We start from the raw sequence: 62,627 nt of genomic DNA on the forward strand, positions 1-62,627 counted from the left end.
TGGCACTCTCCCTACGGTGAAGCATGGTGGTGGCAGCATCATGCTGTGGGGATGTTTTTCCGCGGTAGGGACTGGGAAACTAGACAGGATCGAGGGAAAGATTAACAGAGCAAAGTACAGAGAGATCCTTGATGAAAACCTGCTCCAGAACACTCAGGACTGGGGCGAAGGTTCACCTTCCAACAGGAGAACGACCCAAAGCACACAGCCAAGACAACGCAGGAGTGCAAACATTTCTACAAATGTGTTTTTGCTTTGTCATTATGCGGTATTGTATGTAGATTGATGAGGGGAAAAAACAATTTAATTAATTTTAGAATAAGGCTGTAACGTAACAAAATGTGGAAAAAGTCAAGGGGTCTGAATACTTTCTGAATGCGCTGTATGACACCTCCACTGTGGGGCTCTATAATGAATGCACCATAGGGGGTGGTCTATATAAGCTACCATATGCATGCATCATATCCAGAGCATTGTTCATATTGATTACTTTCTACAGAAACTTTGGATTGGCTGACAGAAAGCAGGGCCAGGGGCAGACCTTACCGTGAGTGGTCTTGAGCTTTATCCAAAGTATTAGCTTTTTATTTTGCAACTGGTATTGTTTTTGTTGTGATAAAATAACATCGGTTGAGATAATAGTTCAACAGTTCTTTCAGCAGTCTTGCAGTAAATAACTAAATAGCCAATTAGAGTTTGTGCATATTGTCGAAATATATTGTTTATTATAAACAGGGTAGTTTGAGCCCTGAATGCTGATTGGCTGGAAGCTGTGGTATACCACGGGTATGACAAAACATTTATTTTTACTGCTCTAATTATGTTGGTAACCAGTTTATAATAGCAAAAAGGCACCTCGGGGGTTTGTGATATATGGCCAATATACCACGGCTAAGGGCTGTGTCCAGGTACTCCGCGTTGCATAAGAACAGCCCTTAGCCGTGGTATATTGGCCATTTACCACACCTCCTCAGGCCTTATTGCTTAAATAGAAGGCCTTGAGAAATTGAAAAGGATAACTTGAAAAAAACTGTGCTTAAAAACTCAACTTCAAATTGAATAGGAGATCTTGCAAATACGGTGCTTAAAAACTCAACTGAAATTGAAAAGCGTGAAATCCTTGGAGAGTGATCTGTCTCTGAAATGAAAGACAGTAGTCATGAATGAAAATTCCCAAGAAAGGTCTGTTGTTGCCCTCGTGTTGTGCAGCTGTGGCTCAGTGACCCAGAAGGGGGTACGCCCTCAGCACAGACTTCTTCCCCCACAAGATACTCTCTGGTTGGGGAAGCAGAGCGGGGATGCCCCCCCTGCTGTGGAGCTGCCCGCTACCACGAACACCCCCTCAAGACTTCTGGGACTAGATGATGAATGAGCGAGAGAGACCCATCTGCCTCAGGGAGAAACCCATCTGCCTCAGGAGATACTCCCTCAAAACACACAAACACAGACATGCATGCGCGCACACACACACACACACACACACACACACACACACTCACATACACACAGTAAAGAGTACTTAGAGTAGGCCTACTGTGAAAACACAAAACAAACACGCACACATAGTTGGTTGTTTAGCAACAAAACCGCCGCGTGCGAAACTTTGGGGCAAAACAGACAGGGTTGGCTTAGACTGTTGACAACATGAAAACTATATTTAGTCTCCAATGTTTATTGAAACGAAAATAAAGTTGCACAATGAGCACTTGTTGTCGCTCAAATACATTGTTACAGCTGTTGGTTAGCTAGCTAGCAAATTTGAGTCATAAGTCAAAACACCTCAAAACAAGACATGGTATTAAGGACAAGATAGAACCAGCTGAATCGAGCCACTTACGATTCCCCACATGCCAGTTTATTGTCATTGTTGCTAGCGATCTGGCCATCTAGAATCACAACAACACAAGGCCTTCTGCCCCATTGTAGCGTGTCCTTTTTCGTGACGTTCTCAGCAAACCAGTCTATAGGAAGTATTTAAAAAAATCCATTACAATAGACACATTTACATTTTGTCTTTTTAAAATGACTTGAAACTGTTGTTCGATGTTAATGAGGCGCGGAACTAATCAGGACATTTGCATGACGGATGAGCAATGAGCATGTCATTGAGCTTAGTATCACTGTAAATCATTAGGCTATTGCCGATGGACAATAGACCTAGAGGTCCTCAAATAAAACACACACACACACACAAAACTGCACATTGTCTACCTGTATTTATCGTCTGTATGTCCTTGTATATGTCAGATGATGTGTATGTATGTATGTATGCACAGAGCCACAACCAACATTTCCCCACGGGGATAATAAAGTCATTATATTTTTTATAGACACATTCAGAGGGCAAACAACTACTTTGAAGAGAAACTGTCTAATAGAGATATGGCCTTGAATTTCTCCACATCCATTCAGTGTGGTTTTTCAGAGATGTTGTCTAACTGAAAATAACACCTGCTTACTTTTCATACAGCCCTACACCAACGGGTTAGGTCTACGTCTCAAATGGCACCCTATTCCCTATATAGTGCACTACTTTTGACCAGCGCCCTATGTGCCCTGGTTAAAGTAGTGCACTATATAGGGAGTCCACTGCCATTTGAGAAGCAGACACGAACCACGTGTTCCCCACCACCACCTTATCATGGCAGAGATAGTCAGCTTAGCACAGCTCTGTGAATTTCAACATGTCCCTGTTCAGAGACCGAGAGAAATCATTCTATTATACTTACTCTCTGCACTATAGCCCAGCACGCAATTCATAGGTCATCAAGTTTTAACAACATAGATCAGCAGAGATAGTTACACCTAATCAAACTGTATGCGTTCTGGCAGAAGTCCATTAATTTCATTAGGATGCGATCTGCACAGCTGCGACTCACTAGGTTGCAGTGTGTTGGATTTTTTCTACTTGTGCATTACTTTGCGGTGAGGAACAAGTAGTAAACCACAGAAGAAGTTGCTAATGTGTAGCTTGATTCTTTTTGTTGTGACGCGGGGCATGGAGTGTGAAGACCAACGCTTCGAACACACCGACTGGGTAATTGCGTTTTGGTACACCAGAAGTACATTCATTTCCAATGGAACGTTGCGTATTGTGTTGCAGAGGCAGTTATAGTGCGTTCTGTGTGGTGCATAGGTTGGATTTATCTAATGACACTGCGCAATGATCAAGGTGTATGTAAAATGTAGTTTATGACAATAACCTGTGTTACCCCTATAACAAATTGTTACATCAAGGTATTTTTTACTAAAACTCACTTAATCATTTTTGTTTTACTGCCCTTTGAATAAGAAAAACACGTTTCTTTCACTCCTGAGATGGTTTTAGAATTGGCGCTATTTTTGTCGGTAAATAGGCCTAACAAATGCGACGTCATACCTTTTTAGGAGGAGTCTGATTTTCCAACCTTCAATCATCAGAGCTGTGTCACCAGTGTGCGAGGGGGAGGGAGAAGGAACTGCGATGACAGAATCTAAACTCTAAATTGGAATAACCCTTGTTTGTCCTCAAGGTATTAGTGAAAGTTTCGCTAAAAAGTGAAGTAATCAACGGCGGGCTTGTAGCCTATTAATCATCGGACGATAAGTCTACGGGAAGTTTGAACACTACCTTTACAACACGGGTGTCAGATGCGCCATCTCCCCGCGCGACAGGTTTGCAGTTTTCGGAAGACGAAGAAGTAAGGAGTGTTTTCAGGGTTTTTTGGGCGACTTGGATACAATTTACTTTACCATGAGAGAACGAACCTTGGTTTAGGATTCAAAGACAAGGTAGCTATGCTTTTGTTTATGGTTTGTTTACGTTTATTAATGTGATTATCAGTGATATTGAGAGTTTACTAATCTAGATTCTCCAATATCCAGTATGAATATTTCGTTTTTGTAAAACGTATTAATGATCGCTTGACGCACGTCTTTGCTCCCTCTCCATTTCTCTTGAAAATTCCCCGTAACGGAGTTTGCGTGTGGTGGTGGTGGTTGTAACGCAAGCAATTGCTATCAGGGGAATTCAGTCATGTGGTCAAATATTTTCCGAAGTCATTACGCAGAAGTCGTCTTCATGGGCATATTGCAAGTTTATTTTAGTAAGTGTGATAAAGAGGAGGAGCATAATGAAACCCGTAGTAGAATTCCTTCCCTACAATAAGTAGGCTATGCTTCTAAAATACTGTGAAAACCGGCAGTGGAGTAAGTGGATTATCGACTGTCACATTCACCCAACTTGACTCACCAGATGGACAGTTCAGAGGGCAGCGAGTAGGATACAGAACGTTCAGATATCAAATCAACAAGCAGAACAGATGAGAACAGCTCTATACCTAAGCAAATGGGGAGACCAGACATACCGCTCTATAGGCTACATTTCTATCTTCAGAATGTTTCATCCCACACAGAATAAGCAGTAGTTTCGAGAGTTCAGTATAATGAAATTACGTTACTGTAGTAGACTAATGAGTGTATTTGGTTGAGCGCAGTGAGTGCAGAACGCTCAGATAGAAAATGTAGCCCTGAGCTGTTCTGTACAGTAGTTTTCTATCTTCTGAATACTGCACCCCACAGAATAAGCAACAGTTTGGAGAGTTCAGTATAATGAAATGATGAGGCTAATGAGTGTCTTTGAAGTGCAGTGAGTGCAGAACTCTGAGATATATATATTCTTTAGTATAAACACAGTTATATACGTTACATTTCTATACATATCAGCTCCTAAAATGTGCAACCCATTGCCACATGTTTTTCATGTTCTGTACAAGTTTCAATGGGGAATGCCCCTTTTTGAGTTAATATAGTTGTCTATTCTAGACTCACTTTAAATAAACCCTGCAAGGGTTGTCTTTTGGTGACATTTCTTAACACCAAGGTCATTTTTTAACTTTTGAGTCAACCGTTACAACTGGAAATGCCTGAGTATCCCGGTTGGAATAGACTTGACACATATGTACCTAGTTACAAACCGAGAGTGTACACCTCCACTAGAGTGAATGTGCTGTATGAAGGGAGCTCTGTATACTGGTAGAGGGAGACAGAGACAAGTAGAAGGAGACAGACGGAGAGAGAGGAAGACTGATCTGATACAGAAAGAGGTAGACCGAGGGAGGAGCCAGCTTCGCTTCCTCCACTGTCCCCTATCCCCTTACTGGGCTCAAACCAGTGGTCCTCTGACCGTCCTCCTTCACAGCGTATTAACCTGTTATGCTATAGAAAAGGATCCCATTTGATAGTTCCGTTAGCAACATTTTCAAGTTAGCTGTGGAGTGGGCTTACAGCATGTTCTTATCTCCGTTAAAAAGGCAGACCCAGATACATGTAGGAGGGATGTACTAGTCTGGTGTGTTTAGGGCTGACGGTGTGTTTTTAAAATGAACTGCTGTTACTCATATTCAGTTCATCCTTTTTAGTTTGTTGAACTCATTTAGTCAGTGACGGGCTGAGAGTAGAAAGGGGCAGGTAGTTCCAACAGCCCTTGTGTCCTCGTGCAGCTAGACTCGGTCCTTATAGGGCAGCTGGCTGCACTTCCATGGTCAACTGACTCAAATTCAGGAATTTAACATGATGACGCAAAGGCAATTAACACGTTACAGAGAAAATATTGTCAGGGTTCACACACATACACACGCGTTATGTTCTTCTGTCCTCGTGGGGACCTCAAATACATTTCCATTCAAAATCCTATTTTCCCCCAACCCCTAACCCAACCCTAAACTTAACACCTGAGCTTAAAATAGCCTTTGTCCTCAGGGGGACGTGGGAAATGTCCCCACGAGGGAGAATTGTCCTTGTTTTACTATCCTTGTGGGGACTTTGGGGGATTTCAGGTCCAAACAAGGATAGAAGAACCAACACACACACAAACACACACACACACACACACTCTCTATAGTGGAAGAACCAACACACACACACACACACACACTCTCTATAGTGGAAGAACCAACACACACACACGCACACTCTCTATAGTGGAAGAATCAACACACACACACACACCCTCTGTAGAGACTTCTGATGTAGAGTCTGAAATGTTGTCCAGCAGAAGTTGCTCTTATGCAGGTACCTGTGTGAAACACAGCAGTAGTACTTTGGTCAGACGTTTTAATCCAAACATACTTCAAAAGACAGTAGTGAGTGAATCCATTTTTATCATGTGTATGTGATCACTGAGGGGATTGAACCCTTGACCTTTGTCTGCTAGCGCCACATGAACACCACCAGTAGGGCTGGGCGATGATGGCCCAAATATCATATCACTATATTTCTCTTATTTTTTGGCAGTATTTTACAGTGTAATATGTTTCTGAATAAGTTCTACATTTGTTTTTATGAGTAGTGCATGACCCTAGAACAGGAACACATGAATTGGAAGTGCTTTAAATGGGCTTTATCCATGCTGATGCTGTTCTACTCAACCAAGCTGGGACCAAACTGACAGTTAAGTAGTCCAATTAGTTGAACTTCTCAGTTATTTAGCACTGTATAAAAATATATTTTTATAGAGGGTATTGTACAAATCTGTAGATCCATACCGGTATACTGGGATTCACGATATATGGTACGTATGTAGCTTCATTATTGTGTATTTTATTCCTCGTGTTATTATTTTAAAAAAAAATATTTTAATGCTGCGTTGCTGGGAAGGGCTCGTAAGGAAGCATTTCACGGTAAATTCTACACCCGTTGTATTCGCCACGTGACAAATACAATTTTGATTACATTTGAATATATCGCCAAGCCCTAACCACCAATATGTGCTCCTATCTGACTGCCATCCATACAGGAATGTGGTTATACTGCACTAGATTGTGATGGATACTAGCTGGATCAAACTGGTCAGGCAGAGTATCCTAATGAAGAACGTTGAGGAACAGTGTGACCCCGTGAGTTACATTACAACAGACAAAGGGAACGTTAAAACGCCTGGTCACCATCATCATCATCATCATGGCCCTACGCCGTTCCTCTTTATATACACACACAGGAAGTAGGAACAGGATGTAGCCGTACTACTAGAGGCAACCATCTTATAGTTCTTAGAGATGAAATATATGATCTATCTGTCTCTAGATTCATTTAGAGATGAAATATATGAGCTATCTGTCTCCTCTAGATTCATGAAACAGACACTTGTGACGAGAGAGATGATGGTAGGAAATACTGCTTCAGTGTGTTCTGGTAGAGAGTAGAGTGTGTGAGGGAATGGGGATTGTGGGAGAGTAACCTTTAGTAACATGTCTTGTAAATGTTAATTTGAAAGGTGATTTGCATTAGTCCCACCACCTTCTACTGACAGGTTTTAGCCAGTGGCTGTTCAGTGTCCTGTTTGACCGGCTTTCTACTAACTGGTTTTAGCCAGTGGCTGTTCAGTGTCCTGTTTGACCATCCTTCTACTAACTGGTTTTAGCCAGTGGCTGTTCAGTGTCCTGTTTGACCGTCCTTCTACTAACTGGTTTTAGCCAGTGGCTGTTCAGTGTCCTGTTTGACCGTCCTTCTACTAACTGGTTTTAGCCAGTGGCTGTTCAGTGTCTTGTTTGACCGTCCTTCTACTAACTGGTTTTAGCCAGTGGCTGTTCAGTGTCCTGTTTGACTGGCTTTCTACTCACTCACTCTGCCTGACTGCCTCTGGGGCTGGTTTAGCCAGCAGGATAACTCACTCTGCCTGACTGCCTCTGGGGCTGGTTTAGCCAGCAGGATAACTCACTGCCTGACATCCTCTGGGGCTGGTTTAGCCAGCAGGATAACTCACTGCCTCTGGGGCTGGTTTAGCCAGCAGGATAACTCACTCTACCTGACTGCCTCTGGGGCTGGTTTAGCCAGCAGGATAACTCACTGCCTGACTGCCTCTGGGGCTGGTTTAGCCAGCAGGATAACTCACTGCCTGACTGCCTCTGGGGCTGGTTTAGCCAGCAGGATAACTCACTGCCTGACTGCCTCTGGGGCTGGTTTAGCCAGCAGGATAACTCACTGCCTCTGGGGCTGGTTTAGCCAGCAGGATAACTCACTGCCTGACTGCCTCTGGGGCTGGTTTAGCCAGCAGGATAACTCACTGCCTCACTGCCTCTGGGGCTGGTTTAGCCAGCAGGATAACTCACTGCCTCTGGGGCTGGTTTAGCCAGCAGGATAACTCACTGCCTGACATCCTCTGGGGCTGGTTTAGCCAGCAGGATAACTCACTGCCTGACTGCCTCTGGGGCTGGTTTAGCCAGCAGGATAACTCACTGCCTCTGGGGCTGGTTTAGCCAGCAGGATAACTCACTGCCTCTGGGGCTGGTTTAGCCAGCAGGATAACTCACTGCCTCTGGGGCTGGTTTAGCCAGCAGGATAACTCACTGCCTCTGGGGCTGGTTTAGCCAGCAGGATAACTCACTGCCTCACTGCCTCTGGGGCTGGTTTAGCCAGCAGGATAACTCACTGCCTCACTGCCTCTGGGGCTGGTTTAGCCAGCAGGATAACTCACTGCCTCTGGGGCTGGTTTAGCCAGCAGGATAACTCACTGCCTGACATCCTCTGGGGCTGGTTTAGCCAGCAGGATAACTCACTGCCTCTGGGGCTGGTTTAGCCAGCAGGATAACTCACTGCCTGACGGCCTCTGGGGCTGGTTTAGCCAGCAGGATAACTCACTGCCTGACTGCCTCTGGGGCTGGTTTAGCCAGCAGGATAACTCACTGCCTCTGGGGCTGGTTTAGCCAGCAGGATAACTCACTGCCTCACTGCCTCTGGGGCTGGTTTAGCCAGCAGGATAACTCACTGCCTGACTGCCTCTGGGGCTGGTTTAGCCAGCAGGATAACTCACTGCCTGACTGCCTCTGGGGCTGGTTTAGCCAGCAGGATAACTCACTGCCTCTGGGGCTGGTTTAGCCAGCAGGATAACTCACTCTACCTGACTGCCTCTGGGGCTGGTTTAGCCAGCAGGATAACTCTCTGCCTGACTGCCTCTGGGGCTGGTTTAGCCAGCAGGATAACTCACTGCCTCTGGGGCTGGTTTAGCCAGCAGGATAACTCACTGCCTGACTGCCTCTGGGGCTGGTTTAGCCAGCAGGATAACTCACTCTACCTGACTGCCTCTGGGGCTGGTTTAGCCAGCAGGATAACTCACTGCCTGACTGCCTCTGGGGCTGGTTTAGCCAGCAGGATAACTCACTGCCTGACTGCCTCTGGGGCTGGTTTAGCCAGCAGGATAACTCACTGCCTGACTGCCTCTGGGGCTGGTTTAGCCAGCAGGATAACTCACTGCCTGACTGCCTCTGGGGCTGGTTTAGCCAGCAGGATAACTCACTGCCTCTGGGGCTGGTTTAGCCAGCAGGATAACTCACTGCCTCTGGGGCTGGTTTAGCCAGCAGGATAACTCACTGCCTCTGGGGCTGGTTTAGCCAACAGGATAACTCACTGCCTGACATCCTCTGGGGCTGGTTTAGCCAGCAGGATAACTCACTGCCTCTGGGGCTGGTTTAGCCAACAGGATAACTCACTGCCTGACATCCTCTGGGGCTGGTTTAGCCAGCAGGATAACTCACTGCCTCTGGGGCTGGTTTAGCCAGCAGGATAACTCACTGCCTGACTGCCTCTGGGGCTGGTTTAGCCAGCAGGATAACTCACTGCCTGACTGCCTCTGGGGCTGGTTTAGCCAGCAGGATAACTCACTGCCTCTGGGGCTCGTTTAGCCAGCAGGATAACTCACTGCCTGACTGCCTCTGGGGCTGGTTTAGCCAGCAGGATAACTCACTGCCTGACTGCCTCTGGGGCTGGTTTAGCCAGCAGGATAACTCACTGCCTCTGGGGCTGGTTTAGCCAGCAGGATAACTCACTGCCTCTGGGGCTGGTTTAGCCAGCAGGATAACTCACTGCCTGACTGCCTCTGGGGCTGGTTTAGCCAGCAGGATAACTCACTGCCTGACTGCCTCTGGGGCTGGTTTAGCCAGCAGGATAACTCACTGCCTGACTGCCTCTGGGGCTGGTTTAGCCAGCAGGATAACTCACTGCCTGACTGCCTCTGGGGCTGGTTTAGCCAGCAGGATAACTCACTGCCTCTGGGGCTGGTTTAGCCAGCAGGATAACTCACTGCCTGACATCCTCTGGGGCTGGTTTAGCCAGCAGGATAACTCACTGCCTCTGGGGCTGGTTTAGCCAGCAGGATAACTCACTGCCTGACTGCCTCTGGGGCTGGTTTAGCCAGCAGGATAACTCACTGCCTGACTGCCTCTGGGGCTGGTTTAGCCAGCAGGATAACTCACTGCCTGACTGCCTCTGGGGCTGGTTTAGCCAGCAGGATAACTCACTGCCTGACTGCCTCTGGGGCTGGTTTAGCCAGCAGGATAACTCACTGCCTCTGGGGCTGGTTTAGCCAGCAGGATAACTCACTGCCTGACTGCCTCTGGGGCTGGTTTAGCCAGCAGGATAACTCACTCTACCTGACTGCCTCTGGGGCTGGTTTAGCCAGCAGGATAACTCACTGCCTGACATCCTCTGGGGCTGGTTTAGCCAGCAGGATAACTCACTGCCTCTGGGGCTGGTTTAGCCAGCAGGATAACTCACTGCCTGACATCCTCTGGGGCTGGTTTAGCCAGCAGGATAACTCACTGCCTGACTGCCTCTGGGGCTGGTTTAGCCAGCAGGATAACTCACTGCCTGACATCCTCTGGGGCTGGTTTAGCCAGCAGGATAACTCACTGCCTGACTGCCTCTGGGGCTGGTTTAGCCAGCAGGATAACTCACTGCCTGACTGCCTCTGGGGCTGGTTTAGCCAGCAGGATAACTCACTCTACCTGACTGCCTCTGGGGCTGGTTTAGCCAGCAGGATAACTCACTGCCTCTGGGGCTGGTTTAGCCAGCAGGATAACTCACTGCCTGACTGCCTCTGGGGCTGGTTTAGCCAGCAGGATAACTCACTCTACCTGACATCCTCTGGGGCTGGTTTAGCCAGCAGGATAACTCACTGCCTCTGGGGCTGGTTTAGCCAGCAGGATAACTCACTGCCTGACTGCCTCTGGGGCTGGTTTAGCCAGCAGAATAACTCACTGCCTGACTGCCTCTGGGGCTGGTTTAGCCAGCAGGATAACTCACTCTACCTGACTGCCTCTGGGGCTGGTTTAGCCAGCAGGATAACTCACTCTACCTGACTGCCTCTGGGGCTGGTTTAGCCAGCAGGATAACTCACTGCCTGACTGCCTCTGGGGCTGGTTTAGCCAGCAGGATAACTCACTGCCTGACTGCCTCTGGGGCTGGTTTAGCCAGCAGGATAACTCACTCTACCTGACTGCCTCTGGGGCTGGTTTAGCCAGCAGGATAACTCACTCTACCTGACTGCCTCTGGGGCTGGTTTAGCCAGCAGGATAACTCACTCTACCTGACTGCCTCTGGGGCTGGTTTAGCCAGCAGGATAACTCACTGCCTGACTGCCTCTGGGGCTGGTTTAGCCAGCAGGATAACTCACTGCCTGACTGCCTCTGGGGCTCGTTTAGCCAGCAGGATAACTCACTCTACCTGACTGCCTCTGGGGCTGGTTTAGCCAGCAGGATAACTCACTGCCTGACTGCCTCTGGGGCTGGTTTAGCCAGCAGGATAACTCACTGCCTCTGGGGCTGGTTTAGCCAGCAGGATAACTCACTGCCTGACTGCCTCTGGGGCTGGTTTAGCCAGCAGGATAACTCACTCTACCTGACTGCCTCTGGGGCTGGTTTAGCCAGCAGGATAACTCACTGCCTGACTGCCTCTGGGGCTGGTTTAGCCAGCAGGATAACTCACTGCCTGACTGCCTCTGGGGCTGGTTTAGCCAGCAGGATAACTCACTGCCTGACTGCCTCTGGGGCTGGTTTAGCCAGCAGGATAACTCACTCTACCTGACTGCCTCTGGGGCTGGTTTAGCCAGCAGGATAACTCACTGCCTGACTGCCTCTGGGGCTGGTTTAGCCAGCAGGATAACTCACTGCCTGACTGCCTCTGGGGCTCGTTTAGCCAGCAGGATAACTCACTCTACCTGACTGCCTCTGGGGCTGGTTTAGCCAGCAGGATAACTCACTGCCTGACTGCCTCTGGGGCTGGTTTAGCCAGCAGGATAACTCACTGCCTGACTGCCTCTGGGGCTGGTTTAGCCAGCAGGATAACTCACTGCCTCTGGGGCTGGTTTAGCCAGCAGGATAACTCACTGCCTGACTGCCTCTGGGGCTGGTTTAGCCAGCAGGATAACTCACTCTACCTGACTGCCTCTGGGGCTGGTTTAGCCAGCAGGATAACTCACTGCCTGACTGCCTCTGGGGCTGGTTTAGCCAGCAGGATAACTCACTGCCTCTGGGGCTGGTTTAGCCAGCAGGATAACTCACTGCCTGACATCCTCTGGGGCTGGTTTAGCCAGCAGGATAACTCACTGCCTCTGGGGCTGGTTTAGCCAGCAGGATAACTCACTACCTGACTGCCTCTGGGGCTGGTTTAGCCAGCAGGATAACTCACTCTACCTGACTGCCTCTGGGGCTGGTTTAGCCAGCAGGATAACTCACTCTACCTGACTGCCTCTGGGGCTGGTTTAGCCAGCAGGATAACTCACTCTACCTGACTGCCTCTGGGGCTGGTTTAGCCAGCAGGATAACTCACTGCCTCTGGGGCTGGTTTAGCCAGCAGGATAACTCACTGCCTGACTGCCTCTGGGGCTGGTTTAGCCAGCAGGATAACTCACTCTACCTGACTGCCTCTGGGGCTGGTTTAGCCAGCAGGATAACTCACTCTACCTGACTGCCTCTGGGGCTGGTTTAGCCAGCAGGATAACTCACTGCCTGACTGCCTCTGGGGCTGGTTTAGCCAGCAGGATAACTCACTCTACCTGACTGCCTCTGGGGCTGGTTTAGCCAGCAGGATAACTCACTGCCTGACTGCCTCTGGGGCTGGTTTAGCCAGCAGGATAACTCACTGCCTGACATCCTCTGGGGCTGGTTTAGCCAGCAGGATAACTCACTGCCTGACATCCTCTGGGGCTGGTTTAGCCAGCAGGATAACTCACTCTACCTGACTGCTTCTGGGGCTGGTTTAGCCAGCAGGATAACTCACTGCCTGACTGCTTCTGGGGCTGGGTTGAAGCAGCATGATATTGGGCTTTGGGAGGGAGGGAGTGTGTTTGGGAGGGAGTGCACTAAGTGCTGGGAAAAGACAAACACATGAGCAAGTGGAGAACTCAGTCCATACACCCTTGAAAATGGCCAGACATGCATGGAAGTTGCACGAACCATGGCATACACACACACACATTTGGCAGATCAGGCCACCCACACTTTTGGAGCGGAGACAGTGTCAGCTATTTCTGAAGTGTGATAGATGCATTGTGTGTATCCCAGGCTTCATCCCAAATGGTGTCCTATTCCCTAAATAGTGCACTACGTTTGACAAGGGCTCTAGCGCCCTGTTCCCTAGAACACATGCACTGAGTGTTCAACACATTAACATCTTCCTATTATTGAGTTGAACCCCCCCCTTTTGCCCTCAAAACAGCCTCAATTCGTCGGGGCATGGACTCTACAAGGTGTCAAGCGTTCCACAGGGATGCTGGCCCATGTTGACTCCAATATTTCCCACAGTTGTGTCAAGTTGGCTGGATGTCCTTTGGGTGGTGGCCCATTCTTGAGACACACAGGAAACTGTTGAGCATGAAAAACCCAGCAGCGTTGCAGTTCTTGACACAAACGGGTGCGCCTGGTACCTACGACCATACCCCGTTCAAAGGCACTTAAATATATTGTCTTGCCCATTCAACCTCTGAATGGCACACATACACAATCCATGTCTCAATTGTCTCAAGGCTTAAATATCCTTCTTTAACCAGTCTCCTCCCCTTCATCTACACTGATTTGAAGTGGATTTAACAGGTGACATCAATAAGGGATCATAGCTTTCACCTGGATTCACCTGGTCAGTCTGTCATGGAAAGAGCAGGTGTTCCTAATGATTTGTACACTCAGTGTATAGCCTCCTGGAGATCAATGTTGCATCAACTTGCACGGCACCCCATAGCTATCTTGGGATGTGTTGACTGTTTGAGGTTTTCCTGGTCAGGTGACATGGTCAGGTGACATGGTCAGGGAACTTCAGCCTTATATGTCATTTTTTTATTGTATTGTATACTACATCTTTACTACCTAATAAGTATTTAACATTAAATAATTTCTCGAATATCACCCGCTCTCTTTCCCGGAGCTGATGGGCAGAATTCCAAGGTTTTCTAGCACATTCCAGGAGTGTATGACTGCTTGTTATGGTCTGTGTTTCTTGGAATACCGTTGGGCCATGTCCATATTATGGTTTCCTGTGTGTGGGTGGAGAGGGGGGGTATTACTCTTGGTACATTTTTAAAAGACAAACCTTTTTTTCTTTTGGAATGGATAAAATACCATCTCAAATTATTGTAGATATTAATCATCTTAACTGTTCAGATGTAATGTTAGTTTCTTTTACATTTTCCAAGACCATGAATAAAAAAAATTAATCATAAAGAGTTATCTCATTACCAAAACATGTGGCATGTTCATAACCTGGACTTTTAACATTTATTTATGTTTTAAACTATTATTCATATAAAGAAAGTACACAAATATAGCTCAAATATTTGGAATTCTGTAATATTATTAGAGGAATATTTGATCATTGATGCATTTCAGTAATGAGGTCCATGTTACGGTAGATGAGACCGCATTACAGTAATGAGCAAACAGTACTTCATCGAGCAAAAAATATATATTTTTAACCAAATGAAGCATCAAGAACAAAATAATAATTACCCCCCCCCCCACCACTGCCCTGCTCCCCCCCACCCCCCCAGTCCTTCATACCCCCCATTATTTCATCAAGAGTGAAAAAATATAATTGTTGACCATATGAACCCCTTCCCCTTCCCCTCCCACAAGTACAAATCCCAATCAGCCCTCCCCTCCCCTCCCATCCACAAATCCACCCCAGCTCCACGCCTTCTTGATACAGCCCTTTTTCTTTCCTTATCTGCCGAGACGTTTATCTGCCAAGACGTTTATCTGCCAAGACGTTTATCTGCCAAGATAACAAGAAGTTTAGATTAATCCGATTGTCCAGTTTGTTAGACTACTGCATTTAAAGGGGCATTACACTCAAATGGAATGTTGGTCAGATGTTTTCATACCTCCAAAAGTAGGCTTAAAGGGGTAGTTCACCCAAATTATAATGGATTCCTTACCCTGTAAGCAGTCGATGGACAAGTTAAGTCAGCAATCCATGCTCTGGTTTTGTTTAGCATTTTATAGAACAAACCAATGCGAGTGGATGCATGTAATGCAATTAGCCATGTCAGCCAACACATGTTTACATGTTTGTTGTTTATTGGTAAGTTAGTCCAGTAGTGCTGAGTGATTAACCAACATTGGGGGAGGAGTTTATTATACAACTAATTGACTGACATCGGTTCAATTACTTGAATTCCAAACAGAGACAGTTTGTGAAAGTATACCTCATCTACTTTGAAGAAGTAGTCAAATGATTTTATTAGACAGCTCTGTAGCATACTTAGGCAGGCTAGTCTAGCTAAATAGGATGACTAAAGACAGTGCAGTATGGGGAGCACAGACATAATGTTGTCTGGCTGTCTGGCTGCTACAGCCTGAGCAGAGATGAGATGATGACTTTAATGAATGAAAAATAATAAAGTAATCAAATAAAACTAAGTAACATAGACAACTGAATATTTTATTATTTCATAGTGATTTACTCTTCTACTGATGTATTCCCAATGTGGACCTGACAGACAATGCAATATTTTCAATGTTTTGGCAATTTGAATATTCACTATTTTTGGCTTTGAAATTTCCATTAAAAAGCTCAAATCATTAACATCATTATTTCATTATACATTCATGTAAAAAAAAAATCTGATCTAAACCGAAGTAAAAAAACGTGATTATTTTTTAAGAATCGAACCAAAACTGAACCGACCTCAAAAAGCACTAATACGTCCACCATATTTCTTAGACCTGTCACATGTTTAACTTCCAGGATATGTCCACCATATTGCTTAGACCTGTCACATGATTAACTTCCAGGATATGTCCACCATATTGCTTAGACCTGTCACATGATTAACTTCCAGGATATGTCCACCATATTGCTTAGACCTGTCACATGATTAACTTCCAGGATATGTCCACCATATTGCTTAGACCTGTCACATGATTAACTTCCAGGATATGTCCACCATATTGCTTAGACCTGTCACATGATTAACTTCCAGGATATGTCCACCATATTGCTTAGACCTGTCACATGATTAACTTCCAGGATATGTCCACCATATTGCTTAGACCTGTCACATGATTAACTTCCAGGATACGTCCACCATATTGCTTAGACCTGTCACATGATTAACTTCCAGGATACGTCCACCATATTGCTTAGACCTGTCACATGATTAACTTCCAGGATATGTCCACCATATTGCTTAGACCTGTCACATGATTAACTTCCAGGATATGTCCACCATATTGCTTAGACCTGTCACATGATTAACTTCCAGGATACGTCCACCATATTGCTTAGACCTGTCACATGATTAACTTCCAGGATATGTCCACCATATTGCTTAGACCTGTCACATGATTAACTTCCAGGATACATCCACCATATTGCTTAGACCTGTCACCATGATTTCCAATAAGTCAGATGGAGAAGAGATGAAGCCACTTTAGACTCCTCGCGTCCTCTCATACTCTCTCCTCGCTTCCTTCTCAAAACCAATTGGAGGAGAAGGTCAGAGGGGAGGGACCTCTGGCTTTCTCATCCAATGGGTTTTTGAGGAGGAGAGAGGACACGAGGAGTATGCAATTGAGATTATCCCATTGTCTGGCTGGACAACTCTCGTAACAAGCTTCATTCAGCATGACATCATTCTGCTTAGAGAGTCCACTTGCATTGCACACTACGAAAAATAACTACTCCATTTTATTGATATTCTTCATCAGCCAACAGTCAGAGCAGTATTATGGTCAGAGGTAATGAGATAGTTAGACTTCCTTCCTGCTGTTATCTTGTATAATTGTTTAATGAGGTCTTTGGCTGCGCTCCAGTCTTCAGAGACTGATTTTAGGGCGTATTCAAATTGAAGCGTTCTAGCAGAGGCACCGTGACGAGATTCAAATGTCCATAATGTACACATCTCCCGAGTGGCGCAGTGGTCTAAGGCACTGCATCGCAGTGCTAGCTGTGCCACTAGAGATCCTGGTTCGAATCCAGGCTCTGTCGTAGCCGGCCGCGACCGGTAGACCCATGGGGTGGCGCATAATTGGCCCTGCGTCGTCCAGGGTGGGGGAGGGAATATCCGGCAGGGATGTAGCTCAGTTGGTAGAGCATGGCGTTTGCAACGCCAGGGTTGTGGGTTCAATTCCCACGGGGGGCCAGTATGAAAAATAAAATAATGTATGCACTGACTAACTGTAAGTCACTCTGGATAAGAGCGTCTGCTAAATGACTTAAATGTAAATGTATAATATGTACACAAACTTTTGAATTTACATTAGCAACGGACTGTCATGTGCCGAGAGAGAGTTCGGGGGCTTGGCAACGGACATTCTTGCACTGCAGCTTAAAATCTACCGTAAATATCCCAGTAACTAGCCAGTTGCTAAGCATGCTTACAACAAACTAGTCAACTATGCAAGCAACTTTTCATCTTAACCATATTACGCTCTTGAATAACGCAACAATTCACAAACGTGTGCAAACAATGAAAGGGTTTATATACTTTCTTTATTTATGACTTTATATTCTCGTCCGTAACGTTACACTCATTTACTTTTTCGCTTCGAGACAAAAGCACAGTTACTACAGCGAACAACGTCTTCATCAAGTAACGTTAGCCTATAAATAAATCAGTGATTAGCTACCCCTCTCAGACCAATATGAAGGCCAATAGGCCTACCGTACAACATTAGAACATACCAGGCTTCATTTTTAATCAATATCATGCGAATCATTAAATATGGTAGAAGCAAACCGCGACTGAAAACGTGGGTATTTCACCGCGAGTTGACATCAGCTGTTTTACGTGGCTCAGTGCAGCCAGCCAAAGCACTGTTTTTTTCTTTTTAAACTTTTTGTTTTTAAGCTACTGCGACAATTTCAGAATGTAACAGGCTGTTACTGCAATTTCAGTTAATATCGATTAAAACAAGTCACGTATAAGGAAAATATCTATACATTTCAGATGTTTCAAAAACATTACTCTGCTATTTAAGATTTTTACTGTAGGAGTTTTGGGCCCCATGAGACAATTCTGTTTACGCTGTCCTGCCCTGAGTGGGGTGAGTTTACATTAAAGGAATGGCTCTCGAATCTCCTGAAAGGACTAGTTCACTGTTTTACAACTTGATGTTAGATGGTTCCTCACCCTGAAAGTAGTATTATGGACCAGGATAAACTGTAATCCATGGTTCAGTTTTCTTTAAACAGCCATTACAAACTTCAGCTAACTTTAGCCACCGCTAGCTAACAATCAATGGAAGTGATGGGGGCACAACTAGGTGAGGACTACAATGGAAATAGGTCTTGGCCCATATTCAAGAAACGTCTCAGAGAAGGTGTGTGTGTGTGTGACAGGCTGATGGCACTGAGTCAGACTGGTCTCCTGCCACAGTGTGAATAGTGTTGTCCACTCTACACATTCTGGTGTGCTGACACAAACCTAAACTGCGGCCCACGTCTCTCGATCACCCTTCATCATTTGTGGACCTTGCTCATCTCTTCACACCATACATATACACATGCATAGTAGGGTTTAGGCTTGGGCAGTATACCGGGGTATTTGGAAATGGCCACTGGATGGTTTTCCAATGCTGTCAATACTGTTGAAACTATTTCTTTTTTGAAGTTTGTTTTATAAACGTGAATACTTTTTGAGTAAATACCTGCAGTCAACTTGTAAAATACGTTAGGAGATTGTTCTTAATTTCACCTGTCACAATTTTTCATTATGAAGCTTACCGGTAGTCCCCAGTCGTGGTGTTTGTTTACAAGCACACAACAACGAGAGACCGGAGCCTTGTGAGTCACTCACTGTTGTGTAGCACGCGCCAGGTTATCTAGTTACAGTATGGAATTAACAACTAAATGTTTGCCAGCTAGATATCTTATAACTAATATATTTGTTTTGTGTGTGTGCAGCAATCTGTGAGTAGCAATCTTTTCGCAATGCGCTCGTTAGCATTTAGTTAGCATTCTCTTTGGGATTTTACATGTACTTGTTAGCATTGCTAACCTCTGGATTCAGTGCCGGTATTACCAAATATCCCAGTATGGCACAAGGTTGGTATGAAGGTATGACCATCTGGATACCGCCCAAACCTAGAAGGCATTAACATAGGTAACCAGGATCCCGGGACTGTCCTGGGAACACTTTTCACATTTCCCGAAAAAATAAAATGACAAGACCCGGGAAATTTTCCCCCAATGTCGCTCTAATGCAATTCCACAAAATACACAACATGCACAGCAGCAGATTAGCAAAAAATAATATAATGGCACATTATCCATAAAGGTTGTCGCATGGAAGCCTTTAGCCTAGCGTATTGATTTCACACGTATTTATTTCACACAGTTTCACACGTATTTGTTTCACACGTATTTATCTCACAGTTTCACACGTATTTATCTCACAGTTTCACACGTATTTATCTCACACAGTTTCACACATATTTATTTCACACATAAATTCAAAGCACACGGATACTTCTGGACTGCACACACGACCCGAATGCCATTAATAAACGCTACAGGAAACCCTACAGGAAACGTGCCTCTTTTAGCTTTTGTTGTGACTCTTTAGACGGACTCATTTTTCAATATGTTGTTGAACATAATAAACTGTATGGGCATATCAAAGTTCCAGAGAGGGGGGGGGGGGGATGGTGTGTGTGTCCCACAGTGTGTGAGCTGCTGCCTGCTCTTTCTTGTTGCTGACCCCTCTTGTTTGCTCAGAAAGCCAATAAGTGAATGATTACCACCATTAGTACTCAGTGTCCTGCTTTAGTCCATGAGAACAGGACCATCAATGGACAACACGTCTAGGTGGAACTGAAGGAGAGAGTCCACAGAATGTCTGATTTGATTGGAAATAACAGAAGCCCTCAGCAGAGGTAGAATTAAAGAAATGACGCAACAAATCCACAAGGCAAGAATTTAGACTCGTCATTTTTGTTTTTTTATTTCACCTTTATTTAACCAGGTAAGTCAGTTGAGAACAAGTTCTAATTTACAACTGCGACATGGCCAAGATAAAGCAAAGCAGTGCGATTAAAAACAACAACACAGTTACATATGGGGTAAAACAAAGTCAAAAATACAACAGAAAATATATATACAGAGTGTGCAAATGTAGCAAAGTTATTGAGGTAAGGCAATAAATAGGCCATAGTGCAAAATAGTTACAATTTCGTATTAACACTGGAATGATAGATGTGCAAATAGAGATACTGGGGTGCAAATTAGCAAAATAAATAACAATATGGGGATGAGGTAGTTGGATGGGCTAATTACAGATGGGCTGTGTATAGGTGCAGTGATCGGTAAGGTGCTCTGACAACTGATGCTTAAAGTTAGTGAGGGAGATAAGAGTCTCCAGCTTCAGAGATTTTTGCAGTTCCTTCCAGTCATTGGCAGCAGAGAACTGGAAGGAATGGCGGCCAAAGGAGGTGTTGGCTTTAGGGATGACCAGTGAGATATACCTGCTGGAGCGCAGACTACGGGTGGGTGTTGCTATGGTGACCAGTGAGCTAAGATAAGACAGGGATTTGCCAAGCAGTGATTTATAGATGACCTGGAGCCAGTGGGTTTGGCAACAAATATGTAGTGAGGGCCAGCCAACAAGAGCGTACAGGTCACAATGGTGGGTAGTATATGGGGTTTGGTGACAAAACAGATGGCACTGTGATGGACTACATCCAATTTGCTGAGTAGAGTGTTGGAGGCTATTTTGTAAATGACATCGCCGAAGTCAAGGATCGGTAGGATAGTCAGTTTTACGAGGGCATGTTTGGCAGCATGAGTGAAGGAGGCTTTGTTGCGAAATAGGAAGCCGATTCTGGATTTAACTTTGGATTGGAGATGCTTAATGTGAGTCTGGAAGGAGAGTTTACAGTCTAACCAGACACCTAGGTATTTGTAGTTGTCCACATACTCTAGGTCAGACCCGCCGAGAGTAGTGATTCTAGTCGGGTGGGCGGGTGCAAGCAGCATTCGGTTGAAGAGCATGCATTTTAGTTTTACTAATGTTTAAGAGCAGTTGGAGGCTACGGAAGGAGTGTTGTATGGCGTTGAAGCTCGTTTGGAGGTTTGTTAACACAATGTCCAATGAAGGGCCAGATGTATACAAAATTGTGTCGTCCGCATAGAGGTGGATCCGAGCGTCACCAGCAGCAAGAGCAACATCATTGATATACACAGAGAATAGAGTTGGCCCGAGAATTGAACCCTGTGGCACCCCCATAGACTGCCAGAGGTCCAGACAACAGGCCCTCAGATTTGACACTTTGAACTCTATCTGAGAAGTAGTTGGTGAACCAGATGAGGCAGTCATTTGAGAAACCAGGGCTATTTAGTTTGCCAATAAGAAAGCGGTGGTTGACAAGAGTCGAAAGCCTTGGCCAGGTCGATGAAGACGGCTGCACAGTACTATCTATTATCGATCACTGTTATAATATCGTTTAGGACCTTGAGCGTGGCTGAGGTGCACCCATGACCAGCTCGGAAACCGGATTGCATAGCGGAGAAGGTACGGTGGGTTTCGAAATGGTCGGTGATCTGTTTGTTAACTGGGTTTTCAAAAACTTTCGAAAGGCAGGGCAGGATGGATATAGGTCTGTAACAGTTTGGAGAGGGGGATGACCGCAGCAGCTTTCCAATCTCTGGGGATCTCAGACGTTTTGAAAGAGAGGTTGAACAGGCTAGTAATAGGGGTTGCGACAATTTCGGCGGCTAATTTTAGAAAGAAAGGGTCCATATTGTCTAGCCCAGCTGATTTGTAGGGGTCCAGATTTTTCAGCTCTATCAGAACATAAGCTGTCTGAATTTGTGTAAAGGAGAAGTGGGGGGTGGGGCATGGGCAAGTTGCAGCAGAGGGTGCAGAGCTGGTGGCCGGGGTAGGGGTAGCCAAGTGGAAAGCATGGCCAGCCATAGCAAAATGCTTGTTGAAATTCTCAATTATTGTAGATTTATCGGTGGTGACAGTGTTTCCTAGCCTCAGTGCAGTGGGCAGTTGGGAGGAGGTGCTCTTATTCTCCATGGACTTTAGTGTCCCAAAACTTTTTGGAGTTAGTGCTACAGGATGCACATTTCTGTTTGAAAAAGCTAGCCTTTGCTTTCCTAACTGATTGTGTATATTGGTTCCTGACTTCCCTGAAAAGTTGCATGTCGCGGGGGCTGTTCGATGCTAATGCAGTACGCCACAGGATGTTTTTGTGCTGGTCAAGGGCAGTCAAGTCTGAGGAGAACCAGGGGCTATATCTGTTCTTAGTTCTGATTTTCTTTAATGGGGCATGCTTATTTAAGATGGAGAGGAAAGCACTTTTTAAAGAACAACCAGGCATCCTCTACTGACGGAATGAGGTCAATATCCATCCAGGATACCCGGGACAGGTCAATTAGAAAGGCCTGCTTGCTAAAGTGTTTTAGGGAGCGTTTGACAGTGATGAGGGGTGGTCGTTTGACCGCGGACCCATTACGAACGCAGGCAATAAGGCAGTGATCGCTGAGATCCTGGTTGAAGACAGCGGAGGTGTATTTAGAGGGTAAATTTGTCAGCATGATATCTATGAGGGTGCCCATGTTTACAGATTTTGGGTTGTACCTGGTAGATTAGTTGATAATTTGTGTGAGATTGAGGGCATCTAGTTTAGATTGTAGGTTGGCCGGGGTGTTAAGCATATCCCAGTTTAGATCACCAAGCAGTACGAAATCTGAGGATAGATGGGGGGCAATCAGTTCACATATGGTGTCCAGGGCACAGCTGGGGGCTGAAGGGGGGATGTAGAAAGCGGCAACAGTGAGAGACTTATTTCTGGAATGGTGGATTTTTAGAAGTAGACGCTCAAACTGTTTGGGCACAGACCTGGATAGTACAATAGAGCTCTGCAGGCTATCTCTACAGTAGATTGCAACCCCACCCCCTTTGGCAGTTCTATCGAGACGGAAAATGTTGTAGTTGGGGATGGAAATGTCTGAATTTTTGGTGACCTTCCTAAGCCAGGATTCAGACACTGCTAGAACGTCAGGGTTGGCGGAATGTGCTGACGCAGTGAATAACTAAAACTTAGGGAGGAGGCTTCGGATGTTAACGTGCAAAAAAACAAGGCTTTTACGGTTACAGAAGTCAACAAATGATAATGCCTGGGGAGTAGGAGTGATACTGGGGGCTACAGGGCCTGGGTTAAACTCTACATCACCAGAGGAACAGAGGAGGAGTAGAATAAGGATACGGCTAAAGGCTTTAAGAACTGGTCTTGTAGTGCGTTGGGTACAGAGAATAAAGGGGGCAGATTTCCGGGCGTTGTAGAATAGATTCAGGGCATTATGTACAGACAAGGATATGGAAGGATATGAGTATAGTGGAGGTAAACCTAAGCGTTGGGTAACGATGAAAGAGAGCATCACTGGAGGCACCGATTGAGTCGGTCTCCGCATGTATGGGGGGGGTGGGACAAAGGAGCTGTCTAAGGCAGGTTGAGCTGGGCTGGGGGCTCTACAGTGAAATAGTACAATAAGAAATAACTGAAACAGCAATAAGCAAGGCATATTGACATGGGAGAGAGGCATAAAGCAATCACAGGTGTTATTCGAAAGAGCTAAGACAACCGCTTGTAACAGCGACAAAGTTTGGGCTGAGGCTAAACATAAACAGGATGCGGTACCGTATAAAGGAACAGTCCAGCAGGCATCAGCTGTATAGCTGAGTTATCATAAGGTCCAGTGAACAGCAATAGGAGAGTTCGGAGGTAGTTCGGGGGCTGCTACAGCACTGGCGAGCAAGAGGCCCGGCTTGCGTGTGCTAGTGGGCCGGGGCTAGCAGATGGATCTTCGTGGTCGACGTAGTAACGGGAAGCCTGTTGAAACCACATCAGACGATTTTGTCGGCAAACCAGTCGTGTTGGATCGGTGGGGCTCCGTGTCAACACTAGGAGGTCCCGTCTGGTTGACAGAGAGGTAGATAGCCGGGAGATGGGCCTGGCTCGAGGCTAGCTCAAGGCTAACTGGTGCTTGCTAAGGGGCAATGGTAATTAGCCAACGACAACAGCCATTTGGTTGCAGCTAGCTGGTTGCGATGATCCGGCGCTAGGGTCCAGTGATTCTGGCAGAAAATCCGATATGCTCTGGGTCGATAGCAAGCTGTGCAGACTGGCCGACAAATTGTCCAGGCTAGAGCTAGAGCTGGCTGGTGGGTAGTGCCACGGACAATGGTGAAGACGCTAACGGTGGCTAATAGCAAGTAGCCATTCGGTGGCAGCTAGACTAGTTTCAGCTTAAGGTTCTTGATAAAAGTTATAAAGAAATAATAGAATCCTTTCCACGTGGGTGAGGCGGGTTGCAGGAAAGTATATTTAGTTAAGGAATGAAAAGTAAAATTGAGAAATCTATACAAAATAGACAAAAAACTTGCTATTTACACAAGGACACAGAAAAAAAACACGACCGCACTGCTACGCCATCTTGACATGATGGCCTTGGCTGGGAATAATATTTATGCCTCTCTCTCTCTCTCTCTTTCTCTGTGTGTGTGTGTGTGAGAACAGCTTAGTTCTGAACACAGTGTGTCTCATACTGTTTTCCTGGCCATCTCTATAGTGAGGTGTTGAGACAGTTTTGTGAGGTGTTGACACAGTTGGTCTTTCTTGCCTACAGGTTGCTGCCACACCCCTCCCCCCCTCTGCATCCCATTGGCTGCTGTTCCCCAGGGGGCGGAGCTCAGTATGGGTTTAGAGCTGTGAGGCCAGACTGAGAAGACAGTGAAGCCTGACACACCCTCCGCCCGCCTCACAGGTAAGACCAACAGCCTTTACACACGCACTTAACCGGCCGCACAGGTAAAACCAACTGTTATGCGCACACACACACACACACACCCATAATGCCTGAAACACTCCACCTACACAGGTAAAATAACATTAGGCAGTCAATGCATTAAAGCTTGCTTGTGTTCTATAGCTGTGAGTGGAGGATGGCGGAGGGGGATAGACACAGATTGAGAGAGATGGAGATGGAAGAGAGGATAGATGAGAGGACACAGGGGGCCTGAAGACACTGGTGCAGAAGGGTTGCTAGGAGGCAGCGGAACTAAAACAATACAGAGAGATGGAAGAGAGAGGGAGACAGCGAAAGGGGAGATGGAGATGAGAGAGGGAGACAGAGAAAGGGTAGATGGAGATGGAAGAGAGAGGGAGATGGAAGAGAGAGGGAGACAGCGAAAGGGTAGATGGAGATGGAAGAGAGAGGGAGACAGCGAAAGGGTAGATGGAGATGGAAGAGAGAGGGAGACAGCGAAAGGGTGGATGGAGATGGAAGAGAGAGGGAGACAGCGAAAGGGTAGATGGAGATGGAAGAGAGAGGGAGACAGCGAAAGGGTAGATGGAGATGGAAGAGAGAGGGAGACAGCGGAAGGGTAGATGGAGATGGAAGAGAGAGAGGGAGACAGAGAAAGGGTAGATGGAGATGGAAGAGAGAGGGAGACAGCGAAAGGGTAGATGGAGATGGAAGAGAGAGGGAGACAGCGAAAGGGTAGATGGAGATGGAAGAGAGATGGAGATGGAAGAGAGAGGGAGACAGCGAAAGGGTAGATGGAGATGGAAGAGAGAGGGAGACAGAGAAAGGGTAGATGGAGATGGAAGAGAGAGGGAGACAGCGAAAGGGTAGATGGAGATGGAAGAGAGAGGGAGACAGCGAAAGGGTAGAATGAGGGAGAGCTGAGGAAGCCAGATAAAGGACACCTGGAAGTATTGAGGGGAAGAAATCAGAAATGGAGGGGTTGGCAAAGGAGAGAATGGAGGGAGGGTTTTGGTAAAGAGGGAGATCATTGTGTTTGAATGAGAGGAGGCCTCTGAAAAGGGTTGGGGGGAGGGGAGAGGGATTTGGCCTGCTTTTCTTCAGCCTTGCTCAGGTGGGTTGTTCGGCTCATTCCAACTGGAGAATAACAAAAGAAAAACGTAAATATTTGATTTGTCAGAACAGGAATCCTGTCATTTTTTAGGATACCGATCAGGTGGTGGCCAGGTCATAGCAGCAGTTCAATGCAACACACTATGTTCTTGTCATGAAAATCAATGCAAATGATTCACCCATTTTTGCATTTCACGTGTCAGTACAGACGATAACTCAAGTAAATGAAGTAACCCAATGAAAAGGGGATAGTTGTATAAGGATTTTATAGACCCAAATCTCCAGGATCCCATCCTCTCTTATTCAACCTGTTGAGTCACTCCGAGACGAGGTTCAAATTAGTGTGTGTAAAGGGAGTGTGTGTTTAGGTGGAGGGGGAGTGTGTGGGTTTAGGTGGAGGGGGAGTGTGTGTGTGTGTGTGTGTGTGTGTGTGTGTGTTTAGGGGGAGTGTGTGTGTTTAGGTGGAGGGGGAGTGTGTGTGTGTTTAGGTGGAGGGGGAGTGTGTGTGTGTTTAGGTGGAGGGGGAGTGTTTAGGTGGAGGGGGAGTGTGTGTGTGTTTAGGTGGAGGGGGAGTGTATGTGGGTGTGCCCCCACACCCACATCCTTGTGGTTATGATTTCACCTTGGTTGGCTGTATCAGCTGTGATCTTGTAGGGTTACATTTACATTTTAGTCATTTAGCAGACGCTCTTATCCAGAGCGACTTACAGTTAGTGAGTTGGAATCCAAACCTGCACAGCCAGTATCTCTCCTAGGTTGTGCTGTTGTTATCGGTCAGACCTGGACCACAGATTGGGAGCATGAGGCTCTCTGGAGTGAGAAGCACATGATCAATTATTCGCTGCCTAAAAACATTGAATTTCCCTAAATAACCATTCCAACTGTCCTGAAATACTTTCTGCCAATTTCAAAATAGTTATTTCATATGTTCAAACTGCCCCAAAACGTCTCAACCGTAGAGTCAAACAGAGTTTGAATAAATTGTGGATTTGCAGTCTGACTACCATTCAGCTCAAATTGCTCCTGCATTCTGTGAAAATGGTTAAAGGCATTGATTCTTAGAAACCCGTGTTCACTTGAAGCGTTACATTATTCACTTCCCCCTGAGGCCTTAGAGGAGAAAGAAATGTGGGCAGTTTGTAGTCATGTGTTTTTACACTAACTGGCCATATTAACTGAGGGGAGATTTCCATCCTATTAAATGTTTTAATGAAGAGACGATTTGACCACTAATTCTAGTCTGCGTGTGTGTGCAAAGCATTTAAGCATTTTGTTGCATTGTGTACATGACAAATAAACAAACTTGAATGTGTTCCTCATCTCTCTCTCTCTCCCCCCCTCCCTCATCTCTCTCTCTCTCCCCCCTCCCTCATCTCTCTCTCTCTCTCCCCCCTCCCTCATCTCTCTCTCTCTCTCTCTCTCTCCCCCCTCCCTCATCTCTCTCTCTCTCCCTCATCTCTCTCTCTCTCTCTCCCCCTCCCTCTCTCTAGGTGGCTAGAGGTCAGAGGTCGTAGCTAGGGGTCATGGCGGGCCTGAGGAGGAAGCTGAAGTTTGTGGTGACGCTGATGATGGTCAATCTCTTCATTTTCATCCTAGTGTCCCACAGCAGAGGACAGGACAAGAGCGGACCCAACAAGGTGAGGACAAAGTGTGGGGGGGTGGTGACAGGACAAAGTGTGGGGGGGTGGTGACAGGACAAAGTGTGGGGGGGGGTGACAGGACAAAGTGTGGGGGGGGGTGACAGGACAAAGTGTGGGGGGGGGTGACAGGACAAAGTGTGGGGGGGGTGGTGACAGGACAAAGTGTGGGGGGGTGGTGACAGGACAAAGTGTGGGGGGGTGGTGACAGGACAAAGTGTGGGGGGGGGTGACAGGACAAAGTGTGGGGGGGGTGGTGACAGGACAAAGTGTGGGGGGGTGGTGACAGGACAAAGTGTGGGGGGGTGGTGACAGGACAAAGTGTGGGGGGGTGGTGACAGGACAAAGTGTGGGGGGGTGGTGACAGGACAAAGTGTGGGGGGGTGGTGACAGGACAAAGTGTGGGGGGGTGGTGACAGGACAAAGTGTGGGGGGGTGGTGACAGGACAAAGTGTGGGGGGGTGGTGACAGGACAAAGTGTGGGGGGGTGGTGACAGGACAAAGTGTGGGGGGGTGGTGACAGGACAAAGTGTGGGGGGGTGGTGACAGGACAAAGTGTGGGGGGGTGGTGACAGGACAAAGTGTGGGGGGGTGGTGACAGGACAAAGTGTGGGGGGGTGGTGACAGGACAAAGTGTGGGGGGGTGGTGACAGGACAAAGTGTGGGGGGGTGGTGACAGGACAAAGTGTGGGGGGGTGGTGACAGGACAAAGTGTGTGCAAAGCTGTCATCAAGGCAAAGGGTGGCTACTTTGAAGAAGCTAAAATATTTTTAAAAAATTGATTTGTTTAACACTTTTTTGGTTACTACATGATTCCATATGTGTTATTTCATAGTTTTGATGTCTTCACTATTATTCTACAATGTAGAAAATAGTTTTAAAAAAAAAAAGAAAAACCCTGGAATGAGTGTCCAAACTTTTGACTGGTACTGTATGTATTGTTTTTCTTGGTTTAGACAACTCTGTATTGTTTTAATTTGTAAAATAAATGTAATACATTTCCTCCTTCCTTCCTCCATTCAAGGTCCGTGTCCCCTCCAAGCGCTTCTGGTCCAAACTGGCTCCTAGTCAGGCCTACTGGAACCGCCAGCAACAGAGACTGGACCTCCAACACAACCCTGTCCTCGCCTCCGCTAATAACAACAACACTAGCGATGATGATGTCATCAGACCTGTCCCTGACTGGCTCAACGACACAGGGCTGAACCCTGACCCCTGCCAACCGGACTACAGAGTCACCACTCACGTGAAAGACTACAACTCCCTACCTCCCCGTTTTAAAGACTTCCTTCTCTACATGCGCTGTCGGTCGTACCCTCTAGTGGTGGACCAGCCTCACATCTGCCAAAAGACCCAGGGAGGGGAGCCGCCCTTCCTCCTACTGGCCATCAAATCCCTTGTTCCGCACTTTGACCGCCGCCAGGCCATCCGCCAGTCGTGGGGTCGAGCCGGCGTCCTCGCCAACCGGACGGTTGTCACGGTGTTCCTGCTCGGCAACACCACAGCCGTGGACCACAACCCAGACCTGTCGGAGATGATGCGCTATGAGAACGCTCGCCACCGCGACATCCTCCAGGTATCTATAATATAAAGTATTCAGACCCCTCAACCTTTTTCACATTTTGTTAGGTTACAGCCTTATTCTAAAATTGATTTAAATAGTTTTTTCCCCACATCTATCTACACACAATACCCCATAATGACAAAGCAAAAACAGGTTTTTAGAAATAGGGAGAGATTGAATATGTCCGTAAACACACCAGCCAGCTGGTCTGCGCATGCTCTGAGGACGCGGCTAGGGATGCCGTCTGGGCCGGCAGCCTTGCGGGGGTTAACATGCTTAAATGTCTTACTCACGTCGGCCACGGAGAAGTAGAGTCCTTGGTAGTGGGCTGCGTCGGTGGCACTGTGTTATCCTCAAAGCGGGCGAAGAAGGTGTTTAGCTTGTCCGGAAGCGAGACGTCAGTGTCGGTGACGTGGCTGGTTTTCCTTTTGTAGTCAGTGATTGTCTGTAGACCCTGCCACATACGTCTCGTGTCTGAGCTGTTGAATTGCGACTCCACTTTGTCTCTATACTGATGTTTTGCCAGTTTAATTCCCTTGCGGAGTGAGTAGCTACACTGTTTGTATTCTGCCATATTCCCAGTCCCCTTGCCATGGTTGAATGCGGTGTTTCGCGCTTTCAGTTTTGCGCGAATGCTGCCATCTATCCACGGTTTCTGGTTAAGGTAGGTTTTAATAGTCACAGTGGGCACATCATCTCCTATACACTTCCTGATAAACTCAGTCACCGTTTCAGTGTATTCGTCTAAATAATTTTTGCATGCTACCCAGAACATATCCCAGTCCGCGTGATCAAAACAATCTTGAAGCGTGGATTCCGATTGGTCAGGCCAGCGTTGAATAGTCCTTAGCACGGGTACTCTCTGTTTTGAGTTTCTGCCTATAGGAAGGGAGGAGCAAAATGGAGTCGTGGTCAGATTTGCCGAAAGGAGGGCGGGGGAGGGTCTTATAACCATCCCGGAAGTTTGAATAGCAATGGTCGAATTTTTGCAGCTCGAGTACATCAGTCGATATGTTGATAGAACTTCGGCAGCCTAGTCCTCAAATTTGCTTTGTTAAAATCCCCGGCTACAATAAATGCAGCTTCAGGATATGTGGTTTCCAGTTTGCATAAAGTCCAGTGAAGTTCTTTTGAGGGCCGTCGTGGTATCGGCTTAAGGGGGGATATACACGGCCGTGACTATAACCGAAGAAACTTATCTTGGGAGAATACGGTCGGCATTTGATTGAGGTATTCTAGGTCGGGTGAACAAAAGGACTTGAGTTCCTGTATGTTACTACAATTACACCATGAGTCGTTAATCATGAAACACACCTCCGCCCTTCTGCTTCCCGGAGAGATATTTATTTCTGTCTGCGCGATGAAATAATGTAAAAAATAATACTTTTTTTTTTAAACGCAACATTTTCTAAGAGCTAGTCGCGAGGCCGCCATCTTCTTCTTCATCTTCATAGTTTTGATGTCTTCACTATTATTCTACAATGTAGAAAATAGTAAAAATAAAGAAAAACTCTTGAATGAGTAGGTGTGTCCAAACTTTTGACTGGTACTGTACATGTTAACATCCTCCAGGTAACAATAATATACAGTGGGGAAAAAAATTATTTAGTCAGCCACCAATTGTGCAAGTTCTCCCACTTAAAAAGATGAGAGAGGCCTGTAATTTTCATCATAGGTACACGTCAACTATGACAGACAAATTGAGAAAAAATTATCCAGAAAATCACTTTGTAGGATTTTTTATGAATTTATTTGCAAATTATGGTGGAAAATAAGTATTTGGTCACCTACAAACAAGCAAGATTTCTGGCTCTCACAGACCTGTAACTTCTTCTTTAAGAGGCTCCTCTGTCCTCCACTCGTTACCTGTATTAATGGCACCTGTTTGAACTTGTTATCAGTATAAAAGACACATGTCCACAACCTCAAACAGTCACACTCCAAACTCCACTATGGCCAAGACCAAAGAGCTGTCAAAGGACACCAGAAACAAAATTGTAGATCTGCACCAGGCTGGGAAGACTGAATCTGCAATAGGTAAGCAGCTTGGTTTGAAGAAATCAACTGTGGGAGCAATTATTAGGAAATGGAAGACATACAAGACCACTGATAATCTCCCTCGATCTGGGGCTCCACGCAAGATCTCACCCCGTGGGGTCAAAATGATCACAAGAACAGTGAGCAAAAATCCCAGAACCACACGGGGAGACATAGTGAATGACCTGCAGAGAGCTGGGACCAAAGTAACAAAGCCTACCATCAGTAACACTACGCAGCCAGGGACTCAAATCCTGCAGTGCTAAAGACGTGTCCCCCTGCTTAAGCCAGTACATGTCCAGGCCCGTCTGAAGTTTGCTAGAGTGTATTTGGATGATCCAGAAGAGGATTGGGAGAATGTCATATGGTCAGATGAAACCAAAATATAACTTTTTGGTAAAAACTCAACTCGTCGTGTTTGGAGGACAAAGAATGCTGAGTTGCATCCAAAGAACACCATACCTACTGTGAAGCATGGGGGTGGAAACATCATGCTTTGGGGCTGTTTCTCTGCAAAGGGACCAGGACGACTGATCCGTGTAAAGGAAAGAATGAATGGGGCCATGTATCGTGAGATTTTGAGTGAAAACCTCCTTCCATCAGCAAGGGCATTGAAGATGAAACGTGGCTGGGTCTTTCAGCATGACAATGATCCCAAACACACCGCCCGGGCAACGAAGGAGTGGCTTCGTAAGAAGCATTCCTAGGTCCTGGAGTGGTCTAGCCAGTCTCCAGATCTCAACCCCATAGAAAATCTTTGGAGGGAGTTGAAAGTCCGTGTTGCCCAGTGACAGCCCCAAAACATCACTGCTCTAGAGGAGATCTGCATGGAGGAATGGGCCAAAATACCAGCAACAGTTTGTGAAAACCTTGTGAAGACTTACAGAAAACGTTTGACCTGTGTCATTGCCAACAAAGGGTATATAACAAAGCATTGAGAAACTTTTGTTATTGACCAAATACTTATTTTCCACCATAATTTGCAAATAAATTCATTAAAAATCCTACAATGTGATTTTCTGGAATTCTTTTTCTCATTTTGTCTGTCATAGTTGACGTGTACCTATGATGAAAATTACAGGCCTCTCATCTTTTTAAGTGGGAGAACTTGCACAATTGGTGGCTGACTAAATACTTTTTTTCCCCACTGTACATGTTAACATCCTCCAGGTAACAATAATATACATGTTAACATCCTCCAGGTATCAATAATATACATGTTAACATCCTCCAGGTATCAATAATATACATGTTAACATCCTCCAGGTATCAATAATATACATGTTAACATCCTCCAGGTAACAATAATATACATGTTAACATCCTCCAGGTAACAATAATATACATGTTAACATCCTCCAGGTAACAATAATATACATGTTAACATCCTCCAGGTATCAATAATATACATGTTAACATCCTCCAGGTATCAATAATATACATGTTAACATCCTCCAGGTATCAATAATATACATGTTAACATCCTCCAGGTATCAATAATATACATGTTAACATCCTCCAGGTATCAATAATATACATGTTAACATCCTCCAGGTATCAATAATATACATGTTAACATCCTCCAGGTAACAATAATATACATGTTAACATCCTCCAGGTAACAATAATATACATGTTAACATCCTCCAGGTAACAATAATATACATGTTAACATCCTCCAGGTATCAATAATATACATGTTAACATCCTCCAGGTAACAATAATATACATGTTAACATCCTCCAGGTAACAATAATATACATGTTAACATCCTCCAGGTATCAATAATATACATGTTAACATTTAGGGTATGGGTTTTCAAACCTCTCCTCTGGGACCCCCAGACATTCCATGTATTTAACTATTCCACAGCTAGCACACCTCATTCACCTTGTCAACTAATCATCAAGCCCTTGAATAGGTGAATCAGGTGAGTTAGTTCAGGGCTACAACTACATGGTGAAATGTCTGGGGGTCCCCGAGGAGAGGTTGGAGAACGTCTGGGGGTCCCTGAGGATAGGTTGGAGAACGTCTGGGGGTCCCGCTGGAGAAAAACCACTGATTTAGGAGCCCCTCTTCTCCAGAGGTAATGTAGCATTCGTCTTAAGTTAGCTAGGTAAGAGAACCACATATCACAGTCATAGTAAGTAACTGCCTCTGCCAATGTAAATGTTTCTTCCTTCAGGTAACAATCATGTAAATGCCTATGGCAACATAGACGTTTCCTTATTCCTTATAAGCGCCTAATTAGGATTAAAATAATTCTGTTAACGTTAACTTTTCCACAGATTTTCCAGAGATCCTGGTTGGAGGATTTCCGGATTTCCTGCTTATCCCCTCCTGATTCCGGAATCCTCCAATCAGATCTCTAGAGTCTAGGGGTGTTTTTATGCTAGGTCCCTTTCAGCCAGTTTCTGCTTATTTTGTTTGTGGGTGTGGTGTGAATACGCCAAAGGAACTCCGACCCCTCCAAAAAGAACCCCCGAAGCGAACTGAACCTGAGACCATCTCGAGAGGTGGTCTGAGTTTGGGTCGCTTTAATTCTGTGGTCCGGTTCCCTTTTTTAGGGCAATGTGAACGCGAAGCTCCCCAGGTTCACTTGTCATTATTCCCGCACCACACACTAGACTACTGCAACACCGTTTCCCCTGCCATAACCCCTCACACTAGACTACTGCAACGCCGTTTCCCCTGACATAACCCCTCACACTAGACTACTGCAACACCGTTTCCCCTGACATAACCCCTCACACCAGACTACTGCAACACCGTTTCCCCTGCCATAACCCCTCACACTAGACTACTGCAACACCGTTTCCCCTGCCATAACCCCTCACACTAGACTACTGCAACACCGTTTCCCCTGACATAACCCCTCCCACTAGACTACTGCCATAACCCCTCACACCAGACTACTGCAACACCGTTTCCCCTGCCATAACCCCTCACACTAGACTACTGCAACACCGTTTCCCCTGCCATAACCCCTCACACTAGACTACTGCAACACCGTTTCCCCTGACATAACCCCTCCCACTAGACTACTGCCATAACCCCTCACACCAGACTACTGCAACACCGTTTCCCCTGACATAACCCCTCCCACTAGACTACTGCCATAACCCCTCACACCAGACTACTGCAACACCGTTTCCCCTGACATAACCCCTCCCACTAGACTACTGCCATAACCCCTCACACCAGACTACTGCAACACCGTTTCCCCTGCCATAACCCCTCACACTAGACTACTGCAACACCGTTTCCCCTGCCATAACCCCTCACACTAGACTACTGCAACACCGTTTCCCCTGCCATAACCCCTCACACTAGACTACTGCAACACTGTTTCCCCTGCCATAACCCCTCACACTAGACTACTGCAACACCGTTTCCCCTGCCATAACCCCTCACACTAGACTACTGCAACACCGTTTCCCCTGACATAACCCCTCCCACTAGACTACTGCAACACCGTTTCCCCTGCCATAACCGCTCACACCAGACTACTGCAACGCCGTTTCCCCTGACATAACCGCTCACACTAGACTACTGCAACACCGTTTCCCCTGACATAACCCCCCACTCTAGACTACTGCAACACCGTTTCCCCTGACATAACCCCTCACCCTAGACTACTGCAACACTGTTTCCCCTGACATAACCCCTCACTCTAGACTACTGCAACACCGTTTCCCCTGACATAACCCCTCACTCTAGACTACTGCAACACCGTTTCCCCTGACATAACCCCTCCCTCTAGACTACTGCAACACCGTTTCCCCTGACATAACCCCTCCCTCTAGACTACTGCAACACCGTTTCCCCTGACATAACCCCTCCCTCTAGACTACTGCAACACCGTTTCCCCTGACATAACCCCTCACTCTAGACTACTGCAACACCGTTTCCCCTGACATAACCCCTCACTCTAGACTACTGCAACACCGTTTCCCCTGACATAACCCCTCCCTCTAGACTACTGCAACACCGTTTCCCCTGACATAACCCCTCCCTCTAGACTACTGCAACACCGTTTCCCCTGCCATAACCCCTCACACTAGACTACTGCAACACCGTTTCCCCTGCCATAACCCCTCCCACTAGACTACTGCAACACCGTTTCCCCTGCCATAACCCCTCACACCAGACTACTGCAACGCCGTTTCCCCTGCCATAACCCCTCACACTAGACTACTGCAACACCGTTTCCCCTGCCATAACCCCTCACACTAGACTACTGCCATAACCCCTCACACTAGACTACTGCAACACTGTTTCCCCTGACATAACCCCTCACACCAGACTACTGCAACACCGTTTCCCCTGACATAACCCCTCACACTAGACTACTGCAACGCCGTTTCCCCTGACATAACCCCTCACACTAGACTACTGCAACGCCGTTTCCCCTGACATAACCCCTCACACTAGACTACTGCAACACCGTTTCCCCTGACATAACCCCCCACTCTAGACTACTGCAACACCGTTTCCCCTGACATAACCCCCCACTCTAGACTACTGCAACACCGTTTCCCCTGACATAACCCCTCCCTCTAGACTACTGCAACACCGTTTCCCCTGACATAACCCCTCACTCTAGACTACTGCAACACCGTTTCCCCTGACATAACCGCTCACTCTAGACTACTGCAACACCGTTTCCCCTGACATAACCGCTCACTCTAGACTACTGCAACACCGTTTCCCCTGACATAACCGCTCACTCTAGACTACTGCAACACCGTTTCCCCTGACATAACCGCTCACACTAGACTACTGCCATAACCCCTCACTCTAGACTACTGCAACACCGTTTCCCCTGACATAACCCCTCACTCTAGACTACTGCAACACCGTTTCCCCTGACATAACCCCTCACTCTAGACTACTGCAACACCGTTTCCCCTGACATAACCGCTCACACTAGACTACTGCCATAACCCCTCACACTAGACTACTGCAACACCGTTTCCCCTGACATAACCGCTCACACTAGACTACTGCAACACCGTTTCCCCTGACATAACCCCTCACACTAGACTACTGCAACACCGTTTCCCCTGCCATAACCGCTCACACCAGACTACTGCAACACCGTTTCCCCTGACATAACCCCTCACATTGGTGCCACAAAAGAGAGAAGATGATGTGCAGGTTCACGGAAAAAAATGTGTGCAGATTTTGGATATTGATTAACGATTGTCAAGGACGCACAGAAATTCCAAAATGTGTGAAGTGTTTAGTTCAGATTATTTGTTTGCAATATGTGATCTATAGGCTAAGAGAGCTTCATACGCTGTTTATTGATTGTGGGGTTTGAATAGTGTGAGAAGACAGCATATTTGGTGAGAATCACAACATAGTGTACAAAATCTATTCTAGCTCTTAAAGGATAAAGGTAGCCTACCTTGGGTGTAAAATGTTCAAATACAGCACTATTTATTTAAAATAGATATTTTTTAATGATTTGATAAAATATTGAATTTGTCCGTAAATACCAACTCCCGTAGAAATGCGTTGAATAACACATTCAGAAAAGACAGTCAACAAATAAATGATAAGGAATAATGTTTTGAAGTGTCTGTCCTATATGTAGGAGCTATAAGAAAGATCAGGAAATGTTTTTATAAAAATAAATGACACTATTTAACCCCCCTTTCTTTAAGTAAGCACAAAACTACCTCCATACTTCCATTCATAAAAAATAAAATAATGTTGTTGGTTACCTTCAGACGAGTCCTGTAACACTTGTGGGGGTTGTAGAGCAAAACGGAGAACACCATGGTGTTGGTGAGAGTCATCTTTCCATAGTGGTCTCATGGTCTGACTAACAGCGCTGTAGCTCGGACACCTTCCACCGGAGATGCAGAAGGGTAGATTGAGTGGCAGCACGTGTAAAAAATAAATAAACACATCTGTAGCTTAAACTGACTCATTTTGATGGGGATTATGTTACTTAGATTGACGCACCGGTGCATCAATTGACTCTAGGGATTATTAATATATACGGACTGATTTGTGTGGCAATGTATTACGACTGTCTGTTATGTCTTTTAACGCTCACTGAGTGGTCCACAATGTTGGTTCTAATCTGTAATACGTCTTGTCAAATGTTGCAATATTGGGGAGTGACACAGGGATACTCAAACTATTTTTAAGTATGCTGACATAAAAAAAATGGGATTGGATAAACAGTGGAATAATGAACAAAATACTAAAGCGTTTTTGAGTAAAATATCCCTTTAATTGATTGTTCTAACTCTACCTCCAGTGGGACTACCGGGACTCGTTCTTCAACCTGACCGTCAAGGAGGTGCTCTTCCTGGACTGGATGACCACAAGCTGCCCCGGTGCTCAGTTCATCTTTAAAGGGGACGATGACGTCTTTGTCAATACGTTGAGGATCCTGGGCTTCCTCAAGGGCCTCTCTGGGCCCAGGGCAAGGGACCTGTTCGTAGGGGATGTGATCACCAACGCGGGGCCACACAGGGACAAAAAGGTCAAGTACTTCATCCCAGAGAGTTTGTTCGTTGGCACGTACCCGCCGTATGCGGGCGGAGGGGGGTATCTGTACTCCGGGGACCTGGCCAGGCGGCTGCATGGGGCCTCGCAGCGCGTACCGCTCTATCCCATCGATGACGTTTACACAGGGATGTGTCTGAGGAAACTGGGACTGGGGCCAGAGAAACATAAAGGCTTTAAGACGTTTGACATTGAGGAGAAGTACAGGAGTAACCCGTGTGCCTATAAGGGTCTGATGCTGGTACATAGCCGGACACCACAGGAGATGATCCAGATCTGGGCCTGGCTCAATGACCCCGACTTGACCTGTCAGTAACTACCCAGCCGGTGTCCATTTTGACTTCAGCTTTCAGAAACCGAGGACAACAGGTCGGCGGCCATTTTGATTTAGCTGTCGGTAACCAGTGAAGACAGGTGACTTGAACTGTCGGTAACTGCCTGGACCAGACACCACGACAGGTGGCTATTTTGTTATGTTGGTTGTTATAGTAACTCTGTCAGAGGTCAGCGGCCACTGTTTTGTGACACTTGGTAGGGTTGTTACATTCTAAAGGTCGGCCACCATTTTGAGACTTTTTTTGGGGGGGCAGGATTATTACTCTTGGAGGGTCAGTTGGACATTGGCAGCTTTAATGTTGTTATTATCATGGTCGTTGATGTTAGTTAACCACCTTCCAAGTGGGATTGTTGATAAACATTTCAGGTTTTGAATCCCAAGATAAAGAGGGAGTGATTGTGATGGCGGTACAATGGCGGACCAACGTGTCTCTGCGCTTTCAAAATGGCCAAGATAGTGTTTTGATAAAGTCTGATTGATGGACCTTTATGATTTAACACCGTGTGTCTGATGGCACAAATAGCCTTTAACATGCTGTATTATGAGGAGTTGGAGACAGAGGTTGTATGAGCAGCCTGATCCCAGATCTGTTGGTTGTTTTCCGTACCAATGACCATAGGAGTTGGCAAGACGGCACAAACTGATCTGGGACCAGGTTAATGGGTGAGTGCTCAGCTGGTCTGGGCCGTGCTAGATAGAAATGTCCAAAAAGCTGTTTGGTCGTTCCACGAAATGAGACCCTTTTGGGTAATGTAACTTGGTAAAAAAAAAAAAAAAAAGAGCACATGTTCAACTTGAAAAAACAAACATGTTTTCCCATCTGCAGAGGTCTGACTGATGGACCTTTATGATAATACTGTGTCTGGTGGCACAAAGAGCCTTTAAAATGCTGTAAAACAATGACTATAGTAAGTGCCTATTAAGTGCCAAATACAGTAACAGGGTTGACCGTAACAGGGTTGACGTGTTCATCTTAAATCAGCCAAAAATCTCCTTGTGACAGGAAGAATGGAAGCTTGTTGTGTGCAACAGGGAGGGGCAATTGAATTCAGCCTTAAAAAAAAGATGTATATAGATATATAACTATGGGTAGCATGGTGGACGTGTTATGCTCGACACACTCAGTTTTCCACCACAAAACACCAGTAAATGACCAGAAAGAGTAGAACCAGCTCACCTGCTTTTACACTGATTTGACTATTAGATGTTCAACGTTCCTTTTGAAAAAAATATGTAAGAAAGAATAGTTTCACCAACAAGAGTTCAGTTCACGTAACAGGGTTGACCTTAAAATTAGGGGCAGTTTATTGATTTATAATTTTTTTTACCTTAAAATAAATCACTAATCACATGAAATGTATTAATCTCTAGAAATGACTTTGTCAAAGCAACAAAATAACTAGGGCTTTCCAACGGGGGTGAAAACTTGGAGAAATTTTGGGGTTAAAGGGGCAGTCAGCAGTTGCTACATCCATTTTTGATTATTGAAGAATATAACTGATAAATACCTCATGAGCTTAGTTCAACTGTCATACCCCATCAGACCTTGCATCCATAGCCCTGTCTATGAATTTGAGAGTGGTTACATTTCTTCAGCCCCATCCCTCAGCTTTTTACCAAAACAGGTGGGGAGTTGCTTTATTGTTTCTACAACCAATTGCCACTTTAAGTGGGTTAAAATCTTCCTAGAAGTCAGAGGGAAATGCCAAAATACTGAATTTATGGCACTTTAGCAAGTCTTTATTCATATAAAAAAAATCAGATTTTGTGTTCTATATTAAAGGGCACTTATTTTAATATACAAGGCTTTTAAATCAAATCAAATCACATTTTATTGGTCACATACACTTGTTTAGCAGATGTTATTGCGGGTGTAGCGAAATGCTTGTGTGACAGTGCAGTAATATCTAACAAGTAATATCTAACAATTTTTCAACATATACACACAAATCTAAGTGAAGCAATGGAAGTAAGAATATATAAATAAATATATGGACGAACAATGTCAGAGCAGCATAGACTAAGATACAGTAGAATAGTATAGAATACAGTATATACATATGAGTTGAGTAATGCAAGCTATGTAAACATTTTTAAAGTTTAAAATGCAGTATTGGTGCACTATTGTTATTTAAATATCAAAGGGATGCGAAAGAAACGTTTGTGGAATGACCCTGTTCAGCTTTGCTTCAGGTCCTCCTTATAAGCCAGCCATCCTCATTAACAAAGAAACTGTCAAGCTGAAATGGCTGGTTGTAGCATATTTTCACAAAGACCAATGTTATTTTATATCGAACACAATGCCCCCCCCACAAACTATAACAAAGATGAAGCTTGAACCATGACCGAGGCCATTGGCTAGTGGGTGGTTCGTGTTTTTAAGCTTTTGTTTTGCAACTGTGTTACTGCCTGTTTGCAAATAGATCAGAGCGAAATACTGTTTATTTATCCACAATAATTACTCTTCTTGTCAGAAGGTCAAAAACCATGTCAAAGGTCAAATCCAGTATATTCTATTCCACCGCTGCCTTAAAGATGTGGGGAAGACTGGTGTGGAAGATTTCCTTCAATTTACGTCAGAGAATTTCCCTCATTTGTAATTCAAATGTTGATGTAACTAATATTTTATGTCCTAGCAGTAATCTGCATCTAGGACGATCTAGCCTAAATGGTTGTATGTTTATAAGGTGTTTTATTTATCAACTGTAATGGTTTAATCAACTGTCTGCACAATTTCTTATTGGGTGTGTATTTTACTGTTGAAAGAAATGGATGGTGAATACGTTACATATTTACACTGTGCCCAGGTCAGGAATGGCTTGTATCAATTAATATATCTATATGCTGTACGTAGAGGGCCGTTGTGCCCTGAAGCAGGGCTGTACGTAAAGGGGTGTTGTGCCAGGAAGACAGGTCATTGGCTCCATCTTAATAATGTTTTTAATATACATACACATCTGGGCCTCCATTCAGTTGTAAAACCAAACGTTGTGGAACGTTGCAGACAGAAATGTCATTAATAGAGCTGTAGGATTCCTGATCCTACAGGTTAGAGAGGCATGTTTGTTCTACATAAAATATATCTGAACATTCCACAACAATGTGCGCTGCGGTGGCCTCTGCTACAAAGAGGGCGGAAGTCAGTCTCCTGCTGGACAGGTGTTGAATAAAAGAGTTGGTGCTGATTTGTTGAAAACACTGAATCGTTTCGGCCCTTTACGTACACAGCTTGCATCTTTCCCCAATACATTGCAACCTCGCATTTTCTGCCGGTGAGAAGGAACCAATGAAAGGACTCCCCTGTTTGCCTGGGTCAGAGTACAGGGCCGTATTCCTCTATTCACCCTGAAGACAGAGACCCTGTTGAAATACAATCACCTTCAGTCCTTTCTTGGTGATTATCTCTGATCTTTCATGATGTGGTTGTTTTCCCTCCATCACATCTGTCAACAGACTGTCAAATCAGAACAATTATCAACAAAGGAAGGAGGGGAGGGAAGGGAAGGAAAGGTCTAGAAGCATTTGTAGAAAATATATATAACAGGGTTGAAGACCTGGTACAGCCTAATGCTGCTGAGTGTTCCCATCGGAACTGTACTGGTCCAATAACAAACGTTAATTTTCGTTTTACGTTACAAAAGTTTTCAAAGCTATTTTCCATAGTGTACCCTAATGAACAGGACCCCGAAGTGTAAGCCGAGAAGCTCGCAAATTAGTATTTCCTAGGAGATTTTGGGGAGAGATTCTAGTTACCCCAGCCATAAAGTCATAAACCCTGCCCATTTCTTCAATTTATCTTCTTAAAATGTGTTTTTAAACCTAACCTTAACCACACTGCTGACCTTATGCCTAACCTTAAATTAAGACCAAAAATAACACTTTTGTTTTCATGAATTTTTATGATGTAGACAATTTTGACTTTGTGACTGCGGTAAATAGTATCTTGCCCCAAAATCTCCTAGGAAAAACACATTCGCAAGCAGCTCTCACTTCTTACGTCCTGTGAGGTCATGTGACTTCCTGTTTCCCTGGCGTTCATTGGGACTTACTGTATCTCATCAAAGGTCAAACCAAAAACGGTAACAGGATGTCGTCCGCGCATGCTGTATCAAACCAAAATATAACATGGCCTGTCAGGGGGTTAGAGTAGGGTGGAGAATGTTTACATTTGTAAATGTATACATAATGTATTTTATTTCCAATCCTGATTTTAAAGTCCGCTATGCCAGTAGGGTCTCCAGCTACTGCATTGCAGACAAGGCTTTCAGTATATCACATTATTATTTATCTGACTGAGGCCTGAATTCAGGCACTTGGTGACTTAATGTTAATATCGCTTCTGTTATATCTAATATCGCTTCTTTTTCTACACCACCTTCTGTTTCTCCTCGCGTCTCGCCTCTCTCACTCCTCTCGCACTCCTCTCGCACTCCTCTCGCCTCACTCCTCTCGCCTCTCTCTATTTGATCACTTGTCCTGTTTCTCCATGGACTTGATGAAAGTCAAACATTAATTCATTCTCCTAATTTCTGTTTGAATGTAAAATATTCATCTATTGCGACACACACAAAAATGACGTTAGAGGCGGCTTATGGTAGGGAAATGAACATTCAATTCTCGGGCAACAGCTCTGGTGGACATTCCTGCAGTCAGCATGCCAATTGCACGTTCCCTCATAACTTGAGACATCTGTGGTGTTGTGTGACAAAACTGCACATTTTAGAGTGGCCTTTTATTGTCCCCAGCACAAGGTGCACCTGTGTAATGATCATGCTGTTTAATCAGCTTCTTGATATTCCACACCTGTCAGGTGGATGGATTATCTTGGCAAAAGATAAATACTCACTAACAGGGATGTAAAGAAATCTGTTCACGAAATTTGAGAGAAATAAGCTTTTTGTGCATTATGGAACATTTCTGTGATCTTTTATTTCAGCTCATGAAACATGGGACCAATACTTTACATGTTCCGTTTATGTTTTTGTTCAATATACATATCTAGAGCAGTGTCTATTTCCATGGTCCAAACCCTTATGTTTCCCTTGGTTATGAACCATTGATGATTTTGTAATCACATTAATGTTTATCTGTGGTTATGTCCTCTCTCGACCATAACATAACATTCCTGTAATCTGTTGGAATTGTGTATGTCTTGTTGTCGCAAAATTCTAGTAACTTTTCCCAAATTCCCAGGTTTTCCAGAATTCCAGGTTGGAAGATTCCCAGACTGAGGAGGGATCCAGCATCCTCCAACCAGGATTCATGGAAAACCTGGGAATATGGGGAAAGTTACCAGGTTTTTGCCACACTATAAGACTTGATTTGGACGCATTCTGCACAATAGAGATATCTATATATTATAAACCAATACGTGCCTTTTTGTTTCTTGTTACCAATTGTGTCAATATTATATGGTTCCTTTGATTTGTTTCACCTGCTATTTTCAGAACCATGCCATGTGTGGTTCTTTTGCTATGACTTTAGATTTTTTCAATAAATAATATTTTGCTGTTTTTGTAGATGCTGTTGGAAAATGGTTTTATTATAGAAGAAATGCTATCCCTGTTTTTAGAAGATTTGTGCAAACTTATAATAGCCCAGATTTTCTGTGTTTGTATGTTTTTTTAAACTACTTCTGGTTATTCTAATTCTATATTCAACTATTGAAGAAGATAAGAATCAGCTGAGTGATATTTGAAAACGATTTTTGGGCTAGTGGTGATGCCCACAAATTTTTTGGCGATGCCCCTTCCCGAGGTAGAACAAAACTCAACAAAGTTATATATATATATATACATTTATTTTTTTTACATCTGTCTCATTTTATTAAATGGATGGTGATGTAAAAATATTTTACTGCAAAAGTGGTTAAAATGATAGATTTACTTTTAAATGAGGTTCAGTGGTTGTTGGTAGATCTCTTCCGACCTCTGTTGGAAGGACGTGGTAGTGTATTTAGTGTGACTTCTTGGAAAGAGATGGTAGTGGATTTGGAGTGACCTCTGTAAAGACGTGGTAGTGTATTTGGAGTTTTAGTTCCAAAGAGAGCACTTTAAAAAAAAATATATATATATATATATACACACATACTGAACAAAAATGAACGCAACATGGAACAATTTTCAAAAGTTAGTTCATATAAGGAAATCAGTCAATTTAAATATTAATTAGGCCCTAATCTATGGATTTCACATGACTGGGAACCTTAAAAAAGAAGGTAGGGGCGTGGATCCGAAAACCAGTCAGTATCTGGTGTGACCACCATTTGCCTCATGCAGTGCGACACATCTCCTTTTGCATACAGTGGAGAAAAAAAGTATTTAGTCAGCCACCAATTGTGCAAGTTCTCCCACTTAAAAAGATGAGAGGCCTGTAATTTTCATCATAGGTACACGTCAACTATGACAGACAAATTGAGATTTTTTTTTCTCCAGAAAATCACATTGTAGGATTTTTAATGAATTTATTTGCAAATTATGGTGGAAAATAAGTATTTGGTCACCTACAAACATGCAAGATTTCTGGCTCTCACAGACCTGTAACTTCTTCTTTAAGAGGCTCCTCTGTCCTCCACTCGTTAACTGTATTAATGGCACCTGTTTGAACTTGTTATCAGTATAAAAGACACCTGTCCACAACCTCAAACAGTCACACTCCAAACTCCACTATGGCCAAGACCAAAGAGCTGTCAAAGGACACCAGAAACAAAATTGTAGACCTGCACCAGGCTCGGAAGACTGAATCTGCAATAGGTAAGCAGCTTGGTTTGAAGAAATCAACTGTGGGAGCAATTATTAGGAAATGGAAGACATACAAGACCACTGATAATCTCCCTCGATCTGGGGCTCCACGCAAGATCTCACCCCGTGGGGTCAAAATGATCACAAGAACGGTGAGCAAAAATCCCAGAACCACACAGGGGGAAAGGAAAGAATGAATGGGGCCATGTATCGTGAGATTTTGAGTGAAAACCTCCTTCCATCAGCAAGGGCATTGAAGATGAAACGTGGCTGGGTCTTTCAGCATGACAATGATCCCAAACACACCGCCCGGGCAACGAAGGAGTGGCTTCGTAAGAAGCATTTCAAGGTCCTGGAGTGGCCTAGCCAGTCTCCAGATCTCAACCCCATAGAAAATCTTTGGAGGGAGTTGAAAGTCCGTGTTGCCCAGCGACAGCCCCAAAACATCACTGCTCTAGAGGAGATCTGCATGGAGGAATGGGCCAAAATACCAGCAACCGTGTGTGAAAACCTTGTGAAGACTTACAGAAAACCTTTGACCTGTGTCATTGCCAACAAAGGGTATATAACAAAGTATTGAGAAACTTTTGTTATTGACCAAATATTTATTTTCCACCATAATTTGCAAATAAATTCATTAAAAATCCTACAATGAGATTTTCTGGATTTTTTTTCTTCTCATTTTGTCTGTCATAGCTGACGTGTACCTATGATGAAAATTACAGGCCTCTCTCATCTTTTTAAGTGGGAGAACTTGCACAATTGGTGGCTGACTAAATACTTTTTTCATCAGGCTGTTGATTGTGGCCTGTGGAATGTTGTCCCACTCCTCTTCAATGGCTGTGCGAAGTTGCTGTATATTGTTGGGAACTGGAACACTCTGTCGATCCAGAGCATCCCAAACATGCTCAATGAATGACATGTCTGGTGAGTATGCAGGCCATGGAAGAACAGGGACTTTTGTAGCTTCCAGGAATTGTGTACAGAGCCTTGCGACATGGGGCCGTGCATTATCATGCTGAAACATGAGGTGATGGCGGCGGATGAATGGCACGACAATGGGGCTCAGGATCTTGTCACGGTATCTCTGTGCATTCAAATTGCCATCAATAAAATGCTATTGTGTTAGTTGTCCGTAGCTTATGCCTGCCCATACAATAACCCACTGCCACCATGGGGCACTCTATTCACAACGTTGACATCAGCAAACCGCTGACCCACAAAATGCCATACACGGGGTCTGCGGTGGTGAGGATGGTTGGACATTTGCCAAATTCTCTAAAATGATGTTGGAGGCAGCTTGTGGTAGAGAAATGAACATCAAATTCTCTGGAAACAGCTCTGGTGGATATTCCTGCAGTCAGCATGCCAATTGCACACTCCCTCATAACTTGAGACATCTCTGGCATTGTGTTTTGACAAAACTTCCCATTTTAGTGGCCTTTTATTGTCCCCAGCACAAGGTGCACCTGTGTAATGATCATGCTGTTTAATCAGCTTCTTGATATGCCACACCTGTCAGGTGGATGGATTATCTTGCCAAAAGAGAAATGCTCACTAACAGGGATGTGCACAACATTTTAGTGAAATAAGCATTTTGTGAATGTGGAACTTGTCTGGTATCTTTTATTTCAGCTCATGAAACATGGGACCAACACTTTACATGTGTTTATATTAAAACAATTATAATATAAATAAGAAATTGGTTCCAAAATGTTTACACTGGACTGTTCCCACCACCAGGGGGCAGAAGTTATATGAAAGTGGATGTTATTCACGTCAACAGACTACAGAGGAACAAACACACCAACCAAAGGATTTCTCAGATGTCCCCAAAACCGGTGGTTTTGATATTTCCCTAACATCCACAGCAATACCAATCTCATCCTGCTCCATTAGTTCATCTCACTTTGATAGCACCATGATGTCAGCTTATAACATTACCACATAACAAGAGGGTGATTTCCTCTGAGAGTAAAGCTACAGTTACCTTTCCTGGCAATTACTCACATATATATATATATATATATACACACACACACACACACAGCACATTGCTCCCTTGGGGAGGCTGGAGGCTAGAAACGTATCTCCCGATGTCAGAAGTCAAGGAGGATTGTTGTGGCATGACCACCTCAGCTCACACTCAAACCCCCCCTGCTACTACACACACAGACACATCTAAGTCCTTCATACACCTTCCTAACAGACCGTAGTTCAAGAAAATACACTCTTAAACACACACACACCTCGTCGTCAACCTCACCCTCATCACATCATTTTTGTGAGGAGGGAGGTGGTTGCCATGACCACAGAGTCTCTGAGGACACCGCTAATTCACCCTGGTTCAGATGAACGAGCCCCAGAGCTCTCTCTTCTCTCTCTCTCTCTCTCTCTCCCTCCCTCCCCCTGGAATGTCTAAACAGCTAGATGATGAGATAAGAAATGAATAAGGAACATTCTAGACATGGACAACGTATGTCTGAGAGAAAGACAGAGATGGGGAGAAACACAAATAGAAGAAGAACATTAGAAGCTGCGTTGTTCTCGTTGATCCAGGCTTCTTAGATCCTCTCAGAGCATCATTTTCTCCTTCTTTTCTTGGAAGTTGATGTGGCTGGAACTCAATCCAACGCGCCATAACCTTGTCTTTGTTTTCACTACTAGGCCTACAGCCTGTGTACACACACACACACACTACCAACCTGCCTGCTGGCCCCTGTACTTGTAGAGAATGGGAGGGATCACAGAGTGATTCCACTGTCCTTTCCAACAGCCTTGTCTTATTATTTTTTTACTTTCATATTTAACTTGGCGAAGGCTTGGAATGTAGTTTTGGCGGAGGGTCTCTCAGTCCCTCTCTTTCTCTCTTTCTCTCCTTCTCCCTCTTCCTCTATTTCTTTGCACTCTCTCTGTTCCTCCCCTTTAAACTATTCTATTTGTGTGTGTGTGTGTGTGTGTGTGTGTGTGTGGCAATGAAAGGAGGTCAAGTTATATACACAGGAAATGAGATGCTGATCCTGATGCTTCATTGGGACTTTCTATCTCTCTCCTTCTCTCTCTCTCTCTTGCACTCTCTCCTCTCTCGCTCTCTTCTCTCGTTCTTCCTTCCATGATACACTCTTAGAATAAAAGGTCCATGAAACACTCTTAGAACCTAAAAGGGGTCTTCGGCTGTCCCCATAGAAGAACCCTTTTTGTTTCCGGGTAGAACCCTTTTGGGTTCCATGTAGAACCATTTCCACAGAGGGTTCTACTTAAAACCAAAAAGGGTTCTACCTGGAACCAAAAAGGGTTCCCATATGGGGACAGCCAAATAACCCTTTTGGAATCCTTTTTCCTAAGTGTAGGATAACTACAGGGCTGGTAGAAAGGACAAACAACCATGTCAAGACATTCCTTACACCCTCTAAAGATGTTTCCACTTCCTGCTGTGTTTTGGTTCTGTCCCAAATGGCACCCTATTCCCCATCTAGTGCACTACTTTTGACCAGGTCAAAAGTAGTGCACTAGATAGGGAATAGGTTACCATTTGGGACTGAACTTTTGAGTGACAGGGCCATTAATCTACTGGGTTGCATAAAGCAGTTAACCTTGTTGCGGAGCTGAGCCATCCTGATGACATCATTAGTGTGATGTCATGCAGGCCGGCAGAAAAATGCCATGAGTAACTTATAGTAGACTTTAGATAAAAAGGACTCTGTGAAGAGTTCTTCCTCTCTCATACCCACACACACACAGTTTACGTCCCTATCTTCTCTCTCTCTCTCATACCCACACACACAGTTTACGTCCCTATCTTCTCTCTCTCTCTCATACCCACACACACAGTTTACGTCCCTATCTTCTCTCTCTCTCTCTCATACCCACACACACAGTTTACGTCCCTATCTTCTCTCTCTCTCTCATACCCACACACACAGTTTACGTCCCTATCTTCTCTCTCTCTCTCATACCCACACACACACAGTTTACGTCCCTATCTTCTCTCTCTCTCTCATACCCACACACACACAGTTTACGTCCCTATCTTCTCTCTCTCTCTCATACCCACACACACACAGTTTACGTCCCTATCTTCTCTCTCTCTCATACCCACACACACAGTTTACGTCCCTATCTTCTCTCTCTCTCTCATACCCACACACACACAGTTTACGTCCCTATCTTCTCTCTCTCTCTCATACCCACACACACACAGTTTACGTCCCTATCTTCTCTCTCTCTCTCATACCCACACACACACAGTTTACGTCCCTATCTTCTCTCTCTCTCTCATACCCACACACACACAGTTTACGTCCCTATCTTCTCTCTCTCTCTCTCTCATACCCACACACACACAGTTTACGTCCCTATCTTCTCTCTCTCTCTCTCTCATACCCCCACACACACAGTTTACGTCCCTATCTTCTCTCTCTCTCTCTCTCATACCCACACACACACACAGTTTACGTCCCTATCTTCTCTCTCTCTCTCATACCCACACACACACAGTTTACGTCCCTATCTTCTCTCTCTCTCTCTCTCTCATACCCACACACACACAGTTTACGTCCCTATCTTCTCTCTCTCTCTCTCTCTCATACCCACACACACACAGTTTACGTCCCTATCTTCTCTCTCTCTCTCATACCCACACACACACAGTTTACGTCCCTATCTTCTCTCTCTCTCTCTCTCATACCCACACACACACAGTTTACGTCCCTATCTTCTCTCTCTCTCTCTCATACCCACACACACACAGTTTACGTCCCTATCTTCTCTCTCTCTCTCATACCCACACACACACAGTTTACGTCCCTATCTTCTCTCTCTCTCTCATACCCACACACACACAGTTTACGTCCCTATCTTCTCTCACTCTCTCTCTCTTTCACACACACACAGTTTACGTCCCTATCTTCTCTCTCTCTCTCTCTCTCTCATACCCACACACACACAGTTTACGTCCCTATCTTCTCTCTCTCTCTCTCTCATACCCACACACACACAGTTTACGTCCCTATCTTCTCTCACTCTCTCATACCCACACACACACAGTTTACGTCCCTATCTTCTCTCTCTCTCTCATACCCACACACACACAGTTTATGTCCCTATCTTCTCTCTCTCTCTCTCTCTCTCTCTCCTTCACACACACTGTGACACGCACACGCACCACTCCGAGTCCTGAGAGGAAAGGGAGTAGCTCATCCATCACAGAGGGAATGTAATCTCCCAGGGACCAGAGAGCAGCAGTAGCCATTCCTCCTCCTCATCCAAGTACCTCTCCCTGTCTGACAAGAGCCACCTATACAGCAAGCCTCTCAGCCCTCTGCCTTGACCTAAAACAAGCTGCAACAAATTACGTCTAGTAGAACGACAAGGTATCTGACATCACACTGGATCCTGTAATGGAAAGACATTAACAAGGTATCTGACATCACACTGTATCCTGTAATGGAAAGACATTAACAAGGTATCTGACATCACACTGTATCCTGTAATGGAAAGACATTAACAAGGTATCTGACATCACACTGTATCCTGTAATGGAAAGACATTAACAAGATATCTGACATCACACTGGATATCCTGTAATGGAAAGACATTAACAAGATATCTGACATCACACTGTATCCTGTAATGGAAAGACATTAACAAGGTATCTGACATCACACTGGATATCCTGTAATGGAAAGACATTAACAAGGTATCTGACATCACACTGTATCCTGTAATGGAAAGACATTAACAAGGTATCTGACATCACACTGTATCCTGTAATGGAAAGACATTAACATTTACATTTTAGTCATTTAGCAGACGCTCTTATCCAGAGCGACTTACAGGAGCAATTAGGGTTAAGTGCCTTGCTCAAGGGCACATTAACGTCATTTAGCAGACGCTCTTAGCCAGAGCGACTCACAAATTGGTGCGTTCACCCTATAGCCAGTGGGATAACCACTTTACAATTTGGGGGGGGGTTAGAAGGAACACTTTATCCTATCCCAGGTATTCCTTAAAGAGGTGGGGTTTCAAATGTCTCCGGAAGGTGGTGAGTGACTCCGCTGTCCTGGCGTCGTGAGGGAGCTTGTTCCACCATTGGGGTGCCAGAGCAGCGAACAGTTTTGACTGGGCTGAGCGGGAGCTATGCTTCCGCAGAGGAAGGGGAGCCAGCAGGCCAGAGGTGGATGAACGCAATGCCCTCGTTTGGGTGTAGGGACTGATCAGAGCCTGAAGGTACAGAGGTGCCGTTCCCCTCACTGCTCCATAGGCAAGCACCATGGTCTTGTAGCGGATGCGAGCTTCAACTGGAAGCCAGTGGAGTGTGCGGAGGAGGGGGGTGACGTGAGAGAACTTGGGAAGGTTGAACACCAGACGGGCTGCGGCATTCTGGATGAGTTGTAGGGGTTTAATGGCACAGGCAGGGAGGCCAGCCAACAGCGAGTTGCAGTAGTCCAGACGGGAGATGACAAGTGCCTGGATTAGGACCTGTGCCGCTTCCTGTGTAAGGCAGGGTCGTACTCTCCGAATGTTGTAGAGCATGAACCTGCAGGAGCGGGTCACCGCCTTGATGTTGGCGGAGAACGACAGGGTGTTGTCCAGGGTCACGCCTAGGCTCTTCGCACTCTGGGAGGAGGACACAGCGGAGTTGTCAACCGTGATGGCGAGATCATGGAACGGGCAGTCCTTCCCCGGGAGGAAGAGCAGCTCCGTCTTGCCAGGGTTCAGCTTGAGGTGGTGATCCGTCATCCATACTGATATGTCTGCCAGACATGCAGAGATGCGATTCGCCACCTGGTTATCAGAAGGGGGAAAGGAGAAGATTAGTTGTGTATCGTCAGCGTAGCAATGATAGGAAAGGCCATGTGAGGATATGACAGAGCCAAGTGACTTGGTGTATAGGGAGAAAAGGAGAGGGCCTAGAACTGAGCCCTGGGGGACACCAGTGGTGAGAGCACGTGGTGCGGAGACAGCTTCTCGCCACGCCACTTGGTAGGAGCGACCGGTCAGGTAGGACGCAATCCAGGAGTGAGCCGCGCCGGAGATGCCCAGCTCGGAGAGGGTGGAGAGGAGGATCTGATGGTTCACAGTATCAAAGGCAGCAGACAGGTCTAGAAGGACAAGAGCAGAGGAGAGAGAGTTAGCTTTAGCAGTGCGGAGAGTCTCCGTGACACAGAGAAGAGCAGTCTCAGTTGAATGACCAGTCCTGAAACCTGATTGGTTTGGATCAAGAAGGTCATTCTGAGAGAGATAGCAAGAGAGTTGGCTAAAGACGGCACGCTCAATAGTTTTGGAAAGAAAAGAAAGAAGGGATACTGGTCTGTAGTTGTTGACATCAGTGGGGTCGAGTGTTGGTTTTTTGAGAAGGGGAGCAACTCTCGCTCTCTTGAAGACGGAAGGGACATGGCCAGCGGTCAAGGATGAGTTGATCAGCGAGGTGAGGTAGGGGAGAAGGTCACCGGAGATGGTCTGGAGAAGGGAGGAGGGGATGGGGTCAAGCGGGCAGGTTGTTGGGCGGCCTGCAGTCACAAGTCGCAGGATTTTATCTGGAGAGAGAGGGGAGAAAGAAGTCAAAGCATAGGGTAGGGCAGTGTGAGCAGGACCAGCAGTGTCATTAGACTTAACAAACGAGGATCGGATGTCGTCAACCTTCTTTTCAAAGTGGTTGACGAAGTCATCCACAGAGAGAGAGGAGGGGGGGGGGGGGGAGAGGATTCAGGAGGGAGGAAAATGTGGCAAAGAGCTTCCTAGGGTTAGAGGCAGATGCTTGGAATTTAGAGTGGTAGAAGGTGGCCTTAGCAGCAGAAACAGATGAAGAAAATGTAGAGAGGAGGGAGTGAAAAGATGCCAGGTCGGCAGGGAGTTTAGTTTTCTTCCATTTCCGCTCCGCTGCCCGGAGCTCTGTTCTGTGAGCTCGCAATGAGTCATCAAGCCACGGGGCTGGAGGGGAGGACCGAGCCGGCCGGGAGGATAGGGGACACAGAGAGTCAAAGGATGCAGAAAGGGAGGAGAGGAGGGTTGAGGAGGCAGAATCAGGAGATTGGAGGGAGAAGGATTGAGCAGAGGGAAGAGATGATAGGATGGAAGAGGAGAGAGTAGTGGGAGAGAGAGAGCGAAGGTTGCGGCGGCGCATTACCATCTGTGTAGGGGCAGGGTGAGTAGTGTGGGAGGAGAGCGAGAGAGAAAAGGAAACAAAGTAGTGGTCGGAGACATGGAGGGGAGTTGCAGTGAGATTAGTAGAGGAGCAGCATCTAGTGAAGATGAGGTCAAGCGTATTGCCTGCCTTGTGAGTAGGGGGGGACGGTGAGAGGGTGAGGTCAAAAGAGGAGAGGAGTGGAAAGAAGGAGGCAGAGAGAAATGAGTCAAATGTGGACATAGGGAGGTTGAAATCCCCCAAAACTGTGAGGGGTGAGCCATCCTCAGGGAAGGAACTTATCAAGGCGTCAAGCTCATTGATGAACTCTCCAAGGGAACCTGGAGGGCGATAGATGACAAGGATATTAAGCTTAAATGGGCTAGTGACTGTGACAGCATGGAATTCAAATGAGGAGATAGACAGATGGGTTAGGGGAAAAATTGAGAATGTCCACTTGGGAGAGATGAGGATTCCTGTACCACCACCCCTCTGACCAGATGCTCTCGGGGTATGCGAGAACACATGGTCAGACGAGGAGAGAGCAGTAGGAGTAGCAGTGTTTTCAGTGGTGATCCATGTTTCCGTCAGCGCCAGGAAGTCGAGGGACTGGAGGTTGGCATAGGCTGGGATGAAGTCAGCTTTGTTGGCAGCAGAACGGCAGTTCCAGAGGCTGCCTGCGACCTGGAACTCCACGTGGGTGGTGCGTGCAGGGACCACCAGGTTAGAGAGGCAGCAGCCACGCGGTGTGGTGCGTTTGTGTAGCCTGTGCAGAGAGGAGAGAACAGGGATAGGCAGAGGCATAGTTGACAGGCTGTAGCAAATGGCTACAAAAATGCAGAGGAGATCGGAATGAAATGAGCTAAGCATCTGGGAGCGGAGAGAGCAGGGCCTCCCTCACCAAAATCGTCTACCTCAGAAACTAAAATTGTTTCACTGAACCACCCAAACAAAAACTCTCCCAACTTCCGCCTTTAGAAATCAGAATTGTTGTGAACCACAGCGGTTCAATGTTTAAAGGAATAGACTCAACCCACTTTATTCAGCTAGCCAACTATGACACCATAGCTAACTAGCAAGCTAGCATCCAATAACAATAACACACCGTTTAGCACCAACACTTGGTCACAACAAACCACCAATAGTGTGATAACACACTAAACAGATCATTCGTGTCTGTGTCAAGTTCCTTTCATGACGCAGCAATGATTAGACGTTGGCTAGCTAGGACAAGTATATTGTATTTAGCTACTACCGTACAGTTAGCTGGTCGTGTTGGGTAGCTAGCAATGGCCACTGTGTTGACTTTGTTTGAAGAACGGCTAGCTAGCTAGCTTCGTGCTACACCCGGCACACAATGGCTATTGTGTTGACTCTGACTCTGTTCGAAAAAACGGCTAGGTAGCTCGCTTCGTGCTACAGCCGGCACTGCCAAGACACAGTAACTACACACAACAACCCACGATGCCTAGCTATGACGCCGTAGCTAACTTGCAAGCTAGCATCCATTAACACACAATTTAGCATCAATACTTGGTTACAACAAACTGCCAAGAGTGTGTTAGCACACTAAACAGATAATTCAAGTCCGTGTCTAGTTCCTTTCATAACGCATAACGCAGCAAAAAAATTAACGTTGGCTAGCACTACATTAACATTGGAACCAGCTCTCTAGCGTTGCTAATCGTTACCAGTAGCTACCCGCTAGCTAGCTAGCCTCGTGCTTCGATACTAACCTACAATTACCTACGGAAACCTACAATAACAACAATACTAACCTATAATAAATACAATACCTAACTACGGCTAACTACCTACCTACGATCTAATACATGGTTAAGCAAAAATTAAACGTTGGCTAGCACTACATTAACATTGGAACCAGCTCTCTAGCGTTGCTAATCGTTACCAGTAGCTACCCGCTAGCTAGCTAGCCTCGTGCTTCGATACTAACCTACAATTACCTACGGAAACCTACAATAACAACAATACTAACCTATGATAAATACAATACCTAACTACAGCTAACTACCTACCTACGATCTAATACATGGTTAAGCTTTACTCAACACCATATGAGAAGCTTACCTCCTGCTTACCTCCAGCTAGAGGTAATTGGATTGGAGATGCTTATTATCTGTGACAGTACTATATTACATGTGACAGTACTGTATTACCTGTGACAGTACTATATTACCTGTGACAGTACTGTATTACCTGTGACTGTATTACCTATTATTACCTATTAACTGTATTACCTGTGACAGTAACAAGATATCTGACATCACACTGTATCCTGTAATGAAAATACATTAACAAGGTATCTGACATCACACTGTATCCTGTAATGGAAAGACATTAACAAGATATCTGACATCACACTGTATCCTGTAATGGAAAGACATTAACAAGATATCTGACATCACACTGTATCCTGTAATGGAAAGACATTAACAAGATATCTGACATCACACTGTATCCTGTAATGGAAAGACATTAACAAGAAATCTGACATTACACTGTATCCTGCAATGGAAAGACATTAACAAGATATCTGACATCACACTGTATCCTGTAATGGAAAGACATTAACAAGGTATCTGACATCACACTGTATCCTGTAATGAAAATATATTAACAAGATATCTGACATCACACTGTATCCTGTAATGGAAAGACATTAACAAGATATCTGACATCACACTGTATCCTGTAATGGAAAGACATTAACAAGGTATCTGACATCACACTGTATCCTGTAATGGAAAGACATTAACAAGATATCTGACATCACACTGTATCCTGTAATGAAAATACATTAACAAGGTATCTGACATCACACTGTATCCTGTAATGGAAAGACATTAACAAGATATCTGACATCACACTGTATCCTGTAATGGAAAGACATTAACAAGATATCTGACATCACACTGTATCCTGTAATGGAAAGACATTAACAAGATATCTGACATCACACTGTATCCTGTAATGGAAAGACATTAACAAGAAATCTGACATTACACTGTATCCTGTAATGGAAAGACATTAACAAGGTATCTGACATCACACTGTATCCTGTAATGAAAATATATTAACAAGATATCTGACATCACACTGTATCCTGTAATGGAAAGACATTAACAAGATATCTGACATCACACTGTATCCTGTAATGGAAAGACATTAACAAGGTATCTGACATCACACTGTATCCTGTAATGGAAAGACATTAACAAGGTATCTGACATCACACTGTATCCTGTAATGAAAATATATTAACAAGATATCTGACATCACACTGTATCCTGTAATGGAAAGACATTAACAAGATATCTGACATCACACTGTATCCTGTAATGGAAAGACATTAACAAGATATCTGACATCACACTGTATCCTGTAATGCCAGCCGCTGATGTAGTTAGGCCAATACCTTCCTTGATAAATGATCAGTTCAGCTAAGTTGAGGGTCAGTTAAGTTGAGTAAAGTTCAAAGTTAAAAGGGGTAAAGAGAGCTAACACTGAGACTGCAGAAGTGAATTGATTCTGAACAAAATAAGTGCTTTTGACAGCAAGGAAAAAGGTGTCCCCCACCACCTCCTCAGATGTGATCCAGGTCATGTGACATGACTGTTAAAAACACAAGGCCCTACTCATAAGGAATGGCCGAAGAATGTTCTATATAATCTATGGAGCCACAGAGTGAGACGGGTTGAGATGTGACATGTATAATAGGAACAGGAGACTTTCCTAAAAGGACCACGGACCTGACCAGGAAAAACTCTTTACCATAGTTTCAGCCTAATAATATAATGAAAATATGATCATATATGCCACTTAGATGCTTTTATCCAAAACAACTGAAATTACACTGTGACTGAGTCAACATGTTAAATATGTATACCGTTTCTGATTAATGCTGGAATTGAACCATGTCATGACCTGGTGTTGCTAGCATCATGCTCTAACCACTGAGCCACATACCATATCTCTACAGAGTATATAACCAGCATGTAACCACTGAGCCACATACCATATCTATACAGGGTCTATAACCAGCATGTAACCACTGAACCACATACCATATCTCTACAGAGTCTATAACCAGCATGTAACCACTGAGCCACATACCATATCTCTACAGAGTATATAACCAGCATGTAACCACTGAACCACATACCATATCTCTACAGAGTATATAACCAGCATGTAACCACTGAGCCACATACCATATCTCTACAGAGTCTATAACCAGCATGTAACCACTGAACCACATACCATATCTCTACAGAGTATATAACCAGCATGTAACCACTGAGCCACATACCATATCTCTACAGAGTCTATAACCAGCATGTAACCACTGAACCACATACCATATCTCTACAGAGTCTATAACCAGCATGTAACCACTGAGCCACATACCATATCTCTACAGAGTCTATAACCAGCATGTAACCACTGAGCCACATACCATATCTCTACAGAGTCTATAACCAGCATGTAACCACTGAGCCACATACCATATCTCTACAGAGTCTATAACCAGCATGTAACCACTGAGCCACATACCATATCTCTACAGAGTCTATAACCAGCATGTAACCACTGAGCATCATACCATATCTCTACAGAGTCTATAACCAGCATGTAACCACTGAACCACATACCATATCTCTACAGAGTCTATAACCAGCATGTAACCACTGAGCCACATACCATATCTCTACAGAGTCTATAACCAGCATGTAACCACTGAACCACATACCATATCTCTACAGAGTATATAACCAGCATGTAACCACTGAACCACATACCATATCTCTACAGAGTCTATAACCAGCATGTAACCACTGAGCCACATACCATATCTCTACAGAGTCTATAACCAGCATGTAACCACTGAACCACATACCATATCTCTACAGAGTATATAACCAGCATGTAACCACTGAACCACATACCATATCTCTACAGAGTCTATAACCAGCATGTAACCACTGAGCCACATACCATATCTATACAGAGTATATAACCAGCATGTAACCACTGAACCACATACCATATCTCTACAGAGTCTATAACCAGCATGTAACCACTGAGCATCACACCATATCTCTACAGAGTCTATAACCAGCATGTAACCACTGAGCATCACACCATATCTCTACAGAGTATATAACCAGCATGTAACCACTGAACCACATACCATATCTCTACAGAGTCTATAACCAGCATGTAACCACTGAACCACATACCATATCTCTACAGAGTATATAACCAGCATGTAACCACTGAGCCACATACCATATCTATACAGAGTATATAACCAGCATGTAACCACTGAGCCACATACCATATCTCTACAGAGTCTATAACCAGCATGTAACCACTGAACCACATACCATATCTCTACAGAGTCTATAACCAGCATGTAACCACTGAACCACATACCATATCTCTACAGAGTCTATAACCAGCATGTAACCACTGAACCACATACCATATCTCTACAGAGTATATAACCAGCATGTAACCACTGAACCACATACCATATCTCTACAGAGTCTATAACCAGCATGTAACCACTGAACCACATACCATATCTATACAGAGTATATAACCAGCATGTAACCACTGAGCCACATACCATATCTCTACAGAGTCTATAACCAGCATGTAACCACTGAACCACATACCATATCTCTACAGAGTCTATAACCAGCATGTAACCACTGAGCCACATACCATATCTCTACAGAGTATATAACCAGCATGTAACCACTGAACCACATACCATATCTCTACAGAGTCTATAACCAGCATGTAACCACTGAGCCACATACCATATCTCTACAGAGTCTATAACCAGCATGTAACCACTGAGCCACATACCATATCTCTACAGAGTCTATAACCAGCATGTAACCACTGAGCCACATACCATATCTCTACAGAGTCTATAACCAGCATGTAACCACTGAGCCACATACCATATCTCTACAGAGTATATAACCAGCATGTAACCACTGAGCCACATACCATATCTCTACAGAGTATATAACCAGCATGTAACCACTGAGCCACATACCATATCTCTACAGAGTCTATAACCAGCATGTAACCACTGAGCCACATACCATATCTCTACAGAGTCTATAACCAGCATGTAACCACTGAGCCACATACCATATCTCTACAGAGTATATAACCAGCATGTAACCACTGAGCCACATACCATATCTCTACAGAGTCTATAACCAGCATGTAACCACTGAGCCACATACCATATCTCTACAGGGTCTATAACCAGCATGTAACCACTGAGCCACATACCATATCTCTACAGAGTCTATAACCAGCATGTAAAGTATTGGAATAGGACCCATGTGTATTTGGTGAATGTCTTGTGCCTCATGAGCTTGCAGTCTAACTGTGCAAGTTTGTCTGTGTGTGTGTGTGTGTGTGTGTGTGTGTGTGTGTGTGGCATCGCTTATCAGGAGATAACACACTGACACATCAAGCCGCCGGTGATAACGAGTTCTCTTAACGAGCACTCAGAATGAGCCTAACACGTCTCTTAACGAGCAATCACAATGAGCCAAACCAGCCTCTTAACGAGCTCCTGATAATAGGTATTAGGTATGATTAACCAGCGAAAGCCCAAAGACATAATTTCTAAAGGGGATAGTTCAGTTTTGTGCACTTCAAAAGAAACACTGAATATTGTCACTGATTTCTCCAGCACATTGTACTTTGACCGGAGCATCGCTGTCAAGTCCAAAGTTACTGCAAACATGAAAAGGATATAGCAAACTAGGACACAGTGGTTGTGTCCCAAATTGCACCCAATTCCCAATTTAGTGCACAACTTTCTCTGGTCAAAAGTAGTGCACTACATAGGGAATAGGGTGCCATTTTGGAAGCAGTTTTTCCACTTTAAATAGGTAACTGTATGGGTCCTACAGGTATAATAGAATGGTATGATAGATGATCTCTCACAGCTTTAAAGAACCCGGACGCTACAGTGACCGCTAAGGAGCTGTGTATAAAGCTGAAAGTGTCTCCTTCGAGAGGAGAGAAAGCAAGAGAGAGAGAGAGAGAGAGAGACAAAGAGAGCGAGAGAGAGGTTTAACAAACCTGGGAACCAATGTGTATGCTAAGGTGTTGGGTATGAGTTGAGGATATGGTGAGAGAAAAGATAAGAGAGACACAGAGATAGAGGACAATAGAGAGAGAGAGAGAAAGACCCAGGTGAGCTATAGCTCAGGTTTTTGTTATCCACAGAGGAATAAAATAATATAGAAATGCAGGATGTTGAGAAGAGCTACGCTAGCTAATGAGCTGGCCCTCTGCTTCTTTCTGCAGGCGCTCCTCTCTCTCTCTCTCTCTCTCTCTCTCTCTCTCTCTCTCTCTCTCTCTCTCTCTCTCTCTCTCTCTCTCTCTCTCTCTCTCTGTCTCCTCCCTCTCTTCCTACCTATTCATCCTCTCTCTTCCGCCGGGTGTCCCTCCTCCCTCCCTATCCTCCTTCCTTCTCTCTCCTCCATCCTTCCCTCCATCCTTCTCTCCCTCTCTCTCAGCTCCCCTGGAGGGTGATGGAGTGTCTCACGTGTCTCTGACTCTCTCTCAGCTCCCCTGGAGGGTGATGGAGTGTCTCACGTGTCTCTGACTCTCTCTCAGCTCCCCTGGAGGGTGATGGAGTGTCTCACGTGTCTCTGACTCTCTCTCAGCTCCCCTGGAGGGTGATGGAGTGTCTCACGTGTCTCTGACTCTCTCTCAGCTCCCCTGGAGGGTGATGGAGTGTCTCACGTGTCTCTGACTCTTTGGAGGTTTGTTAACACAGTGTCCAATGAAGGGCCAGATGTATACAAAATGGTGTCGTCTGCGTGGATCTGAGAGTCACCAGCAGCAAGAGTGACATCATTGATATATACGGAGAAAAGAGTCGGCCCAAGAATTGAACCCTGTGGCACCCCCATAGAGACTGCCATAGGTCCAGACAACAGGCCCTCCGATTTGACACATTGAACTCTATCTGAGAAGTAGTTGGTGAACCAGGCTAGGCAGTCATTTGAGAAACCAAGGCTATTTAGTCTGCCAATAAGAATGCGGTGGTTGACAGAGTCGAAAGCCTTGGCCAGGTCGATGAAGACGGCTGCACAGTACTGTCTATTATCGATCGCGGTTATAATATCGTCGGTAATGTCGGTTAACAACATCACCCCTGGTTCATTTTCCAAACTAAACCAACCTGTCTTGTAGGACATGGAACTCATATTCAAAGTTGTAATATTCCCGAGCATCCACCATTCAACAATGAAAACATAGTTCCTAATTTTGATATCACTGCGCTCTCGTATGACTCTCCATGAAATAGGCTAAATCATTAAAAACGTTGTGACGGTGATTTAATAGTAAAAACGTAGTGGCTATGTCCTGCACACATTCTGTGCAAGGACGTCGTTCACCTGTGCATTGACTTGATTAGCTGCTTAGCTAACTTACTGACATACAGTGCCTTCAGAAAGTATTCATACTCCCTTGACTTCCTACACATTTTGTTGTGATAGCCTGAATTCAAAATCGATTACAAAAATATATTTTCTCACCCATCTACACGCTATACAGCATAATGACTAATTGAAAACATGTTTTTAGAAACTTTTGCCAATTGTTGAAAATGAAATACAGAAATATCCTATTTACAAAAATATTCACACCCCTCAGTCAATATTTTGTAGAAGCACCTTTGTTAGTGATTACAGCTGTGAGTCTTTCTGGGTAAGTCTCTAACAGCTTTCCACACCTGGATTGTGCAATATTTGCCCATTAATTTTTTCCAACATTCCAATATTATTATATATTCCATACATTCCAATATTATTATATATTATTATTATTATTATTATATTATTATTATTATTATTATAACATTCTTCAAGCTCTGCCGAATTGGTTGTTGATCGTTGCTAGACAACCATTTTTGGGTCTTGCCATAGACTTTAAAGTCGATTTAAGTCCAAACTGTAACTCAGCCACTCAGGAACATTCACTGTCTTCTTGGTAAGCAACTCCAGTGTAGATTTGGCTTTGTGTTTTAGGTTATTGTCCTGTTGAAAGGTGAATTAATCTCCCGGTGTCTGTTGGAAAGCAGACTGAACCAGGTTTTGCTCTAGGACTTTGCCGTTTCTTTTTTATCTGAAAAACTCCTCAGTCCAATTACAAGCATACCCATAACATGATGCAGCCACCACCATGCTTGAAAATATGGAGAGTGGTACTCAGTAATGTGTTGTATTGGATTTGCCCCAAACGTAACACTTTTTTTACAAAAAGTTAATTGCTTTGCCATGTTTTTTTGCAGCATTACTTTAGTGCCTTGTTGCAAACAGGATGCATGTTTCGGGAATATGTGTATTCTGTACAGGCTTCCTTCTTTTCACTCTGTCATTTAGGTTAGTATTGTGGAGTAACTACAATGTTGTTGATTCATCCTCAGTTTTCTCCAATCATAGCCATTAAACTCTGT

At 44.9% G+C, this 62,627-nt stretch overlaps 1 protein-coding gene across 1 annotated transcript; it reads left to right on the forward strand.

Annotated features, from left to right (window-relative positions):
- The first annotated feature begins 3,434 nt into the window (after positions 1–3,434).
- LOC311125482 (N-acetyllactosaminide beta-1,3-N-acetylglucosaminyltransferase 2-like) lies at positions 3,435–43,749 on the forward strand. The gene is made up of 5 exons (XM_084199533.1): positions 3,435–3,771; positions 24,877–25,014; positions 27,618–27,764; positions 28,789–29,340; positions 37,643–43,749. Exons 3-5 carry the CDS (start codon positions 27,651–27,653, stop codon positions 38,207–38,209), a joined length of 1,233 nt encoding a protein of 410 aa, XP_084055659.1. The 5' UTR covers positions 3,435–3,771; positions 24,877–25,014; positions 27,618–27,650; the 3' UTR covers positions 38,210–43,749.
- Positions 43,750–62,627: the final 18,878 nt, after the last annotated feature.

This window comes from Coregonus lavaretus (genome assembly GCF_964263955.1).
Source record: "Coregonus lavaretus genome assembly, contig: HAP1_SCAFFOLD_3482, whole genome shotgun sequence".
NCBI classification, from domain to species: Eukaryota; Metazoa; Chordata; class Actinopteri; order Salmoniformes; family Salmonidae; genus Coregonus; species Coregonus lavaretus.

Coding starts and splice junctions, on each gene's coding strand:
- LOC311125482 (XM_084199533.1), top strand. CDS start 27,651: ATGGCGGGCCTGAGGAGGAAGCTGAAGTTTGTGGTGACGCTGATGATG. Junction 27,765..28,788: donor ACAAGAGCGGACCCAACAAG/GTGAGGACAAAG, acceptor CCTCCATTCAAG/GTCCGTGTCCCCTCCAAGCG. Junction 29,341..37,642: donor GCCACCGCGACATCCTCCAG/GTATCTATAATA, acceptor CTCTACCTCCAG/TGGGACTACCGGGACTCGTT.